We start from the raw sequence: 72089 nt of genomic DNA, 5'->3' as shown, positions 1-72089 counted from the left end.
CCAAGCATATAAAATGATTCCACTGGATCTCTTCTCCACTAGTCCCTCCCTAACATTGTAGCTTCGTTTTTATCAGTGAAAAAAGGTAGTCGGCGAACATTTTTCGTCATAGTTTTAGTCGACGAAATCAACGCCATTTCTTTCTCCCCCGTCCCCTCTCCCCCCCCCGTCCCCCCCTCTCTCATTCTGTGGTGATCACTCCATCGTACACTAACTGTCCAGAGGGTCCTAAACTGAGGGAGTCTGAAACTCGAGCTCAAGATGAATGCTGATTGGGTTATCGAATAGAAGAAGAGAGCGAGAGACATAATGAAAATGAAGAGAGAGAGAGAGAGAAACAAGCGGAGAGGGGGGGGGGGGGGGCACTGACTGTATCCCCTCTGGGTGGCGAGGGGGGGGGAGGAGGGGGCAGATTTAAAAAACGAGGGGTACAAAGACGAGAGAGAGGGAGGGGGGATGTTTGTGTGGGCGTGTAATACGACCCTCTGTCCATTCACATTACAGAAGCCTTTAAAACACACACACACACAGGTCCATTTGAGCCCTCCTCTACCCTCCTCTGAAGGATGCCTCTCGGAATTGGATTACCGACCGCTGAATAGGGGCCGGTCCCTCTCGGTTGGGTTCCGTCTATACCCCCTGCTGGGGCCGGGTGCCCCCCCCGTCCTGCCCCCCTGCGCCCCACACACACACACACACACACACACACACACACACACAGCATACACACACGTGGCACACACACGTGGCACGCACACATTCATGCACACACATGCATGCAGGCATAATAACATAACACACATTCACAGCATCCACTCCTGGTTTACTGGCTGGGCGGTGTCCTCCTTACTAGTTCACTATAACAGTGGTTTCATATCAACTGTTATTATTATTAATTCGGCTTTTGATCCACGGAACCACCATTTGATGACATTTAACCTCTCAGACCCAATACTAAAGAATACTTTGTTATCGTTGGATAAGACTTTGTCCACAATTCCAGGCTGTTGGCAAACTAAATATAAAATAACAATTATCCTACATTCTTTCATTGTGCAGACTTCTTGAAAATTAAGTAATGCAGATGTTTAACAATAATGTAACTCTTGGCATTCGCGATTCGTGAGCTTATAGATCTGCTATTTCTGACAAAGAGATTCTGTGGGTCAGGGACGTGCAAACATAGACATCAAAGGGGGCTCCAGCCCGTGCCCTTTAACCCGTCTGAAAAACAATTAACTGCGCTTTCCAGACCACGGATGTAGCATTTACTACGGTGAAACCCCTTTCCTTGCCATGCCGGAAAAGGCAGCATTCTGGAGAATTGCTTTTTTTTACGAAGTCTCCTGAACTAATTGAACACAGTATTAAAGAGTGCTGGGTTGCGCCCTGAAAATAGCTGATCTACAAGCTCTCAACGATCTGCTATCTGCTAGATCTGCTATTTTCGCACTTTTCCAAAAGTGCCCTCTTTTTAAGGGATTTCAACCTCTGCCCCTCTAACAGTCTCTGCACGTCCCTGCTGTGTATAGATGAAGACAGACAGTTGTAACGCAGCTCAATCTGATTCACTATGAATTAAATAAGTGTACCCCTTATCCCTAAACTTCTTTTCCTTCTTTTACTATTTTGAAAAACATTTTTGAGCTTGTAGACTGGCCATTTTACCTATTCAAAAATGTTTTGCAAAATAGTAAAGAAAAAAAGGCAAAGCAGTTTAAGCCCATAAAGTCTAGACTAGGTAGTATTCACACACGGGACACAGGCATCGTACTATGATATTATAATGTAATCAAGTGTACAGTCAGTGTTCTGCGTCGGGTTTAGTTAAATATCAAATATCCAAAACTAATATCAAATGTACATACAGTACAGTGTGTTCCACAGGCTCTTGTTTGGGCAACATATCAAATGACGACGGATATCAACTACACGGAATGGAAACACCCGCTGTGTGTGCGTATCGTGCGTGCGTACGTGCGTATCATACGTGTACTGGTTGTGTATCAGTGTGTGTTTGACAGAGATCACAGCTGCAGATGTGAACTGGGATCAGATTCAGACGCACGCGCATGCACACACACACACACACACACACACACACACACACACACACACACACACACACACACACACCATCCTCTTGTCTTCCAACTGCTCAGTTTCTTATCGTCAAGTAGCCTACTTCAGCCTCATTTGCATACTCATTAGCATACTGTAACCAATATGAGATGATAAGTGAAACCCTAGAGCAGACAAGGGATGCTACAACACTGGAAATCCATCCAAGCAACAACCTGCGTGCGTGCATGCGTGCGTGCGTGCGTGCGTGCGTGCGTGCGTGCGTTGGATGACGTAATCATGTTTTAGTTAAGTAAAAGTACAAATACTGCAAAATACCGTTACAAGTAAAAAGTCCAGAATTCAAAATGTGCTGGAGTAAAACCATCAAAATGTACTTAAAGTACCAAAAGTAAAAATGACTCATTGTGCATGTCCCATTTCACAAGTTCAAGATATATACACATCTTTTAAAAATAGAACTCATTGAAATGATTACAAACTTACCTCAATAGCCGAGTCTCAGTGTTGGCCTGCCAACTGGATTTTGTTTGCTTCTTTTCAGCTAGACATTTCAACCCAATCAGCCCTGTGAAATGGAATTAGACAAAAAGAATGTCACTGGTGCACAACTGCGTTCGAACGTGCGCACGCACGCACACACACACGGAATTATTTCAACAGGAATTGTTATGCACCGACAAATTCTGCTGTTAACCAAATCTGATGAATGATTCCACACAACAGCTTTCAATTTGTATTTTCAGGAATACCATTAACGTTATGAGCTTGTTTGCAGATGTTTTCAGAGGAGCAGCAGCTGTTGTTGTGTTGACTCATTTTATATTCCTCAGTGTTTTGCATACTGGTCGTCAGTAAGGTCAAGCATACACTGAGTCATATTCAATGGGTCTAAAAACACCACTAATCTCTCGAGACAGATTGGGTTAACAGCGGAATGTGTCATCGCTAGCTAGCTGCGTTAAACATGTGATGTTATTTTTATAGTAGGTAATAGGAATAAACCAGGGACGTGCAGAGTGTGTTAGAGAGGCAGGGGCTGAAATACCGTAACAGGGCACCTTTGGACAAACATTAAAAATATATTTTCGGGGCGCAACCCAGCACACTAGTGGAAATGCGGTGTGTACGATCTGGATTTCTATACTAATTTGTTCAACGCAAAATGTTGTGGTCAAGTTCAGGAGACTCAGGGAAAAAAAGCCATTCTCCTGAATGCTGCCTTCTGGCGTGGCATGGAAAGCATTTATTTCACCACAGTAAATGCTGCATTCGTGGTCTGGTCTGGAGAGGGCAGTTGTTTTACAGACGGGTAAAGGGGCAGGGGCTGAAGCCCCCTTTGATGTCTATGTGTGCACGTCCCTGGAATAACCACACTGAGCACCCAGAAGGATCGAAGTGGACTGAACAGTGAAGGATCCTATAGCAGCAATTTGCAACACTAGATTTAAAATAATGGGATGAATCTAGAGTTGTCCCATTGATCCAAATTGCATTTCCGATCTGCTTGTATTAATGGTGGCCATATGGATTTGGCCGCTGTGGCGACCCCGAAGATCGCCGGCTCGGGCGCCCTAGCTAAATCATTAGAGCATGCTCCCTGGGCTACATCTGCGCCAATCTGGCGCTTTTAGACGAATTAGCGCAAAAATCAACCTTATCTCTCCCTAGGCTCCTCCGCTAAACCTCAAATCTACGCTGCATCGGTAGAACGGGGGCTATGCGGTCCAAAGACAGTGGCCAAAAAAACCTTTCGCAGTATCGTTTACAAAAAGTAAAGGTATTTCCGGCTAGCTTAAACTTAGGACAGTCACGTACAATTTAGACAGGTGAAACAACAAAGCTTATGAAGTCAGCCAGTACCATGTTTTCCCAATGTTTGGACGGGAGGGTTGACTGGACTACATTTTGATTCAAGCCTGATTTAAGCAGTTGCTTCACCCCCTGTTTTAAAATGTTACGTGCCTGTCCTACAGTTTATCATGTGTCCTAGCTCGGTTCTGATACCTTTACTTTTTGGAAACAATTTTTTTTCGCCATTGTTTTTTGGACGGGCTCAACCCGTGCAGGGATATACTGTACTGATGCGGAACCTCTTTCATTGAAACCTTTATTTCAGGGGAATCCAATTGAGGTTACAAACGGACCTATGCTATATATGTGTTGTGCGTGCGAGAGAGAGAGAGAGACAGAGAGATGTGAATGCATGGATGTGTATGGCTCTTGTTGGTATTGGAAAGTTGTGTGTGTGTGTGTGTGTGTGTGTGTGTGTGTGTGCCTCGCTGAGTGCGCGCGTGTACGTGACCGCCTGTGTGCGCGAGCGAGCTCGAATTAATTAATTCTGCTGGTGGTTTCCGATCGAGTGGCTGGTGATGGCCATGCTGCCTGGCTGCTGGTTTTTCCACTGAGTGAATGGAAGAACTGCCCTGGGTGGCACACACAGACACACACACACACACACACACACACACACACACACAGTCACACACACACACAGAACTTTCAACTTTGACGATGGAGAGGGCCACTATATTTCCACACTCACTCCAGAGGGCCACATTGCATATTACTGTCGCAGCGAGGCGTTTTGAGCTTGTAGATCATCTATTTTTGCTATTATTTGAATTTTAATCCTGAATATTTTTTTTGCTATTTTTGAATTTGAAGTTATTTTCTAAATGCCTTTCAAACGCCTTTAATTATAGTTATGTTAACTTCAGGCCTAAATATAAATTAATAGGAGGTTAATGTAATATATTACATGTAATTATAATATTACATATTACATGTAATATTACTCATTAAGCTACTATTTATTTAAAGCGGGTCATGTTTGCAAATCAATAATATATCAGTATTGTGACATTAACCTAAGGGCCACATTAAGTGAAAGTGGGGGCCATGCATGTTGCCCCAAATACAGGCTTTTTGTAGGAAGAAAGACATTTAAATAGGATGGAAAATGAGAGATGTTAGAACAATTTTGAAGACTGTGGACTAAATACGAGAAGAGAAATGAATGCCATCATTAAATGTTTTCGATGAGCTGTACAAAAGGACCCCAATGGAAACAAGACAATATGGTATAGTATATTGTAGGTATAGTACAGTGGTTCGCCCTAAATGATATGAAATGATAGTTAGGAACCAAATGGACCCTTATGGGTTCCATTTGTACACTCTCAGAGTTAAATTGAGAGTGATTTTACAATATGAATTGGGGGTCCGAGATAGAAATGCCATTAAATGGGGTCCTTAGACTATAATGCATGTCAAACTGAGGGTCCTTGAAATTAAACGGGTTGAGAATCACTGCTAGAGCCTTCTCTCCTATGGGGTCTCTGCATGGCATATGTCTTCAAATGGGGGTCTGCGGGCTATAATTACTGTCAATTTGGGGGTCCTTGACATGAAAAAGTTTTGGAACCACTGGTGTAGTACTTCTACTTCCCTGTGCTGGTCCATGCAAACGATAATAAAGCATTAAATCAATCAAAGAAAGTAAGAAACGCAGAGACATTTGAATAGAATGCAAAATAGACTAGTCGTGACTCATAATAGGGACTTCGGTTGACAGACAGTTACAGTATCTTGAATACTGCACGGTCTATAGTGACCTCCAGTGTCCATTCACGGAATAGCACGTCACCGCATCTGAATTACGGTACACATGCAGTGCAGTCACACCCAAAGCGCACATCTTTCTATCCATCCATCCATGATCCCTCCATCCAGCCCCAGACAGTTAAAAAAAACCTATGAATGTATCCAGATAATTATATAGTAAACATTATAGACGTTACATTAGCCTAAACACGCGGCGGGGCCATGCAGGACGGAGCCTATTTATTTGTAGGCTATAAGTCTAAATGTTATGATGAATTGAAATGGTGGACCCTCTTGTTGTCTTGTAAAAAAGTGTAATGCGTTATGGTGTGTCCACTCACAGTTAACAGTTTTTGTATTGAGTTGTGCTTGAGATGTGGGAGTGGGAGGGAGTTTTTCCAAGTTGCCAACCTGCAGAGGAGTGACTCTGAGTGAGTGGGGCTGCATGGGGGACCGTCTGTCTGCCTAGCTGTGACTGTATCACTTCACTTCAGAATGCTTATAGAGAGAATTACAACAAAAAGCACTCCTCCTCCACCACCTCCTCCTCCTTGCCACCATTCTGCGTTCATAGTGGGAAAAAAAGAACCATGAATACAGCATGAAACGGGGAGCCTGCAGACACAGTATAGAGTCTCCAAAACAGCACTGATTGACGACGCACCTCTGTGCCTCCACCACCAGACCAAGACGGAAGAAAAAGGTAAGTGGATTCAGGCATTGATTCAGCAGCTACCTGACCTGCATCATTCATGATGGATGGAATACATACTGACTGTTGTTTTGAATCACTTTAAGAGCCAGTACGGGGCTTCCAGAAGCAGCTGTTTTGATGAGGCACTTAAAAAAAATCTTCTTTAAGTTCCTTGAGAGTCGTGCACGCACACACGCACGCGTGGTGGGGGCGTATCTCGGTGGTGCGATTGTCGTGTTTATCTTCTTCCTATAGTCTCTGAAGATCTCTCTCTTTCTTCTGCTGCCCACAAGTTGGCCCACACGCGTTGGCGTTTGTTTACACATACGGTCAGTATATGAAAACAAGTGTGTGGTTTGAGCGCCTTAGAGGCATGATTCTATGATTCTCGTTCTTGTTGACATTCACACTTTATGCTTTGCAATTAAATTTGGTGATGATTGGCAGACTATAGTGATGGATAACTGCATGTAGCACTGAGCTGTGACTGATTGATTGATTGATTGATTGAATTACAGGAGGAAAGTACAGAATACATAATTATGGAGACAAATGACTCTGAGTTAGACTTAGGCTATTAAGGTGCATTTGGTTTCTATTACAACTCAATCATTCACCTTGGCCCCTGGAATCCCTCCCTGCACAAGGACCCCATGATGGGTGTCCCTGACCTGAGCCTGCTGGACCTCAACCAACCAGTGGGCTGTTAAAGCATGCTTGTCAGATTTAGATTTAATGTATATTATGGGCATTGTAGGAATTCAGCAATCCAGTCAAACCGTATAGTCAAAGTAATTCATTATTATTCTGGCCATAGGGTGCACATTTGAAATTGTGCTGCTGTTATCTACAAATACTATTAACATTGAGTGATTCCCAAACTTTTTAGCCTGTGACCCAAAAGACAAATCAGCTGTTTGCCCGGGACCCAAACTAGGGAAAATATCAGATCTCCAAGCTCACAACATGAAACATGTTGCTTTTTTGGGGGGAATGATGAATAAAATTTAAGTTAAAAACAAAACAAAAACAAATGTAGTAAATGTTATGTCTCATAGACCCATAAAATGTTTCCACCCACTATTTGGGATGTATTAAGGGGTATACTGTATAGTGTATACAGTCCTATGCATATTCATAACCAGTGCCCTTTTATTATGTTAAAATAGATTTAACCTCTCAGACACAAAACGTTTAATATTTTGTTGTCGTGGGATAATAATTTGTCTACAATTCCATGCTGTAATTATGATGGTACGATAGGAGAGATAACAGGCAAACGTTGATCAAAATAACATAACATTCTCTAATTGTGTAGACTTCTAAATTAAGTAATGCAGATGTTTAACAATAATGTAACTCTTGAGAAGGAGTGTAAAAGAGTTAAACATCTAAGGGTCCATTTGGTTACCAACTCTCCATCATTTAGCTGGGGACCACCTGGAGCCTCCTCAAAGACCACTGGTTGAAAACCACTGTTGTAAAAAAAGAACTGAACGGTGCAATACATTTATTGTTATAGTTACTGTGCTCTGTACTGTATTGTACTGTGCTCTGTAGTACTGTACTTGGATTATTTTGGGGGGAAATATTTTTACCAGTTACCATGTGGGGGTCCCCGGGGGGGTTCCGCCGCCATCGGTGTATGAATGTGTGTGAATGGGTGAATGCACAATCTATGTAAAGCGCCTTGGATAAAGGCGCTATATAAATGCACCAATTACCATTTACTGTCGAACATTAACACGCTATTATGCAAATCACACTAGGTTTATGCATCAAAACATCTATTTTGCTAAGTAAAGCTGAGCCGGTCATTTTGATAGGAACTGATTACTTTTGTAAATGTCTGCTCCACATTGGAGTCAAAGTCTATACCAACTGTTCAAAACAACTGTCCCAATCAATAATTTTTTTCTTTGATTAATTAGGCTACTGAAGATGGATTAATTAATTGATTGAGAATTATATTAACAGTTTGCAGAGTGGGTACAGTTCAAGGAAAGTACAGGCCAACAACACAAAGGTAATAAGGGGCCAGGCACTGACCAAAATAGAGCCCTATATGTGGCTGCAAATGAGAAAAAGGTAAAACGGCGGCCAGTCACCACATTCACCTCCCCTTGTCTGCTGATTTTTTTCAGGACAACTTTGAGGGCATTGAGGGCACTGCCCTTTTGACTATCTTATCCCATTTTAATTTGCTTATAACCCTCTGTCTGTCTGGCTCTAATATTGCAGTCAACTGGACCACACACACACCACACCACACCCACCCACCCACCCGCACGCACCTGCTTGGGGCGGAATGAGTGTAATAATCTCCCACGATGGGACCGACGTTACATAACTCCAAAACTGAAGTGCCGTCCTGTCTGCGTGGGAGTTGATGTGATTTTCCTTTTCTCCCTCTGTTGTTTCCTTCCTGCTGCCTATATTAGTGCTTCCACTTTATACAGTACAGACAGACAGCTGTCTGTCTGTCTGTCTGTCTGTCTGTCTGCTTAGTGCTTCCACTTTATACAGTACAGACAGCTGTATGACCGTCTGTCTGCTAGCTAGCTGCCTTACACTTCCCAGCACAGACAAACAGCTGTATGACTGTCTGTCTGTGAGCTGCCTTACACTTCCCAGCACACACAAACAGCTGTATGACTGTCTGTTTGTCTGCTAGCTGCCTTACACTTCCCAGCAGACAGACAGCTAGCTGATTGTTAGCTCCATTGTCAGCTGATACCTTAATTTAATTCACATTTGAATAGTGTTGGATAGTGGCGTAAGGACAACATTTCCCTTCAATTCTGCCTTTGCTGCGATATTGTTCCTACATGAAGTCGTCTGTGAATTGAAAGAGTGGGATCATATGGTGTGCAATATGTCTGGAGGTGGCATAACAAAGTGGTGTGTGTGTGTGTGTGTGTGTGTGTGTGTGTGTGTGTGTGCGTGTGCGTGCGTGCACACATGCATGTCTAGAAATGGAATATGTATGTTGTGTAGGTGGGAGTGCGATCACAGCGTGCCCAGGCATGGCGGTCCCAACTGTTGGAGGGGACACAGGTCTCCTGGACACAGTGTTGATTTTGACAGCAAATTTTTATTTTAGTTCTCATTTACTTTTGGTCACATTTTAGTCACCTGGGAATGGCTTAGTGTTAGTCTAGTTTTAGTCGACTAAATATCATAAGATTTTTTGTAGACTAAATCTAAAAGGTATTTTGGTGGGCCTTGATGCCGTCGTAAATGAAAGATTTTACACTTTCACAAGCTTTGTAAATTGTGAGCTTGTATATCTGCTATTTTCAGTATGCAACCAAGTGTAAAATGACTTGTAGGCTACTGGATCTCTTGTTCACTATAGTCACTTCCTAACATTTTAGTCTAGTTTTTATTTCTTGTCGAAAATGTCAATATATACTACCGGTAATAGTCTTAGTTTTAGTCAGAGCTTAGGTGAAAAAAGGTAGTCGACGATGGTTTTTTTTGTCATAGTCGACGAAATCAACACTGCCCGGCCGTGCGAGCATGCAGCCTGCTCTCCTCGCTGTGCTGAAGAACTAAATGGAAAATAAATAAAAAACTCAGCTATGATGACTGAAACTAAGACTAAATATATTGACAATTTCATCAACAAATAAAAACTAGACAAAAATGTTAGGAAGAGACTAGCAGACAAGAGATCCAATATATGTCATTTTACACTTGGTTGCATGCTGAAAATAGCAGATCTATACAAGCTCACAACGCGTCGCGTTGTGAGCTTGTATAGATCGTCTATTTTCAGCAAATGTAAAAACTTTTGATATTTAGTCGACTACAAATAGACTAACACTAAAACATTCCAGGTGACTAAAATGTGACTAAAACTAACTGAAAGCTATTCAAGAGACTATGACTAAACTAAAATCTAAATTTGCTGCCAAAAACACTGCTTCTGTGGCAGTGCCAGGTTGGACCCACGTCTGTGGTGGCAGTGCCAGGCTGACCCACGTCTGTGGTGGCAGTGCCAGGCTGACCCACGTCTGTGGCAGTGCCAGGGCGACTCTCACTGGTGCACGGCAACCAGGCGGGTCAGCGCTATGAACGCTGGCTTTGTGGTGGACATTTTTGTCAAAATTCAATTTTTACCACGACGACCACCATACAAAATTATATGACCAGAAACACACACAAAGAGCTAGCCCTGAATGACCACAACAGGTCTGTAAGTAACCCTGTTTTCAAGTGGAACCAGAAAACCAGAAATCGTGACATTCAGTAATTGGGTCTTATGATAAAAATAAGAACAATATTAATGGTGTGAAAAAAAAGAAAATCAAAGATTTGCCACGGACACAGTAATTGTCCGTGTCCGGACATAGATGAGCCCTGCTGTGCACAGCTAACTGAGCTGATGTCAGCGGTCATGTGTTTACTCATTATAAGAGGATGATAATGTGGGCTGTTGTCCTCTTGTGGTCACTGTTACACAATGTAACATTGCTTCCTCATGTCTGCTATACTTTGGTTTCAAAGCCTGGAATAGTAATGACTATACGCTACTTAATATGGATACTAGCCCTAGCTGGGAGTCCTCGGACAACCTTTGCCATTGATTCTGACTTTCAGTCCATTCCAGTGGCACCTAGTAGCTCGCTTCAAGAGGGAAAATCCCTTTCCCTCAGCTTTGCTATTTGACCTGACACGGCACGGCACAGCACAGCACTAAACCAGCACTGGCCTGGGCTGGAATACATTTGGCAGTGAGAGAGAGGTGTGTCGAGCACTGATGGTTTTGAATCATTGGCAAAAAAAAAAAAATACTACAAAAGATCCCACCATTCACATTTTGTACTTACAAAACCAGTGGTTCCCATAGTGGGGTCAGGGGACCCCCAGGGGTCCTTGAGGGAGTTCCAGTTCCCCAACTAAATGATCCAAATGGACCCTTATGGGTCTGTAACTCTGAGAGTGTACAAATGAAACCAAATGGACCCCTTTTGGGGGTCCCAGAGATAGAAATGCCATTAAATAGGGGTCCGTAGACTAATGCATGTCAAACAGCCCTTGAAATTAAACGGGTTGAGAATATCTGCTAGAGCCGTACAGAAAATCTTCTCTTATGGGGGTCCCTGGCATATATTTTCAAATGGGGGTCCATGGGCTGATAAGTGTCAATTTGGGGATGTAAACTGATGTAAACAAACTGTCAGTGGGGAGTGTTGGCTGATGAATGAATATCAACATCCTAATACTGGGGGGTCGAATTTTGACAGGCAATTCCTGCTGTCTACCTGTCATATACACACATGAGTGGGTTAACTGAAAATATCCATATTGTTTTCTTTTTTTGTGTCATGGTGTTAGATTAGATAATGACCATTATTATAAATCACCCAACTTGTCTTGCAGTCACCATCATGGAAATCTCCCTTTGTGCTGCCGTTCTACTTAGCTGAGCGTGTGTGGTGTCTGTCTGTGCCAACCGGAAATGGCGTCATCAAAAAGTGTTGCTGTGCAACACGTTGTGTTATTTGTGTTGCACGGCACCTGCAAACAACCAAGTTTAAGTCAGGCTTAAAGATAGCTATTTTGTGACTATCGTTGTCGTATGCCAATTAGAACACCGTGGTGTACTGTACAGTATGTCTCAGGTGGCGGAAAGCATTTGTTCAACTCTCAGACTAGGAAAAGATGCAGGAGTTTTTTTTACATGAATTCTCTTGGGTATGCGGAGACAAACTTCAGCTACAGCTAGAGCAGTGGTTTTCAACCAGTAGTCCGGGGACCACCAGTGGTCCTTGAGGGGGTTCCAGTTGGTCCCCAGCTAAATGATGGAGAGTTGGTAACCAAATGGACCCTTAAAGATCTTTAACTCTTGGGAGTGTAAAATTAAACCAAATTGACCCGTACGGCCGGCCGGGTCCATCCATTGGGTTTAATTTTACGCTCTCAAGAGTTAGATTATTGTTAAACATCTGCTTTACAAGAAGACAATTAGAGAATGTAGAAGAATTGTTATTTTGGTCAACCTTTGCCTGTTATCACTCCTATGGTACCAACATTGTGGACAAAATCGTATCCAACGACAACAAAATATAAAAAGTATGGGTCTGAGAGGCCAAATGTCATCAAGTGGTGGTTCTGTCATTCTGTGGCTCAAATACAGAATAAAGAATGGGCCTTGATATGAAAAGGGTTGAAAACCACTGAGATAGAGTTCAGCAAGCAGTATGAAAATAATTAAACAAAGAGGGACATTTGTAATTGCCACTTTGTGAACTAACCATTGTTCACAAAGTGTCTCATATCATAGCATATGAGACACTGCTCAGGGCAAGAAAGATAATGATATCGTCTGAAACTTCAGCAGTAGCAGATCTACAAGCTGAAAACGCAGGCCCCACGTGACTATAAACTGCGCAAAAATCAGCCCTGTTTGCCGCAGGCGTCTAAATGGACACATGTCATCAGTCAGTCAGCAGGACCCACACAGTGGCCCCTGCGGATGCTTAATACGCCACGGCAATTATGCTTCTCCATTAGTGACTCATGCCACAGTGCCACACGGTCACTGGCTGCTGTCTAAACTTAGACAATGTGTCATGTTTATATCCGGACAATGCCAATAGGGATGGTCTCCTAGGCAATGGAGAGACACTTCTGGAGTGACGCTGTTCTTCCTCTTTGGCTTTTCTCTGTCTCCTGTCTCCATTCATTGAGGATTTTCTGTTGTCCTGTTGTTTGTCAAGTCAAACCTTTATTTGCAATATTGGTACACTGCAAGCTCTTAACATCCGTTAAGAGGAGAAAAACAGCAGTGATGATCATCTGTGCTTTGATATTTCCGTTCCGTGTGAGTTTCGTGCTGCCCTTCAAGCTACGGGTGGAGGATCACGCCACGCACAGCAGCAACAACACGCAGCTAAAAATAACACTTTAAACTTCTCTGCCCACATGGAAAGCAGCAAGGTTTCTCCACGCAGATTGACGATGCTTGATTTTGCCTTTAAAAAAACAGCCTTTTAGTTGAGAAACATTGACCCTATAGTGTGGTCTGGTATTGCCTGAACCTCAAAAGCTCAATATCTCTCCGCTGCCCAAGTCGGCATTCTGTCTTAGCTCAGTTTAATATGTACAATTTAGGCATTTAGCAGACACAGTCACTCTTAATCCAGAGCGATTTACCGTAAGCAAGAACAACACAGAAATGCCATCATCTCCCATATGGGAGACCTGGCTTCAATCCCAGAAGAGAAGGCTCCTCTCCTCCCTAAAAGAGAACCCAATTGGCTGTGGTAAAGCCACACAGTATGTATCAAGTATACAATATTACATCCTCTGCAGTTGTGCGCATGATATTTTATCTTCACTTTTATTTGATTACAAGCAGAAAAAGCTCCGCTGTGCACTGCATTATCATCTTGCCCGGCAGCGGCTGGTTGGTTCGTGAACAAGTACAGTACGTGCCGCTTCAGTTCTCCACACACATACATCAGCGTGTTCAGGTTTCCGTACCCAGCACTGGCCGGGTTAGTGCGTGGGTGAAATGGGCTCTCTCTCTCTCTCTCTGCTTCTCCCTCCCACCGCCTCTCAATTTTCAATTAAATTCTTCTAAGGGGCTTTTATTGGCACGGGAAACGTATGTTTACATTGCCAAAGCACGCGTGAAATAAAACAATCGAGACTGAAGACATGTACAACAATTAAAATACAATGACGAAATATACCGGTATGTGTATATGAGTTGTGTCCACTCGACCTCTACCTCCTTCTTTCCCTCGTTCATTCAGTTCCCCCGCCCCTCCTCTAATATCTAATGTAATCCTGGGCTACTACACTCCCTCTGCCAACCTGGGGAGAGCAACAGACTGACCTCATGCTTCCTTCAATGCATGAGGAGTTCAAGCCGCTTCTTTTCACCGGACGGCTGGGTTTCCCCGGTTGGACGTAGCGCGTGGAAGGAGCACGTTAATCCAACCAGTTCTTTTCCCCTCCATCAGTGTTTTTTGTGAGGGTACCTACCCTAGGGGACACACAGGGAGAACATGCAAACTCCACACAGAAAGGCCCTTTCGCCAATGGTATGGGCACTGATGAGGCGGAGGAGAGAACACAGCGACCCCAGTGGAAATCGAGCCCAGGACCTTCTAGCTGTGAGGCGACAGCTAGAATAAAGGCCTACCACTTTTCCTGCCCACTGGGACCAGCATCAGTATAACTATTCCACCTGCACTGTGGACGCCCACCCCAGTCTGAACTGTACACTTACGGCGGGAACCCCTTTTGGGGTTAGCATTACGTTATGATTTAGCCATTTAAAAATAGCAGACCTACAAGCTCATAGCGCGCCACTCGGTGGCGCGCTATGAGCTTGTAGGTCTGCTATCTTTGAAAAATCGAAGAACGACTGACATAGAAACATAGCTTTTTCAGAAAACTGTCATTTTCAAACAGACATTTTTAGAATCTGCTCTCAGGTCAGAATGGGATAATGACCAGCTCAGCCCTCCCATGAGCCTGACTGCATGATGAGCTGCTACAGTCGAAGCTGCTCCAAGGCTGTCCTGTCACTTTTCTGTCCCGCTCTGCCCCCTCTGTCTCCGTCACCCACATAAACACCCTTCAAGCACGGTGAGGACCTGGTTGTCTTAGTGACGTCTCCATTGGGTCCAGATCAAGTCAAACCAAGACTAGTCAGATCTGGCCCAGAATAGCACCTGATTTCAACCAACATAAATTCTGCCCACTAAGACGGACGTCCCTGGATGAATCAGAGAGAGTCCGATAGAGGCCAGATCAACTGAAGTCATATCATAACTATAGTCAGATCTGACCCAGAATAAGCTATATTATATCAACTGGTGAAGACGTCCTGGAAATGACATAAAGATCATTCCCATATGGGCTGTGATCTGGCCTAGTCCTGAACGCCACCGGAGGACGTCATCATGACGTCATCATGACGTCATTTGGCTTTCTGGGCAGTGTCTTGAGAGCCACAGTACCACTGCTCAGGGACTGACTTACACCAGTCCTACTCTGTCTCTCCTCTCTCTCTCCCCTGACCCTGTGCTCTTCCACCAGTCCTACTCTGTCTCTCCTCTCTCTCCCCTGACCCTGTGCTCTTCCACCAGTCCTACTCTGTCTCTCCTCTCTCTCCCCTGACCCTGTGCTCTTCCACCAGTCCTACTCTGTCTCTCCTCTCTCTCCCCTGACCCTGTGCTCTTCCACCAGTCCTACTCTGTCTCTCCTCTCTCTCCCCTGACCCTGTGCTCTTCCACCGGTCTCTTGCTGTGCTGATTTTATAGTCTCACATTAACATTATTCATTTCCTCCAAATGTCTTCTTCGCTCTTCTATACACGTCTACCTCTCTCTCCCCCTTATGTGGAACAGCAGCATGCTTTTCTTTTACATCTAATCTCCTCCCGTCTCTGCATATCCCCCCTCTCTCTCTCTGTTGCCTGCTAATGAGAGGCTCCAGTCTTAATGGGATGTGTGGGTTCATCCATGCAGTGGCAGCAGGGCACTGTACTGTGTCATGTATACTCTATACCAGTGCTGTTTTCGTCGACTAAAACCAAGACGAAAAATGTTCATCGACTACCTTTTTTTCACTGACGAAAACTACATGGAGACTAAATGAAAACTAAGCTATGATGACTAAAACTAAGACTAGATATGTTGACAATTTCGTCAACAGATAAAAACTAGAGTAAAACGTTAGGAAGGGACTAGTGGACAAGAGATCCAGTATAAGTAAAAGACAAGTCATTTTACACTGAAAATAGCCGATCTACAAGCTCACAACACGTCGCAGAGCTTGTAGATCTGCTATTTTCAGCATGCAACCAAGTGTAAAATCAGCCATTACGACGGCATCAAGGCCCGCCAAAACGCATTTTAGTCGACTAAATCGCCTGTAGATTTAGTCGACTAAACTTTTGCTGCCAAAAACAACACTGCTGTATACGTTCTAAAAGTTGGTCCTTGAGGGGGTTCCAGATAAATGATGGATATACCGTAGTTGGGAACCAAATAGACCCTTATGTGGCTGTAACTGTGACAGTACATTTACATTTTCCGGAAGTGCATTATTTGTCTATGGGACCCGGCAACTATGGGCGATAGCAGGCGAACAGGCGATGGTCGATGCGGAGCAATGTCGCCCGAAAATATAAAAAAAATAATTCATCTTTTCGGACTCACCTGCTGTTAAAATGTACTGAGAGAGTATATACAAATGGAACCAAATGGACCCGTGGTCTAATGAATGGGGTTCAGGGACCCCCCAGGCATCAGCTATTTAAAAACAATCTTGACATTCTTTGACGCTTTTTTAAAATATTTGACATTTTTAACACGACAAATCTTGTATTGGGAGGAGTGGGTGAACTACTGCTGCATATACTGCCCATGAGACTGTTCTGCTGTTCTCACACTCAGTAGCCTACATTCTATAGGTTTCATCACATTGTAGTTCTTTCTTTCTCTCTCTCTCTCTCTGTCTCTCTGTCTCTTTCTTCCTTTCAATTAGATTATTGTGATTAGTTTAGCTTGCCGGCTGCTATAATTTATGACTGTGTCATTCTTTTTTTTCTTCTTGTTTCTGCTTCCTTTACTCATAGGGAATTACATAAGTCCTGTGTGTGTGCGTGTGTGTGTGCGTGTGCGTGTGCGTGTGCGTGTGTGTGTGTGTGTGTGTGTGTGTGCCCGTGCGTGTGTGTGTACAGTATGCATGCGTGTGTGGGCGCAGTGTTATGATTTATGTAAGGGCAACCTGGAAATGGCTAAACTGAACACTTGGGCTCTCTCTCTCTCCATTTCCCCTGCTTTCTCACTTTATTTTTCTCTCTGCAAAATACTCATACTGTATACGATATAATTATATACTATTGTGTCATTTCCAACCTATCTGTTGAGTATCAATGCTCATTAGTGTGGTTGCCAACTTGCCAGACTATTGTTCAGACTATTGCCCTACCAACAGTCATTAAGACATGCAAATCCCTTAACTCCTTCAAAACCGCTCTCAAAGGGCACCTACGGACGGCTACAATTCGACCCCCCCCCCCCCCCCGCACCAGATTTCCCCCTCACTGTATATGTTTCTTTTCCCTTTTTACCTCCTTTATGATGAATTCCTGTTCTGTTCTTTGGCTATATAGAAGTGTCTATTTGTACATCTCTAAATGTTTTGATGAATTGAACAAAGTGGACCCTCTTGTAAACAAGTGTAATGCTTTATTGGGTCGTCCACTCAGTTAACAGTCTTTGTATTGAGTTGTGCTTGAAATGTACTGTAATTCTGAAAACTGTCAATAAATAGTTCAATCAATCAATACAAAAATAATCTATGAGCTTGTAGCTTGCCATTTTAGGCCCATGACACAATGTTATGTCAAAGAATCGTGACAATTGACCGATTGGAAATCGAAGCCCGCCTCTGGCAAGGGCCCCGCCGGCACCTCGTGTGCTCCGGTGGACGCTGCTTGCCGCTTGCGGGCAAAAAAAAAAAAAAAAAAGGAATCGTGTCAATTAGCTTGTTGACACATATAGCAACATGTGCGATACTCAGACTACTTGTCCCGAAACCTTTAACTTAAAAAATGGCTGCGCCGTTACATAAATACTAACTCTTATACCAGTGTATATAGTGCATGTTGTGCATGTTCTCCTGATGAAGGATGGACACGTCTGACCGACGCTTTGTGATTAAATCGTTGCATAATCCTCCCACTCTTATGATTGAAATCTGTGTGCAGTGGATTCTTGACCTCGCTAATGGTGTTTATACTGCCATACGGCCAGGAGGAATGTTATTATCATAGATATTAAAGATAGAATGCCATGATTTATTTCTACCCTAAAACATGATCATCAGGTCTTATTGTTATATGATTTTTTTCTTCAAAAAAGTGTACAGTATTTGTTAAAATGTAATTTTTATGTGGGCACCTCCACCAGTTCATTAAGTATCCCTGGTTTGCCTGGTGGGTGGTGGTGGGTGGTGATCCACCTGAAGTTAAGCCGCACCCACATGTATGATAAAGGGGAAGGGGTTGATAATGTGACGTCACTATATTACAGTTTTTTTCATTGGCACGTTTGACTGTCAAGGGTTCAGCCTCCAGGAAGAAACCCTATATACAAAGGGAATACATCATTGTACATACAAACGACTCCAGGGTGTCTAATCAGTACTCAGTCGAGTCAGCCTCATAGACACATGAAAAACTGGACAAATACAAAAATGGTGGCACTCCATCTTTAAAAAATCACACCGTGTGAACTGAGTGGTGCAACTCCCCTCTCCCCCCCCCCCCCCCCACTCTCCCTCTCATTAGCAGGCAACAGTACAGCACTATTTCTCTCTCCGTTTCTGGCACAACAGCGCCCCTACTGGTACTAATAGTCATACTCGTGCTCATTAACATCACATACATAGGCGGACACGGACATTGCTGTTCCTTGGAGTGGTTGCACCACTCAAAAAATGTCTGCGCTGTCATATAAATACTTGCTCTTATAACAGTGTATAAAGTGCATGTTGTGCATGTTCTCCTGATGAAGGATGGACACGTCTCGCTTTGTGATTAAAGCGTTGCATAATCCTCCCACTCTTATGATTGAAATCTGTGTGCAGTGGATTCTTGACCTCGCTAATGGTGTTTATACTGCCATACAGGGCACTTCAACGGAGGAAATGTTATTATTATTAAAAAATATAGGTGCCTCACTGGCCGCTGCAGCTGCAGTTCATTGGAGCGTCGTGCAGTGCTGAAGGCTTTTTTCCCCCTTTTTTTTAAACAAATCTTTATAACAGTCATGACTCATGACAATACATTACAATACAAAACAAGACAAACAAACACAAACAACAAAGTTATGAATACAACATCAGAGCCAGGGGGGATTACTAAGAGTGAACAGAAAGCAACAGTTCTCCGCAGCTTTCGTATTTAGAAGTGCTGAAGGCACGCTGCGTCGCTGCCCAAGTGACGTCACTCATGCGACTCCGCCATGTCTCTCGCTGTCGCTCAAGTGACAACTGACCAATCACAACGCGTCTTTTCCCGGACTTATGTTATGCACGCGGGAGCTGCTCATTGAAGGCTAATGATTTGCAAGGAATCTCGGGAAAATTGTGCCTTTCAATTGTGACACGTGCCTCAGAGCCAGAAAGGGGCGTCTATTATATGTCTATGCTTATTATCGTATGTACGTAAAATAAAAGACAACCTGTGGTGCATGCTGGGAAAGCAAAACCTGAACTTCAATTCAATGTGGTCGTGTAGAAGCCTTGTTATGTCCAAAACGGTCAAATTAAATGTTTTGTTTAATATATTTTATTTCTTATCCCTTAATGTTTTTCTTCCTTAGTAAGTTGAGTCTCTTTTGTTACCCCACCCCTATGAAAAGCGTCTTTGGGTACCCGTTATCCTTACAAATACCAACAAAGTTGCCCTTTTACCAACTCACTCCAGGCGTACAGCCGGCGGAACTGCTCAGGATGGTATTCCTAAAAGTAAATTATGCTTAAACAGTTAAACCAGTTAAACCTTATTCCTAACCTTAACCTCAGTAAAACGGTGCCAATTAAAACCTAACCCTATACCTAATACCTAATAAGCTATTATTACGGTTACTTTTAGGTAAATGGGGTTTGAAGAAACGAACCATCTGTTCAACTGGATCCAATGTAGTTATTATTTAGTCACAACAAGCTATATTGTTAATACTTTTCATTGCCCGACAGAGACGACATCATATTCATATTGACTTGTTACCATGCAGTCTAAGGCATTGATTGAATTAGTTTTGCTGTGTTTTATCTGCTATGCGGTGAAGTCATTGTTCCAGAAAATGTATTTTTGAGCTCTGACATGAGGGCGGACGTACTGACAAAAGCACTACCGAGCATCACTGTAATGGCATGGCTGAAGGCTCATTGTTATTTTTGTTTGTACAGTATTTTTGAAGGGAAGAGGAATAAGTCAAGCTGTCTAGAAATAAAACAACAACTCCCCAGCTGTCCGTGAAAATCTGTCATGGCTCCGGTGCTCAGTGTGTGTGTGTGTGTGTGTGTGTGTGTGTGTGTGTGTGTGTGTGCGTGTGCGTGCGTTTGTGTGCGTTTGTGTGTGCGTGTGTGCGTGCACCGACCTGTCGATAGAGACGGGGTATTTCACTGAGTGGGAATGCCTGGTTTTAGATGATGTGTAGCCCCTGGTTGGCATGGCAACCATCTGCTGCTTACATTGGCGAACGCTCTCCGGCAGCCCACACAGTGTCACCGCGGTGACATCCAGCAGCAATCTGCTCCGAGAGAGGGGGGGGTGGGGGTGGGGGGGGGGGGGGGGGGGGGGGGGATAGAGAGAGAGAAGCAGGGAAGGTCAGGAGAAGAGAGAGATAAGTGTTCCAGCAAGCAATTGAGAGAGTCGGAAGCTGAAAAGTCAGAGGAAGAAAGACAAATTGCCAGACAGACAGACAGCCATACTGTAGCTGAGGTGTATACCATTAAGCAAAGCTTTACACCGCAGCACTGATTAGCTACACCTGGCCCACAGAGCACTGCTCCATGGATGCGTCTATTATATTATGCCACGTGCCAATATGCGAGATCTACACACCAGCCTGTACATTGGTCGAGGATAAATTAATTATGAGTCTGCAATTTTTTTAAAGCTCATTTTAAAAGGGATCGTCACTGAACTTTTAACATTCAGTAGATTTTCTGTGGTCTGGGGTTTTCTGGCTCAAACAAGTGCTCTGATTTGCCTGTGGACTGTGAGGTAAGAGTCCACAAATCCCATATACTGTATGTATGACATAAGGATTTGCCAGCAGATCACTGTCACTGTTGAGGGTTTTACATGTTTTCATTGAAGCTTCAACCACAGAAAATCCACTGAATGTTCAAAGTTCAGGTTTTGGGTGGGTGTAATTGTGGTCATACATTTTAAATAAATTAAAATGAAATGTCATGAAACCTTTAAAGTACCTCTTTAGTCAAAACACTGCTCATACACACCTACACACAAAGCTGTGCATGTCATGGTTTCGACCTCTCCTTAGTCAGACCATTGCTAACACTATCCCAAACCCTGACCCTAACCTCACAGGAAGCCACCCATGTTTCTATGTGAGTCGCTCAAACATTTTCATGTCAACTAAAGCAGGCCTCTCTCCTTTCCGTTGCAGATGCAGGAGGACATCGTCTGTCCCCAGCGAGGGTCCCAGAGGGTCTTCAGCATCTTGGACCGTCTGCTCGTCACACACCCCGTCTGGCTGCAGCTGTCACTCAGCCACGACTCCGCCCTCTACATCTTGCTCAGAGAGCCCGTTGGGGTGAGGACAAATCGTATTTCCCCGTCAATTAGCCAATCTATCAGTCCATCACATGGGAAGAACGTGTGTCGAAACGTTCACTTCAACTGTCAAGTTATTTGGGACTTTTCTGAAACCTTTTGCCCAAAAAACGGCTTAGCCGACGAAGGGAACTGAGGTCAAGTAAATAAGACAATAATTCTTTCCTCTGATGTATATGGAACTACAATTCACATTAAATATAGCTTAAATAAGTATAGTATATTGTCTCTCAATTGAGCAAACATGTCAGGACATAGAGGCGTTTATAGCATAGGAATCTCAGAATAGCCAGTGGCCACTAGTAGTGACCACAAACAAATGGTTGGGGGTTGTTTGTTTGCTATGTTGGGACATGCACCTACTGTGTTCCTAGTTATAAAAATATACATCACCTCTTTTGTTGTTTTTACTTTGAAATTAGTTGGCAGGTAGTACAGTAGACTACACTACACTACACTAGGTTGAAAATCAGTGGCATTCCCCTGGATGGCTTGACAGGTTTCAGTCTTCTTGTTGTTCTTGTTCTTTCCTCTCCAGTGTTCACTGCCCTTCATACTGAACAAACACTTCCTGCTTTCTGTGCCTCTCCTCCCAATCACTGATTGCCACCAGCTTCTGGCTTCTGATCAGTGATTGACACCAATCGGGGCAATTAGGGGTTTTGACAGCACATCAACTAAAGTTGTAATTTTAACAAGGACACTTTCATATTAGTTTAATAACGATGAGATGTTAAGTTTCAAAGAGAGCACAAGAGTTATGATCAAAAGATAAAAAATCTATGTCATGATAGGAAACAGATATCACCACAGCAGGTGTTTGTTAGACTATAATTACTGTTTCTTTCTTCACGTAAAGCGCAAGCTGACCCGCGTAGGTGTGATTTCTAACAGCCAGGAGGTAGTCGAGTTAAAATAGCATTTTATTCATCATTATCGTGCCCAATGCAAAGCAGCGTAAAGTAAAGAAAAGCGCAAGAGTAGTCTAGTGAACCCCCCAGTTATCCATTACATTATTTTATTAATCTAGCACCTACCCGAGATGTCACTCACCCTTCTTCTCTTGAGGAACTAGGGAAAACAATGCATGTGCTGGTTGACTACTCCTGTCCTGATATGTTTGTTCTTATATAAGATTGTTAATGTAACAAAACAAAAAACTAATAAGACCACCAAACAAAAATATGAAATTCCATATACCCACTGACCAGCATGGCTCATTCATTGTTCAACTCATTACAGTTATAGTCCAAAATCCAAATGCTTAATTCTGCATGCAATTCTTGCATTAAGGCAGAATTAATGATGGAGTTCCATGATTTTTTCCCACCCTAAAACATGATCATCAGGTCTTATTGTAATATAAGGAGGAAGAAGTTTTTCAAAAAAGTGTACAGTATTAAAATGTTGTTTTTATGTGTGCACCCCCACCAGTTCATTATGTATGCATGGTTTGCCTGGTGGGTGGTGATCCACCTGAACTGAAGCCGCACCCACCCAGCTGTAGTTGTATGATAAAGTGGGAGGGGTTAGGGGAGGGGCTGATAATGTGATGTCACTATATTACAGTATTTTTTTCATTGGCACATTTGACTGTCAAGGGTTCAGCCTCCAGGAAGAAACCCTAAATACAAAGGGAATACATTCATTGCACATAGCAACGACTCCAGGGTCTAGTGAAGTACTGTCACGGTCATGGAGCAGGGCTACTCTACGGTCTACATGGCTCTCTGTCTGGCCAATGTGTTTTGCAGACGTTCCTGGTCCGTAAATGCAGCTCCAACCACAGGAAGGTTCTGTGTCTCAGAGTGACTGGGGAACGAGCGGCCTCCTCTGTGAAGGAGTGCGTCATCTGTGAGGAGGACTCCAGTGAGTATCAATTCATCCATACATGAGGCAACTGGCAGCCCCCCGGGGGCCACATGACATGCAGCCCTCACCTTCACTTAATAGAGTTCTTGCCAGCCCATAAAGCCTCGTTGTGAACCCGGGCCATGTGTTGAGTACACCAAGGTTTTATGTTAGAAATGTTGAGTATGGGTCCCCAGCATGTAGAAACTGCCGGATGCTAACTTGCATTATGTTGAGCAATTTTCATAATTGGCATAATATGTGAGCTTAGCATTGACAACCTATAAAAGGCAAAATATTCTAAATGTCATCATGCTTTAAGTAGCATACAGTATGTGGCATTTCAAACTAGGGGGTTTTCAGGATGCTGAATCCATTCCAAGTATTAGTTTTGCAAAAAAACACTCATTGGGCTAAAAACGGCCTCTGCCGTCATCACAAATGTGATGATGTCAGCCCATTAGGGCATGTCCTTTTTAATACCTTTTAATACCACTATAATGTGGCCTGCAGGTTAATATCAGAATACTGATATAGTATTGTTTTCTGCTGTTTCAATTCCAAACATGCAAACATGACCTGCTTTGATTACTTCAGTCTGTAGCTTAAGGGAGTATTTTTTTTATGTCCAATGTATTTGTATTTAGTTCATTGAAATTAAATAAAAAGTCTTATATAGAAAAAGGACTATACTATACAGAGACATTGGAGATGTTGCCACATGGAGGGGGGATGAGGGAGGGAAGAGGGGCGGGAAAAAAAGAAAAGAAGAAAATCTTGGGAACTGCTCTTGTATCGTTTGTAGAAATGCTATATGTACTATTATACTGCACTTTCCAAATAAAACAAATATTATAAAAAAAAATAAAAAAAAATAAAAAGGTTACATTCATTGACAATTGTGTAGGGTGAAAATCTACACTAATAGCTGAATATAGGAGGGGCTAGCTAGCGCCCCTCAATAGTTTGAACCAACGGCTTACACTTGAGCTGTCACTCAAACTCTGCCTGTTCTGTCGCCAGCCTTCGCCTTGGAAGCGTCTGCCCTGAGCTTCCCTGATCTGTGTCGACTGGTGGCCTTCTACTGCGTCAGCAGGTAACACAACAAAGATAATATGTCGACTGGTAGCCTTCTACTGCATCAGCAGGTAACACAACAAAGATAATATGTCTACTGGTGGCCTTCTACTGCGTCAGCAGGTAACACAACAAAGATAATATGTCGACTGGTAGCCTTCTACTGCATCAGCAGGTAACACAACAAAGATAATATGTCGACTGGTGGCCTTCTACTGCGTCAGCAGGTAACACAACACAGATAATATGTCGACTGGTGGCCTTCTACTGCATCAGCAGGTAACACAACACAGATAATATGTCGACTGGTAGCCTTCTACTGCATCAGCAGGTAACACAACAAAGATAATATGTCAACTGGTGGCCTTCTACTGCATCAGCAGGTAACACAACAAAGATATTATGTCGACTGGTAGCCTTCTACTGCGTCAGCAGGTAACACAACAAAGATAATATGTCGACTGGTAGCCTTCTACTGCATCAGCAGGTAACACAACACAGATAATATGTCGACTGGTGGCCTTCTACTGCATCAGCAGGTAACACAACACAGATAATATGTCGACTGGTGGCCTTCTACTGCATCAGCAGGTAACACAACACAGATAATATATTTATATCATCATGAGGCATTATAATCGTCACTGTATATTGTGTCACAGTATATAATAGTGGTTCTCAAACTTTTCGAAATAATCATAATTGATCTGTGTGGTTATAGGGCTTAAAAACGTCCTTAAATTGTCTCTTTTAGAAATGTGCAGCCCGTATATATTTCTCAAAGTTTCCATACATTATCCATGTAAAATACACCCCCTCCACATGTGTTACGCCCCCCTAGTGAGACCCTTCACTGTCAGGTGAAAAGAAGATGGTGGCTTGACGGCCCGGGTATCAGAGGAGACAAGAGGCTATCTTCACCCTCCCAATGACTGGCTTATTTATCAAATTGGGACATGATGGGGAGAAAATGTTTTTTTTTCCTTTTGTCTGGGAGGGGCATGTGTTGCTCAACAACATACCAGTAGTCTTTTCATTATTTGCCTGCCCCTGAGATCTCTGAGATTTCTGTTATTGGAAAAAGAAAACACTTTGACAACCACTGCGATAAATAAAGTCGTTAAGGCTGAATTGTGCATTTCTTTATTCCTCCTGCTAATGCGTTTTGACAATCAGCCTCGCTCCAGAGCAAGTTGAAAGAGTCCTCTTAAAACTCTTTCAACTTGCTCCGACTCTGAGGAAGGCTGATTGCCAAAATGCGTTTAGCCGCAAGAATAAAAAAAATTGCACTTGAGCCTTGATTGCTATGTTATTATGCCATAGAAACATCAACCTCTTGACCTTGTTCAAGCCAAACCTTGTTCTTAAATGTGTCTGTCTATATACCACCGAGGTACACCTACTGTACCAGATGTTGGGAACCTCTGATCTACAGTATATGTCATATATTTCTCTCTCTAGGGATGTGCTGCCGTTCCCACTGCAGCTTCCAGAGGCCATCGCTAAGGCCACCACGCACAGGCAGCTGGAAGCCATCTCACACATGGGACAAGGTACTGAACTGTGTGGTGGCAGTCATGGGTCCAAACACTAACGGCGTGCTCACTCCTCATGCATTGGTTGGAAGCATGAGTTCAGTTCGGCTCTCTCCCCAGGTTGCCAGAGGGAGAGTATAGCGCCCAAGATTACATCTTAGGCAATTGGCACCGGGTTACAAAATTGTGGGATAAAAAAATAAAATAAATCACACACAAAGTGCTCTAAACAAACATTAGAAAGTCCATAGACATGACATCACCGTGGCCTAAATTTGGCCATATCTACTGGCCAAATTCCACCCAAATGTGCTGACCTCATCACATTTGTGAAGACGGCTATAGCCGTTTTTAGGCCAAGGGGTGTTTTTCGTGCAAAACTAATGCTTGGAATGGATTCAGAATCATGAAAACCCTATACATAACTTTCCGGCAGAGCAGACCTCTCATTAAAGTCAAGTGGACCTTAATGACCAAGTGAATAGAAAAAACACACAGGTCATGACATCACAGGTCCTTTGAGTGCTAGTCCACCCAGAAATGTGATAAGAACCACTATCCTTCCATATTACATCTCCTCCCCTCAGAGTTCTGGAGCTCACCGAGTCCCTCAGAGGTCCAGAACGGACCGGTGCAGGACCAGGTGGGGTCGGCCAGGTCCAGCCGTGTCCAGGACCCGTGTGCACTGCTGGCCCGGGGCAAGCAGGTCAAAGCCTGCTTCATCAACCCACTCTTCCTGCAGCTGGAGGTCAGTGTTGGGAGGGAGTGGTGCAGGGAACATTGTTGATTTTGAGCTGATTCACAGCACATTCTGATTTTAGTTTTAGTCACATTTTAGTCACCTGGAATGTGACTAGTGTTTAGTGTCTCTTGTCCACTAGTCCTTTCCTAACATTTTACTCTAGTTTGTATTTGTTAGTAGGTTACTAGGATATACTGGATATAATATTGACACTAGGGATGTCCCAATCACGTCTTTTTTCTCCCGATCCGATTCCGATCATTTGAAAATGACATGATCGGGGGGGCAAACTCTAGCATGAATCCATCCGTCTGACTCTGCATGCGGTTCCACAGCAGCAGCAGGCGGCGGTCTCGTCCCACCGCGGGGCCTCCAACAAGCGGCACCGCTTCAAGCGGAGCATGAGGCTGCGGCTCTCCAACGACTCCTCCGTCAACCTCTCGCTGGAAGGGACCGGATCCTACTCGCCCTCCTCCTCCACGGTGGAGCAGACCGGCAGCGTGCCGCCGGACGGCAGGCTCCAGGACAGCAGCGGCACAGAGCCACAGCAGAGGAGGGGCCACCCCCCGGGGGCCACAGAGCCACAGAGGAGAGTCGGCCTCTTGAGGAGAACCCCTGCCGTCTCTCCGGGGTCTGCCGAGGAGGAGGCCCTGGTTGCACTGACGGCGCCACAGGTATAAGGCTGGGCTGGCCGGACGCCCTGGCGCATATATATATAATATATATATATATACGTTAGTCCGACATTAGTGTCGTATCCAGACAACTATTCCACAATCTCCGAATGCTATAACTTATTGACTGCCAGGTCTCCTCCACCCCCTGTCCCCCCCCCTTGCCAGCCTTTTTGAGTGGTGCAACCATAGGGTGCAGCAATCCAATGCCCAGCTGTGTGTGTCTCTGCCTGGCTGTGTCCCTGGGTCTGAGCACGGAAATAGCATATCGTCACCACCAAGTGTCACTGTTGTGCAGCCTAACACACAGACACATACACAGAGGCCAGGGAGGAGAGCGTATACAGTACAGTACAGTACAGCACAAGTACAGTACAGCATCACTCACTTCAGACGGGTTTGTTATATCTTACCTTTTCTCTCCAAGGTGGACGGGCCTCTGGAGGCGCCGCGGTGGTCGTGGTCCCGGTCGGAGGATCCCGCCATGGAGTTGAGCGTCCTGGCGCTGGACGGCCGGCCGGCGCCCTCCCTGGCCGAGCTGGACAGCAGCAGCTCCTTCAGCAGCCTGGACGACGACGAGCCCGACGACCCCGACCACCATTCATCGGAGCCAGAATGGTCGGGGCTCCCCGCCGCCACGCACGCGCAGCAGCAGCGCCCGCCCCTGGTTCGATCCCGCGGCCGCGGCGGGCTGCACCGGATGAACGCTGCTTTTGTGTGCTTCTTCGCGCCCGAGAAGCGTCTGACGAGGCTGGTGGAGGAGCTGTCGAGGGACCGGCGCTCAGCCTTCGGGGCCATGGTCCAGGACTTCCTGGCCAGGCAGAGGGAGGCGCTGACGTCGCTGGCCTCCTCCTCCTCGTCGGCGGCGGAGACGACGTCCTCCGTGGACGTGCTCCAGGCGCTGCGGCGGTTCCTGTGCCAGGCCAAGAGCTGTCTGCTGGACAGCGGAGAGCTGGAGCCGCCCGTCGACACCCTGGTGACAGAGAACGAGAAAGGTAAGCCAGAACGGAAACCATTAACCCGCAGGTTAAGACATGAGGCTGATTCTACAAATGTCCTAAATCATGTAGTTCTCAAACTTTGTCGTGTCATGGACCCTCAAAATCATATACATAATAATAATACAATATATACAATATCTGTATATTATAGCTTAAATCTAAAATGACACAGATGCTTTCCCGGTTTTAATGGCGTAAAGATCATTGATTGATTGAAAAATGTTATTAACAGATATGCAGAATGGGTACATTTCAGATGATTACTGTGGACGACACCATGATAAAGCATTACACTCGTTTACAACAGGGTCCACCATTTTCAATTCATCAGTCTTGATTTCCCTTCCGTTTGCAGCCAGTATGTCGCCAAAAGCATCATTTGGTTTTCTGTCCTTGAGCAAAAGATGCAAGAACTCTCACACAGTGTTTAGTGTGTGGGTATAATGTGGGTTCAGTTTGCTCTGGTAAAGCTCCATTTACAGTCTATTTACAGTCTTTTGGGATATTTAAGAGCACTAACGGCATCACAGCCTAAAGTGAGGCAGTATAACTAAAGTGGACACACGTGACATGAGTAATTGATATCCGCTCCCGTAACAACGGTAGGCTACCCTATAAGGCAGAGGTGTGCCCACACTTTATGATTTGAGAGCTACTTTCAAAATGACCAGCTATGATACCATTGCTGAAAATTGTTTAACCCATGAGGACGATTTTACAACTGCCTTCTAAATCCTGACAGTTGAAACATCTGACATCTGAAAAGCCCATGTTTCTATGTCAGTCGTTCTCAAACATTTTCATGTCAAGGACCCCTAAGATTATATGTCATTGGCTGCCGACCCCCATCTGAAAATAGGTTGTTCCAGGGACCCCACAGAAGCAAAGATGAGAGTTAAAAACGTTGGTTCTGAAAGAATATATATTCAAAGATTTGCACTACATCAAAAATAGCAGACCTACAAGCTCATAGTGCTGCACTCGGTGCCGCGCTATGAGCTTGTAGATCTATTTTTCAATAGCTAAAGTAATGCTTAAAACACTCGACAAGCCCCTTTTGATGTCAATCAATCAAGTTACCTCAATTCAAGTGGCAAGATGCCAAGAATATTTATATATTTTTAAATATTTAAATTAAATTCTTTAAGGGGGTCATGCAAACCTTCATGTGGTCTACCTGCACAGCCTTTGTGATCTACTGGTAGATCACTATCTACCTTTTGGGCACTGCTGCTATAAGGGGACGGACAGAAGAGGCACGCATATGCGTCAGAAGCGGTTGTAGCCAACGCATACCGAGGGTCCGAGGCGCCAGAATAACCTTTGTTGACCTTGCCAATTACATTTTAGGCTGCTATAAATAATCACACCAAAGTTCGTAGCACTGTACCGTTACTATATTTCCACACTCACTCCAGAAAGAAACAATGTCGTGCAGAATGTCTCATTTAAAGTCTTCAAATGTATAATAATCTTTTGAAATCTACAACGCATTGTGAGCTTGTAGATCGGCTGCAGCGCGCCCAAGTCCCTTTAACTTACTAGGTGCTACATGGTTACCGACTGGCCAGCTTGATGTTACGACGTGTGCTCCAGAAACTGATGTCCAAAATTATATTTATTAGCTGCCAAAGTCCTATACTTTTACATAAGCAAACTAGTGTATCTGACATACTGTGCAGAATGCGTCATGCAGCCTTGAACCACAGTCTAGAAACTGTTTGTGTTTGCCTCAGTCAGCAACACCTGCACCTGATTAGGGTCAGGATTAAAGACCCGCCCTGTAACCACGGCAACCTAACTTGATTGACAAGCCCTGCAGTGACATCATTGAGACAGTAAGGAGGCTCAAATGGCTCTATTTTCAAATGGCTGAAATGTAAAATTATGTAATAATAATGATCACAATCTACAAAGTAACTATAGTGACAAAGGTTTTCAAATAATTGTAGTTGAGTAAAAGTACTGCATTTGCCTCTGAGATGTAGTCCTATAGATACAATAACATCTTTGCAATGGTTTTACAAATTAGTATATAGTGGACGTGTGAGTTGGAACCAGGATACTCTGACAAACCTGACAATACAAAGAGATTGAAAAAGTAATGACTACAAGAAACAACACAATGCTTTTGTTGCCACCTTTATTGAATACAATGAGTCATATTTTATGACTTTCTGAATACAATGGGCTATATTTTATGACTTTCTGAGTACAATGGGATATATTCTATGACTTTCTGAATACAATGGGATATATTTGATGACTTTTTATGGTGAGTTGTATTGCAGAACTTATTCAGCAGCCTCCTTGCCCTGTAAAATAGGAATATGCCATTAGATATTCAACATATTTCTTTTTGTTTTGTTAAATCTTAGTTAAAGACAGCCAACATAATACACCTTCATATCATATTGCACATGTATTTACCTTGGAGTCACGACTTTTAGCTCTCAGCTTGTTGACCTGGGACTCAGCGATGTCCGCACGCTCCTCAGCCTCCTCTAGCTCATTCTGAACCTTCCTGCACTTGGACAGGTGAGTGTTGGCTGCTTCCTCCTACAATGTGATAGAGATGGTTCAAAGCATAGACATTAAAAAAAAGAGATGCCTCATTGGCCACTGCAGTTCGTTGGAGCCATGTGTGTCGACGGGAGGGCAGAAGAATTTAAGGCACGCTACGTCACGCTGCCACTCAAGTGACTACTGGCCAATCACACAAGCGCATCTTTTCCGGGACTTATCAGACCCGAACATGCGCTCTGTGACGGGGCTTCGCAAGGAATATCGGGATTTTCTTGCTCCAGAGGAGAAAGGGGCGTCTACCTATACGTATGTCTATGGTTCAAAGCCTTAATATAATATCAGAGCACCTTACAATTATAGACCAAGCAAAGACAATTTCAGGAACAAACTGTTAGTCATCGTAGCTTAGATTTAATTTAGTTTCCAGTCAGTGGAAAAAGGTAGTCGACGAACATTTTTCGTCTTGGTTTTAGTCGACGAAAACAACACTGCTAAAGATGTATATGTTTCTCTTACCGCTTCCTCGGCCTGCCTCTTGTAGCCCTTCACCTTCATCTGCAGCTTGTCCACCAGATCCTGAAGCCTGGCAACATTCTTCTTGTCCTCTTCAGTCTAAAGTGAGAGATAATTTATAACATTAGTTGTATGTGTTCATGCAATCTATTCATTGAGTTAGTGGCATGATGGCTATTTAAGTGAACATGGCATATACAGCACCTGGTACGTCAGCTCCTTCAATCTCCTCTCGGACTTGCGGACACCTTTAATAGCGTCTGCTCCGCCTCTCTGTGCAGATTCAACCTCTGCCTCCAGCTCACGCACCTTCACAGTTGAATTACAATTTAGGCATTTAGCAGACGCTCTTAATCCAGAGCGATTTACATTAAGCAAGAACAAAAAAGCATAGCAATACATCAAAGTAGTTATCATGAATCATACGTAGGCTAAGAACGCAACAGTACAATATATATAAAATGAAACTATGCATTATACTCTATAGTGTTATGTTTACATAAAAAGCTATAAGTCTACATAAACTGCTATCTAAGTCTACATAAAATGCTGTCCACGTTACATAAGTTGAGCCTTTGCATACGCCTGTAGGAGGTCGAGGCTAGGGAAAGTACTACGGCAAGGGCTACGGGCTAAGATGGAGTCTGAAGAGGTGTGTTTTCAGACTGCGGCGGAAGACTGGGAGTGAATCTGTAGTTCTGATTGCAATGGGAAGTGCATTCCATAGTTTTGGAGCCAGAAGGGAGAAGAGTTTGGGACGTGTGGAGTGGAATTATACATTATGATATGATTTATTCTTAGTTCGTTGACTATAAGCCGCTTATCTTACCCTGCCCTCCAGTTTCTGGAGCTGCTTCTTGCCTCCCTTCATGGCCAGGTTCTCAGCCTCGTCGAGGCGGTGCTGCAGGTCCTTCACAGTGACCTCCAGGTTCTTCTTCATCCTCTCCAGGTGAGAGCTGGTGTCCTGCTCCTTCTTCAGCTCCTCAGCCATCATAGCAGCCTGGAAAGAAGATAAAAAAGGTACTGCATTGTCCCGCAAGGAAATAATTGACTCTGCATTATCACACTTGGCAACAAACATAATACATAGAAATGTTGACTGTGAGAAAATATCTCGTTAAAATGATTACGATAACAAAATAATAAGGTAACAAACAGATACTAATGTCTCTGTGACCAGAGAGAAATGAACAAACCAGGATGGAATGAATAGATTATTTTTCTAGTTCACTCTGCACTGTTTTGATTGATTGATTGCAGTATTTATTGACAGTTTGCAGAATTACAGTACAGTACTGTAGCATTCTGAACCATCCACCTGAAGCACCCCAGAATGCTGGGTTCAGGATGTACACATATTTCCGATTATAAAGACTCAAAATGTGGTCGTGGAATTCTCTCAATTGTAATCATAGATATTAAGCATGCCATAAGGATGTGTAATTGTGACGTCCTGGTAGTTTTGATAAGGGGCAGCAGAGCTCCTATAACTTACATCAGTGATGGCTTTCTTGGCCTTGTCCTCAGCATTCCTTGCTTCTTGAACACTGTCGTCCACTTCACCTTGGACCTGGAGCAGGTCAACTTCAAGTTTCTTCTTGGTGTTCAAAAGGCTTGTATTCTAAAAAAAATTAAAATTCAGTTTAGCAATGCAAGAAGTATGCATGACTTGTCTAAAGGCTCATGGAGATCGAGGCTGTATGTTAAATGTGCTGAGAGTTTTTCCATTGACTTTAAACCCATTTAGGACGGGGGAACCCCTTTTGGTGTTTTAAGCATTATGTTATACTTTTAACTATTGGAAAATAAGTGCAGCGCTATGAGGTTGTAGATCTGCTATTTTTGAAAAGTTGTGGCGAAAATCTTTGACTATTATATTCTTTCAGAGCGAATGTTTTTAACTCAAATCTTTGCTTCTGGGGGGGTCCCTGGAACAACATATTTTCAGATGGGGGTCAAGGGCCAATTACATATAATTCTTTGGGGTCGTTGACATGAAATATTGAGCACCACTGATGCAGAAACATATAGGTATTTCAGAAAACTGTCAGGATTTAGAAGTACATTTGTAGAATCTTTACCTGAGAGTGCAACAGTCCAGCGCGCTCACTGGCGTCCACCAGCTCCTGCTCGGCCACTTTGCGGCCTCTCTCCGTCTGTTCCAGAGCCACTCTCAGCTCGTCGATCTCTGCCACCATGAGGCCGTTCCTGCGCTCCACCATGGCCGCCTGCTCCTTCATGTCTTCTCCGCCTCTGACGGCGTCGTCGAGGTGCAGTTGGGCATCCTACAATAAATCACACATTTGATGCAGTGTTGATTTTGACGGCACATTTAGATTATTTTTTAGTTTTAGTCATAGTCTTGAATACATTTCATTTAGTTTGTCACATTTTAGTCACCTGGAATGTTTTTGTGGTGTTTTTTTTTTAAACGTATATTTTGGTGGGCCTTGATGCCGTCGTAATGGGCGATTTTACACTTGCTGAAAATAGCCTATCTACAAGCTCACAAAATGACTTGTGTCTTTTACTTATCTCTTGTCCACTAGTCCCTTCCTAACATTTAGTTGTTGACGAAATTGTCAATATACTTAGTCTTAGTTTTAGTCACCATAGCTTAGTTTTAATTTAGTTTCCATTTAGTTTTAGTCATTGAAGAAAGGTAGTCGACGAAATCAACACTGATTTGATGTGGTCACGTTAAGAGAAACATCAGAATGTGATTTGTTCAGAGCAGTGTGTCAAAATATCCTTTGCACCTTAAGCTGTCCCTGGACGTTCCTCAGTTGCTTCTGGGCCTCGGCGGCCTGGCGGTTGGCGTGGCTCAGCTGAACCTCCATCTCGTTCAGGTCTCCCTCCATCTTCTTCTTGATTCTCAGGGCGTCGTTCCTGCTCCTGATCTCAGAGTCCAGAGTGCTCTGCATGGACTCGATCACCCTCTGGCTGTTCCTCTTGATCTGCTCCATCTCTTCGTCCTTCTCTGCCAGCTTCCTGTCCACCTCGCCCTTGATCTGGTTGAGCTCCAGCTGCACACGGAGAATCTTGGACTCCTCATGCTCCAAAGTACCCTGAAATGCAAAACAAAGGGATCAAAAGGTTTTTAATATAAATATGTAAAACATATTGAAAGAAAATACAGACGTCTATAACCTAAAGGTTCAATACCTCGGCTTCCTCCAGGGCTGTCTGGATCTCTGACTTCTCCGTCTCTGTCTGCTTCTTGGACTTCTCCAGCTCGTGGATGCTCTTTCCAGTCTCACCGATCTGTTCAGTCAGGTCTGAGATCTCCTCTGCAGTGGATCCAAAGTAATGAATCAGTCAGCAAATATATGAGTGAAGTTGTTTTTTTCCCCTGTTGCTCTTAACCCATTTAGACCTGAGACCAGATTCTAAAAAATAATGTCTTCTAAATCATGACAGTTTTCTTAACATATTTAAGTTTCAGTGGTTCTCAAACTACTTTATGTCAAGGACCCCCAGATTTATATGTATTTGGCCGCCGACCCCCATCTGATAATATGATGTTCTAGGGACCCATCAGAAGCAAATATTTGAGTTAAAAACGTTCGCTCTGAAAGAATATATATATTCAAAGATTTTTCAAAAATAGCAGATCTACAAGCTCATAGCGCGGCACTCGGTGCCACGCTATGAGCTTGTATATCTGCTATTTTTCAATAGCTAAAGTATAACATAATGCTTTAAAACACCAACAGGTGTTCTCGCCCAGAATGTGTTAAAGGAATGATAGTAAAACGTACGTTGCAGGTTCTTGTTCTCTCTCTTCATGGTCTCCAGCTGGTCCAGAGACTCCTCATAGGAGTTCTTCATCTTAAACAACTCAGTGCTGAGAGAACGAGCCTCTTTCAGAGCTCCCTCCAGCTCCGCCTGGCCCTCTTCATGTTTCTGCTTCCATTCTGCCAGGACCTGCACATACAATTTGTAATGAAAATGTGTAATTTACCTCCACGTTAAGGGCCTGGCACACCGTTTGTAATGAAATGTGTCATTTACCCCCACTTTAAGGACACAATGATTATTTTTGTAATACTGTATGTCAAAACACCTTATCGAAGTTCCTCTGTTTCTTGTCGAGGTTGGCGGCCAAACCGTTGGCCCTCTCCACATCGACCATGAGGTCTTCCACTTCACCCTGGAGTCTCTGCTTGGTCTTCTCCAGAGAGGCACACTTGGAATTCACAGCCTCGATTTGCTCCTCGGCCTCCTGAAGACGCGTGACGAGCTTCTTCCTGTTGATCAGTTTTCAACGGAATCAGATTATTTGTGGGCAATATTTTGTATTATAGTGAGTGGTGCCTAGGGGTATTGAGCTATTTCCACTCTTTCGTACGTTTGAAAACATATGGACGTTTTTCAACATTGAAATGATTATCACGATTATGACAATTTTATTTTTATTTTTTTATCTCAAGCGATTATCTTAAATAATTGCGATTGGGCGATTGGACAGGCCCAGTGGCACCTGACAGTGTAAAAACCAAGCCCCCAGAGCATCTGGGAAACGTTGAAGTCACCCCAACCCTTCTGGCCAAAGCTGGAACTGCAGGCAGGCGGTTTTGCTCATGTGTGTAGCACGAGCAAAAGAGCATGCAGCAGCTGGGGTTTAACACAGGGCACTCGTTTACGAGTTAGCCTTTTCGCATGACGTCAGGACTCGGCGCTCTATGGACCATTATGCAGACCATTAACATACTGTAAGTTAATGGCAAGGTGCTATGTAATTGTATTACACAACGTCAAACTCACCAACATTGCAGCTGTATAAAAAGCTTGAATTATTCTCTTTTTATCCTCAAAGTGTTTGTTTCATAAAAATCCACCGTAGACATGTTATGAGTTACTTTCTGTCTTTCTTTTTCTAAGTTTTGCCGTTTGGAAGTGCTCATTAGAGATCACTAAACTGCCCATGCGTAACCACCCGTTTTGAATTTGCATATGAAATGCAAGAGGCAGCACGACATTGCTTTACTGAAAACGAGTGCTTCCAAACTCTGATGGCAAGATGGCCGCAGTCTGCAAATGGTCAATAGTGTGTATATACTGAATATTCTAATTTTTGTAGATGGAGCTGTATATACTCTATGGTAAAAACACTGCTGACTTACTTGGCCTCCTCCAGCTCCTCGGTGCGTTGGACGGCATCAGTCTCATACTTGCTCCTCCACTGACACACCTCAGCGTTGGCCTTGGACATTCCACGCTGCAGCTCCGCCTTGGCCTCCTGCTCCTCCTCAAACTGCTCCCTCAGGAGGTCACAGTCGTGGCGAGCAGACTGCACGGCGTGAGCCAGGGCGTTCTTTGCCTGTCAGAAAATTAATGAATGAAATGACAAAATAATCACTCCCGTGTGAAGTGAGGGTCGCTCTTATCATACATAGATCATCATCATCTCATTCCGGCCAATCACAATTTGCGTCCTCACCTTCAATGTTTGTGTTTACACAAACACTCAAAACTGGCCATTCATTGCCAATGGCATTCAATGTTCGCGTTTGCACAAACACTCAAAACTGGCCATTCATTGTCAATGGCATTCAACGATTGTGTTAGGATAATATGTTTGTGTTTACACAAACCCTCAGTGTCAGGCAGGGCTAGAGCCCCTCAAAAATGTAAAACTAAAAAGGGAAAATAATCTGTTCCTCACCTTAACCTCCTCTTCAACGTGTCTCTTCAACTCCTCAATCTGTTGGGTGAAGGCCTGCTTGCCTCTGGTGAGCTGAGAGACCAGAGATTCCTTCTCCTCCAGTTGACGACCAAACTCTCCTAAATTAGACATTTGAATATTCGTTTTAAACATTTCAAACAAATCATCATCAGTCCCGGGATAACTGTTGATCAAAAAGCATTATCTCTATCTCCAATTATAATTCTCTCTAAAAAGAAGGACAAATGATTTATGATGAAATGAACATGTACCGTTCTCTGTCAACAGTCTCGCTCTCTGAGCTCCAACGTCATTGATCTGGCGAACGTTCTCGTCACTCTTTGCCTTGATTTCACTAAGTTGGTCCTCAAGGGTGCGACACATCTTTTCAAGATTTCCCTGGAAACGAACATTGGACATTCAATCATCGTTTTTTTTCTTCCAGATAGGTTAATTGCTTTGATTTAAAGTCTATAATTCAGCCTCGTTCACAAGATTACTACATTCCCACTGTTAAATCTGACCTGGGTATAAAGACTGCCTTTCAATGCCCCACACATAAAATTGGATTTGGAAAATTTCATTTCACTTCAATCACTTCACTTTTGATCACGTCACTTTGATATTATACACAGGCATTCCATCACACCTTTGCCTTAGAAACAGACTCCATGTTGCTGGACAGGTCATCGATCTCCATCTTGTATTCACTCTTCTCCTTCTCCAGTTTCTGCTTGACTCTCTGGAGGTTGTCGATCTGCTCGCCCAGTTCAGCCACGCTGTCGGCCTGTTTCTTACGGAGAGCGGAAGCGGTGGCCTCGTGCTGCAGGGTGGACTCTTCGAGGTCACGGCGCAGCTTCTGGAACTCGGCCTCGCGCTTCTTGTTCATCTCGATCTGAGCGGCGGTGGCTCCTCCGGCCTCCTCCAGCCTCTCACTGATCTCTTCAAGTTCCCTGGAGAGATCGGCTCTCTGCTTCTCCACTTTGGCACGAGCGGCGCGCTCCGCCTCGATCTCCTCCTCCAGCTCTTCAATACGAGCCTTTCAAATGAATGATGTTAGATTAACATTTCAAATAAAATAACCATTCACTCTTACTCATTTATTTTACAGAAAATAAGAATACCTGGAGTTCTTTGATCTTCTTCTGCAGCTGGGCCCCCAAAGATTGTTCATCCTCAATCTTACTCAGAAGCTGGCTTACTTCAAAGTCCTTCCTGTTGAATACAGTACATCATATTTTAGTGTCATTCTGCAGGTGGTTTCTCTCCATGACATTTCATATTGTTGGTTCACATTACTTCTTTATCTTCTCGTCAGATTGCTGCTTGTCATTTTCCAGGTCCATGATGGATTCCTGGGACAGTTTCAGATCACCCTCAAGCTTTCTCTTGCCTCTCTCGAGGTCCATGCGGAGCTTCTTCTCTTGCTCCAGAGAACCCTCCAACTGCACAAATATATTTTTTTTTCGTATCAGTCAGTGCAACAATAAGAATATCAAAACATCTGTTAGACTTGATGAACTCACGTCGTCAACTTGCTGTTCCAGCTTGGTCTTGGCCTTGGTCAGAGTGTTGACTTTGTCCTCCTCTGCCTGCAGGTCATCCAGGGTCTGCTGATGGGCCTCTTGGAGTGCTTTTTTCTCTTTCGTCAGCTTAGCGACGCATTCATCCTGAGAGGCCATCTCCTCAGTCAGGTTCTTCACCTGATAGAAGCAGAACATAATGTGTTGTCATGGAATGGATTGGTGCTTCTCAAAGTGGATTCCAGGGACTCTCAGGGTTCCTTTGGGGGAGGGGGTCTGAATTTACCCTTACAAGATCCGTAACTCTCACAGTATAGATTGACACTTACAAGTCTGTAACTAGAGCGTATGATCTTGAATCTAGAGTGTATAATCTATACCTTGTTTTCAGTGGCGTGTTTTTCCTTCTCCACTTTGGCCAAGGTGAGCTCCAGGTCATCAATGTCCTTCTTGAGCTCAGAGCATTCATCCTCCAGCTTCCTCTTCTTGGCGGTCATTTCAGCGTTGATCTCCTCCTCGTCCTCCAGTCTCTCGGTCGTCTCTTTGAGCTTTGCCTCCAACTGGATCTTACTTTTAATAAGACCTTCACACCTCTCCTCCGCGTCGTTCAGAGCCTCGTCTCCCTGGTCAAAGGCATACGTGAGGGAATAAGTCAGCATTTTGTTCTGGGTGAGATATATGAGATTGGTATTGCAATCGCTTCCTGGGGACACAAGGGACATTAACAGACTGAACAAGCTGGTAAAAAAGGCAGGCTCTATCATTGACAAGAGCCTGGACGGCGGAGGTGAGGACAAAGAAGAAGCTGGAGGCTATCGATCGTCTCCAACAGGATATACTATAGGCCTATCAACCTCTTCGAAAAGGATATAATATAGTAGTGTATCAATCTCCTCCAAAAGGAATAGTAGCGCATACAGTAGGTGAGTAGCAGTTGCATATCCAAGATAAACCATATGAAATATTAGCAACATTTCCCGTAAACGTTACTTACTGATGCCGCTGACTGTGCAAGGTTATTCTTCTCCTGCACCAGAGCCACCAATTTCTCTTCCAGTGTCTTCTTCAAGGCCTGGGCAGAGGCCAGGTCAGTCTTCATCTTTTCATAGTTCTCCTTCATGTTCTGCAGCTCCTTCTCAGTCTCAGCGCTCTGCAGGAGAGGCTTGATCTTGTAGTAGACCTTCATCCATGGCCAGTGTTTCACATTGACGAATGAGCGGAGGTTGAACTGGATGGTGTAGATGGCGTCTCTGTGGACAACAGTGCCAGTTGATCATGTTTGAAATGCAGATGGAGGGTTTCCATGTAATACTTATATTATATAATTGTGTCATTTAATAATAGTTGTTACTATCGTTGTCGTTATTATTGCTGTTGGTATTATTATTTTAATATTTTCCTTTGCACCGTCATCAAAAGCTTGCTCTGCAATGTTTGCTATTTTTGAGGGGCGACAGCCCCTCCTATGTCCAGCTTTTGCTGAATTAGATAGGGGGGGTGATTATGACAGGCAGTTTCTGCTGTCAAAATATAAAAACACTTTGTGTTTGAAATACACTCATGCTTTCTAAGGTGTGATTTGGGGCCCTAAGGATAAATACAAAATGAATATCAACATTCTAATACTGTCTAATAATTAAAAAAGTCGCAATGTGTGGTTGCCGCAGTCTCTTACATAGGCCCCTCCCTAATTTGATGTATATAACACTTGAATAGTTTGGTCTTCTGCAAGGGAATTTATGTCTTTATAAACTATTGTAAAACATAGATTTTATTTTACTTTTTTACAGCTACTACAAACGTTATGCAAAGCTCAGCCAATCACAGCAGAAGTTAGGTAGGTTACTCCGGAAGAAGAAGAATAAAAAAGTGTGACAATAACTAGTCTGGTTGCATAATAATATTAGTGTGGTTTGATATTTAGTGCAATTTGTAATAATAATAAATACAAATTACACTAAATAACAAATGTTATTAGATGTTTTCAAAGTACCTCCTTGCCATCATCTTGACAAACTCCTTCCTCATGATGTAAGCTCGTGCGAGTGCCTGAGTCATGGTGACCAGAGTAGCCAGCTTCTCATCTCGCAACTCCTCAAGGACACCCAGCAGACCAGCTTTGAAGAACACCTGAATACAATGTTACAAACACTGTAACTAAACAACCATAACATCTAGTTTTAGTCCTCTGTCCATATTGTTAAACCAGGGAGTGTGTTTACCTTCGTGTGTCCAAACTTGTACTCATCAACGGGAACGTCAATGGACCCAAGCAGCTTCTCTGAAGCTTTCTTGTTGTCCATGAATGCGCCTTCAGGACATGCGCTGGCGTTCAGTACTTTGTATCTGTTTTGCAGAAGTTCATGGTCATTTTGCATGCCTCCCGTTAATAGGTTTTGAACTAAAAGCTTCTGGGAAAATGAATTGATACCTCTGCTTGAAGTCAGCATAGGGGATTCTGCTTGGGAAGCCCTTTCTACAGATCCTGATGCCCTCCAGCACACCGTTACACCTCAGCTGGTGGATGACCAGGAAGTTCTCCATCAGTCCTGTAAATATGTTGCTTCGTTATTATTACAGCAAAAGAGTTACACACTGGCCAAAATGGCATTTAATGAGTCAAAACGAGTAAACCAAAATCCATGTGATTGTGGGTCTGGTTACATACAGAATAATGTGATCTGCATCTTATGGAGATGTTAGTGTATTCTGTGTTGTACATTATGTGACCAGATTTGACTGAGAGACTGCCATTGCGCACATTCCAGCTTTTCACCAGAGGAGAAAACCTTTTTTATTTTTTTCAAAATGAGTTAATAGCAAAGGCAGACTCTTCACATACTAGAGCATGTCTGAAATAAGTGTCAAAGCTGAAATTGTAAATATGAAAAGAATGCTTAAACATGTAGCTATTGTAACAGAAGTGAACCTTTCAAGCCTGTTTTCTCAACTTGCTGTTTTCTGCAAGACATCACTCTATAAGCCATATCTCCAAAACAATATGTCAATTTGAAGCTATGATTCCCTGCTTTGATACGAAATGAAAAAACAAAAATTCAAAAAAATCCAATGGCAGTCTCCCAGGCAAATTTGGTCACATATGTCAGCGTTTGCTATAATTGTTTGGGCAAGGATATTTTCTCTTTACCTGGACACTTGGACTCGTTGGGAATCAGGCAACGCACAAAGTGAGGATGAGTGCTCCTCAAGTTGGTCATCAGCACCCCCAAGTTTGCCTATTGAGACATAAAAGAGCCAATTAGGCTGATTATTAAAAAGTGATAGAATGTTGTACCTTTTCTTCCACTATAATTATTTTAACTCTTTAGATACTACTTACTTTGCAGATTTAGATTGCTTCTAAAACATACTTTAACCACTTAAACGCTATTTTAAACTTTAGCCATTCAAAGATATCAGATCTACAGGCTTTCTGTGACACCAGAAATAGTTTAAAAAGACTATTTCTTACTTACATGATATAAGGTTGATAATAATAATGCTTCATTCTTGATAATGAATAGATATTCTTACCCTGAAAGCACTAGACACAGTCTGCATGGAACCACCCTTCTTCTTGCCTCCCTTCTTTGTGTTATCTGTATATTTGTTATAATCATGAGTTATCATTAGTTATACAGAATGAAAATGCCTCCCCTCTTGTGTGTTTATAGTATTGATTAGGGCTGTCAATCGATTAAAAATGTAATCAGATTAATCACAGCTTAAAAATGTATTAATCGTGATTAATCACCATAATACAGTGGTTCCCAAAGTGGGGTCCGGGGACCCCTAGGGGTCCTTGATGGATTTCCAGCGGGTCCCCAGCTAAATGATAGTTAGGAACCAACTGACCCTTATGGGTCTGTAACTCACAGTGTACAAATGGAACCAAATGGACCCGTTTGGGTCCATTACAATATACATTGGGGTCCCAGAGATAGAAATGCCATTAAATAGGGGACCGTAGCCTAATTCAGGTCAAACCGGGGGCCCTTTAAATAGAAATGCTTGAGAATCATTGCTAGAGCCGTAAAAAAGCTTCTCATATGGGGGTCCTTGGCATATATTTTTCAAATGTGGCCCGTGGGCTAATTGGTGTCAATTTGGGGGTCCTTGACATGAAAACTGCCATAATATGCCCTCTCTATCCCAAACAATTGTAATAAACGTACCTTCAGGCTCAGGTGGGGGATATAAGGTACAGAGCAGCTTCACTGAAGACTTCTGGTACAACTGGACCACAGAGTCGTTGAGAGGATCCTTGTTCTTCTCTAGCCAGCCTGTGATGCTGTTGATTGATTGATTGAATACTTTATTAACAGTTTGCAGAAAAACACAGGAATGTACAGTTCAATACAAGATCTGCTAAGAGGATTTAGACCCAAGAAGGCCTATGGCTTGTTTCCATACTCAATTAATCGAAACTATAGTCCACAGTTCCGGTTATTATATTATATATAATATATCAGGTATAGGCAGGTAGGGATGGATGGATGGATGGATGGATGGATGGATGGATAGATGGACAGATGTAGGGTTGTGTTCACCTGTAGTCCACAGTTCCAGCGTAGTGGACCAGGGAGAAGTGAGCCTCGCCCTTGCCTTTACCAGGCTTGGGTTTCTCAAAGGCCTTGTTCTTCCCCAGATGCTGGTCAATCAACTTCTCTGAGAAAGACTTGTCTGTAGCCTTTGGGAACATGCACTGCTCTTCAAGGATGGAGAAGATGCCCAGGGGCTTTGGAAAGGAGACAAAAGACACAAATCAACAAAAACGTAGTGCCAATGACAAAATAAATTATATTACCATCTCAGTCAGCTCAATGCAGACAGCCAAGCCCATGTACCTACCTTCTCAATGAGCTCGATGCAGATAGCCAAGTCCATGCCGAAGTCAACGAGATCCCAGGGAATTCCCTCTTTCATGTACTCTTCTTGTTCCAGAACAAACATGGTGTGGTTGAAAAACTGTTGCAGTTTCTCATTGGTGAAGTTGATGCACAGCTGCTCCAGGGTGTTGAACTGTGAGAGGAATTATCATTAGCCCAATCTCTTGTAATTGTGTAACAACTGTGACAAAAAATGATTAGTGTCCCACTTAAAACAAGTCCATGCTTACATCAAAGATTTCAAAACCAGCGATGTCCAGCACACCAATGTAGAAGTTTCTCGGCTGCTTGGTGTCCAGCATCTCGTTGATCCTAATGACCATCCACAAGAACAGCTTCTCATAGATGGACTTGGCCAAGGCACCGACTGAGTTCATTACCTAAGGAAATAGGAACATTATTAAGGGACTAGGTGAGAATTACACAATTTACAAGTTACAATTTAAGCATTTAGCAGACGCTCTTAATTACATTTTAGCCTGAGATTAGCTGCTCATAGACACACACACAAACAAGCACACAGACCGACGGACATGGTGCAAAACATATATAGTCTTTGCCTTGCCTTCAGCCTGGCTGAGACAAGGATCACTGAAAATATGATTTAAGATTATGAAAAAAAGATATCAATAGTTCTTATGGTATGCTGTGTTGAGAAAGTGTGTATGAAATCAGAACATGGAAATAATGTAACTTTACTCACCTGTGGCACAGTTTGTCCTTTAGTGACATATTCGTTTCCCACTTTAACTCTGGGGTAGCAGAATGCCTTAAGCATATCCGCTGAGTTCAGACCCAACAGGTAGCAGATCTTGTCAGCCACTGAAATGATTGCAATGAATTTACAATTAAATTAATTAGCAATTTACAATTTAGGGATTTAGCAGACGCTTAATCCAGAGAGTGACTTAAGCAAGGTAAACACAAGGTAATGCGTCAAATGCATACAGCTAGTAATCTAGGACCATAAAACCAAATAACCTTCATTATAAAGAGTATAATATGAATAAATAATGAAAATATATTGAACACATATTTAGCTTATTTAGAACAGTGGTTTTCAACCAGTGGTCCGGAGACCGCCAGTGGTCCTTGATGAGGTTCCAGGTGGTCCCCATCTAAATGATGGAGAGTTGGTAATCAAATGGTAGTTTTTTTCAACCAACGTTCATGTTTTAGGTTGTTATTAGAGAAAGTAAAAGATGAGTGTACATTTTTCTTCATTTGCTGCTTTCTTTCGTTTTAGGGATTTTGGCGGTTTTGGGAGCGAGGGCATTCGAGCATGGGGCTAAATATGTATTTTTTTTTACAAAATGTCATAGCAATTATTATTTTTATTATTTACTCTAGTCCTACTAAACCCCAAGAAAATACATCTGGCCACAAAAGATCACGAGATCTACTGACATATTGACAAACTGACATATTGAGCCTATAACACACAGTGTGGCTTCCCCCCAATATGCCACCTTCACATTCAGCAGATCCTGTGATCTTCCGTGGCCAGATGTCATTTCCTGGGGTATATTTAGGACTATAGTAAATAATAAAAAAAGAAATCGCCATAATATTTTGTAAAGAAATACATATTTAGCCCTATGCTCGAATGCCCCCGCCCCCTGTCAAAAAACGCTAAAATCCCTAAAAGAAAGAAAGCAGCAAATGAAGAGAAATTAACACTCATCTTTTACTTTCTCTAATAACAACCTAAAACATGAACCTTGGTTGAAAAAAACTAAAGTTGTCCTTTAACAATAATTTAACTCTTTAGAGCGTCAAAACCAACTCTCCATCATTTAGCTGAATGGGGACCACCTGGAACACCCTCAAGTTGAAAATCACTATAAGTAAATAGAAGACTATCATCTCCATTTTTGTTGAAAGATGCCGCTCACCCTCGGTGCCGTCTGGCTCCGCCTGCTCCTCACGCTGCTTCTGCTTGAAGCTCAACACCCCATGATGCATCACTGCACCGGTGAACTTGTAGATGCCCTGTTTATCCTCACCGCTGAAGCCCAGGATGTCAATAGCATCCTGATGTCAATAAGCAAGAGATGTGTTCAAAAAGATTAAGATTAAGCATTATTGCAAATGGTGCATTTATATAACACCTTTATCCAATGCGCTTTACATAGATTGTGCATTACATTCACCCCATTCTCACACACATTCACACACCGATGCCGGTTGGAAACCATGCAAGGCACCAACCTGCACATCGGGAGCAATTAGGGGTTCAGAGTCTTGCTCAAGGACACTTCGACACCAACTCTGGGGGAGCCCAGGTTCGAAATGGGAACCTTGCGGTTCCCATCCGGTCACCCCTGAGCCGCTGCCAATTGTATTAGCAACCCAGTTTAAAATAGGATTTATTTTTGTGAGGTCATGGCCTGAATAGAAAAAAATATTTTGCAGAGCAACTGACTGCAGTGCACAGTGAGTATTAGAACATTTAAATAATGTCCATTTACGTCTGTAGCGTCCAGCTCGACTTTGTCATCAATGCTGGCCACGGTGATCTGACCCATGCTGATCAGTGGGAAGTCGTAGGGGTTGGAGGTGATGAGACAACTTTCTGAAAAGGGGTGATACAAGTGTGAATGTGTGTTTCTATTCATTGATTTGATGTTCTCACTGCATCATCAGTAATTCCACTTACCAATAATATCAGGTTTGTGGTTGGTCATCATCTGGAAGAAGATATGGTAACCTCTCTCCAGAGGAAGCTGGTAGGTCACTCTAGACTTCTCCAGCAGATCTATATGGGTTGTACAACATAACTCATAATAATAATTTAAAAAAAATATATATATATATGGGCTGTACATAAATCAAAATGTAATCCTCAAATTAACAAATATATAATTGATCATCCGTGAACTTCATACTTACATGTCTCAATATCAGCACTGGCCAATTTACCCGCATTGTTGAAATGGATCCTGATGAATTTACCCTGTTTGATATACCGGTAGGACAATTAGTTGCATCACCTCTACATTGTGAAATTATTGCAGGTTTTCTCATAAAAAAGTTATTATTTTACACTTACAAAGCGAGAGGAGTTGTCATTCCTCACAGTCTTGGCATTACCATAGGCCTCCAGCAAGGGGTTGGCTGCAATAATCTGATCCTCCAGTGAGCCCTAGAATTGAAAAATGTGGTCAGAATTATTTTAAATGTAATTGCTATATTTCATATAAATGCTTTATGTTCCAAAACATGTATTTGTTAGAGTTAAAAACATACAACAGACCTTGATTTTACCACTATCGGCCGCAGATTTCTCTCCAGAGGCAGTGGCTGCTGTTGCAAAGTACTGGATGACACGCTTGGTGTTCACAGTCTTCCCAGCACCGGATTCTCCACTGGTTATAAATGCATACATTCAGAGAAATGCACTTAGTGAATGTCTGTACAATGTTCTTTTTGCCTATATAGTATATTATGGATATTGGAAACTTACGTGATCAGGACAGACTGGTTCTCTCTATCTGTAAAATATAAAGCAAAACATTTAGTCATGGAAACACAGCACAAAACCATGATAGTTATATATTTGTTTACATTGTCCTGACTAGTTAATTAATCTACGTACCCATCAGCATGAACTGAAAGGCGTTGTCAGAGACGGAGAAGATGTGGGGTGGAGCCTCAATACGCTTCTTGCCTCTGTAGGCATTTACAACCTCCTGGTCGTACACTGGGAGCCACTTGTAGGGGTTCACAGTTGCACAGAACAAGCCAGAGTAGGTCTGAAGGGGAGAAGAGGGAGAACACAGCACTGAGCATGCCTAGCCTGGGCACCATTTCATGTCGGGTATATGATCCAGTCGGGAGCGGATGATATCCTTATCCTTCCGTTTTCTTGTTCCTGCCTGTCGACTACAAAACAATACTACAACATGACGTAAAGATATCATCCGCTCCCCACCGGATCATACAGACTTTTGAAACAGAGACCAGGCTTTTCTCCGAGGTGGAAAGCCTGGTGAGGCGAGGTTAGAGCATGCCACATATCTATCACATCACTAGAGCAGGTAATATTACAGACACTCATGACTTCAAATTATGTGGCGAATTATCAAGTTAACGTCAGAACTAGGGCTGTGAATCTTTGGGTGTCCCACAATTTGATTCCGATTCTTGGGGTCACGATTAGATTTTTTTTTAAATTCAAAAGCATTTTTTTTCCAGATTCAAAACGATTCTCTATTCAAAATGATTCTCAATTCAATACATAGGATTTCATCACGATCTACTCCAGCCTTGTGGCATGAAAGCAGAGTAAATTTCTTAAAAAAGATTATTGTAAAGGTTTTATCAACTGAATGATGTGAATACACAACATTTTAACTTCTGACTGAGTCTGACACTCGCAGTTATACTTTTTCTCACTCAGTTACCAGAACAAAAAAAACTGCTGTAAAATGAATGAAATTGGTAGGCTTACGCTAGCTAGTAGTAAAATGCACACATGCAAAGTATGTATTGCACACGTTGAACTCAATCACTTGTGTTAAGCACAGAGACTAGAGACACACTCACACTAACGAGTTGCCTTGATGCCTGTTGCCTGTCAATGAGGGTCAGCTGGCTCCTCGATGACAGACACACCTCAGCTGTGCTGAACTGAAGTGACTACAGTAACTTGAAAATGACTGAAGACATGATGTTTACTGTGATTAGGGTAAGCTTATATTTCATATCACAAACACCATGTTTAGTGAATACTAAACTAATACTAAAAATTATGAATAGATTTTGAATCGTCCATAACGGGAATCGCGATTCAAATTCGAATAGATTTTTTTTACACCCCTAGTCAGAACCATGTTTGTTGCATTTTCTATGCTTTTTCACTTGATGATATAACATTTCTTTCTTTGCTATGGACTGGTGCAATTAGTGTACTGCTCTCAGCATGTAGAAAAGCTTACGTAGATCATCCATGCTGCATAACGCTCTTTGAGGTTATACAGGACAGAGGCTTCACTGAGGTAGGTCATCATGGCCATGTCCTCAATCTTGTCATACTTGGGAGGGTTCATAGGGGTGACGTCCGCCTCAGGGACAGTTCTTGTCTAAAAGGAAAAAGCTCAACTTCAGAATGTACTGTGAATCTAGTTGTACCGTGCAACCATTTGATTTTTAGATACACCTCTCCCTACCTCCTTCTTGTCGAGCGTTTCCACGGTGACTTTGCCACCTTCCTTGCTTAAGATCTTACACTTGAGATACAGCTCAGCCTTATCAGCCACATATGCAGCCGTTTTGGCATCAAAGGGCGCACTTTGAGCTTCCATTCTCTCCCTCTCTGGCTTACGGAGATAAATGGCGGCCTTGCCGTACTGCTTCATCTCTTCGTCGGTACTCATGGTGGCGGTTTTCTGTAGACATTTGAAGAGAGGAGAAGCAAGCACTCAGTTGAGTAGTTCACAGTTAAGAATAGTGTGAGAATAGTCTATATCAGCGGTCCCCAAACTTTTTTGGCCGTGTACCCCCTGTTACCTCCTGACCTATGCGAGGCACCAGACAGCGCTAAGTCTCGTTGCATTTGGCCGAAATTTATAATTTTCTTAATGATTAGGATTATTTAACTTTATTAAAGGTTTACCCCCAGCAGCAGCAACGTTTCAGCCCATAGGCCTTCCTCAGCTTTTTTTCTTTTTTTTTACACTGAGGAAGGCCTACGGGCCGAAATGTCTGTTTGTTGCTGCTGCTGGGGGTAAACCTTTATACTAAACAAAGAAAGAATGATAAAAAGTGAGTGCTGGTATTCCTTTCTACAGGGTTTCTAGTGTAGAGTGTAGACAGACAAAAGGATGGTGTTGAATGTTGATGCCTGATCTGAGCAGATCATTGTAGGACTATTCTTATAGCTTAGTGTAGGTTTAGTAGAAGAATTATGAACACTCACTTTTCCCCTCTACCAGTAGCAGTGAAACCTTGTGTGCAACTCCTGCGTGGGGGAAAACAACCCGACATCATTTTGAGGACATTAACATGGAGTTGAATGATTTAATACAATTTATAATCATTACATTATATGAATCCTATATTGTTCATTCTTGCCACACTTCAAGAGAGACATTTTTAAATTGGTCATTAGTTCCACATCTGAAAGAGTGATCCATTCCAACCAATATTATCACATGCAATTACATTAAATGATGCTTGCCCATTCAGTTCTATTCATTTGTTTGTTATTTGCTGTTTTCTAATTTCACCAAGTTGTTTCTTTTTGCAATTATAGCCATGTTTTCTTTTTTACTGAAGCAATGCTAGATTTTTTTCCCCTTTCTAATACACTTTATTCCATTTTATGAATTAAGGTTACATTCAGAGGTGGTTAGAATAGCCAAACTGTACTCAAGTAAAAATATTGCTAAATAATAATAATAACTCCAGTAGATAAAAGTACATGCAATGTAAATGATCATTTAACTAATCATAACATAATTGAAATGTCTAAATAGAAATGAATGAACAAAAGCTAATTCCAATGTGGCCTAAAAAAAACTAAAAATTACACAGTCAATCATTTCAATCTGTATAATTTAGCAGCAACCATGCTGTCCAATTATGCGTGTGTATGTGGAAGATGTTTGTAGCTATGTGGCACTATCTACGGAGTGGTAAAAATGAAACGCTAACATGTTTATGGTTTATATGACTAGGATAATCTAACAACCTCTAAAACATTTATACGACTAATGTAAATAGCTTAGATATCTAGCGCTAGATATCTAGCGCATTAATGAAGGACAGATGAAGTTCTCACTCACCGAATGAAACCCTGATCAGCTCTGCAGTGGGTCTGTGTGTCGTCGACCTCCGCATGGCTTATATATTGAGTTTCTAATTGCATGCTATGCAGAAAGTAAAAGTAGGAATGGCCTTTAATGGTTCCAACTTCTTGTTGACATTGCAATAGCATCCGTAAAGCCGAACCATTCCTGTGATACTTGATAGTGCATCTTGGAATTTCTTTTGGTTGTTGTGCGAGCCAGTGGCTGTCATATAAAAATAGCATATAATTGGCAAGGGTGGTGGGGCGCTGGGCTTGGTAATTGGTATAGTCATAACAGCATGTACTTGTCAGGTCAGATACATTATCTTAATATTCAGTGAGGAAAGTGTAAATACACTTGTGTTAAAAATGGGAAATACTCCACTTAATTAAAAGTACCCCAAAATTGTACATTACTTGAGTAAATGTAATCGTCCACTTTTCACCACAGCAGTGTATGCTTCACACTTCCACTGCACTTCGCTTCAGGAGGAAACTTAAAGCTTTAGTTATCTTTGATATTATTATTATGTATTGTTTTTAGTCACGGTCACAGTTCAGATGGTTAGATGTCCAGATATCAGATGTTTTAATGGCACTGGCTTCAAGGTAGGAGCACTGGACCTTGATCACTCAACAACGTCCTTGACCAGTCCATAAAAAACTTGCTTCAATTTCAACGCCATTTCTTTTCCTTGGCTCATCACATTTCAGCATACACTTCACCATAAATACATTTGTTAACATTCGTCGACACCTTCCATGTTAAATTGCAAACGCAGCTCTTCTCTGACACAGCTGAATACAGTCCAAGTTTGTTCAGGCAGATGCAAAGTAGCCTAAACCCAAATCTACAAGTCCATCTCAAGTAAGTAGAATATTTTGTAAAAGTTTCTTCCGTAATATAATTCAAAAAGTGAAACTTTCATATATTCTCAATTCATTGTGCATAAAGTAAAGTATTTAAAACCTATCTCAATGAATTAGAATGTTTTACGAGACCACAATGTCAACCATCTGAAAAGTATATTAATGTACGGTATGCAGTTAATACTTGGTCTGGGCTACTTTTGAACCAATCATTTCATCAATGGGGCGTGGCATGGATGTGATCAGCCAGTGGCACTGTTGAAGTGTTATGGAAGACCAGGTTTGCTTTGATAACAGCCGTAAATTATTTTGTAAAGTTCAGTCTTATGTCTCACACCTTCCTCTTGACAATACAGCCTAGATTCTCTGTGGGGTTCAGGTCAGGCCAGTTGGCTGGTCAGTTAAGCACAGTAATACCAAGCCAGTCACCACCAAGGCCATGGAAGGACCCTGGAAAAAAATAGACAAACAAATGGTCTCACTTAACAGGAGCCAAAACTATAATGTAACGAGTCACAGAGTGACCTTAACGTAAATCCTATAACATGAACTAAACAGTCACCGTGTGACATTAACCAACCATACAACCATACTTTAGTAACAGGCAGGAATGTGGATTTTTGTGTGGCTCTCTGTCTAGACCCAGTCTCGCACTGTAAATTGAGAACACAGTCACATTAACACCTTTATATACACAGCAGCTGTCCTCCATTTAATTGACATTGTGCTGCAGGTGCGCCTGTGAGCTGCTGGCAGAGCCAGCCCTGTCACCCATAGACATAAAAAATTAAGGCACAATTTTCCAGAGATTCCTTGCAAAGTATGAACACGAAACATAAGTCCCGGAAAAGACGCGCTCTGATTGGCTAGTAGTCACTTGTGTGACAGCGAGAGACATGGAGGAGTCGCATGAGTGACGTCCAAGCCCCCTTGAGGAGCTCGGCCCTAGTGGTAAGAGCGGGGACTGCAGGCGGACCCGTGGAGTTATGACGAGTTAACCCTGTGCAGCTGGGGTTTGACCTTGAACGTCCGTTTGCACTTCCGCACCAAATTTGGTGTCCAAATCGTAAAAGAACGCGGAAGTAGACGGTTATTCCGTGAACGGTTATGCGTGAACTCTACAAGTTCACACATTGTGAACTTGTATGGGAAATGTATGTTATTTTCATATGAAACCCCTTTTTTCTTTCACTTGTTACTTTAGCATGCTTTAACTTATACACTACGTTTAAACTGTAAAAGGTTGAGGTATGATCGAACCCGACATTGGTTATTGTGTTTAACTTCATGATCAATTTAATACTTTTGAAGCTGTCCAACTTCAAAGTACATGTGGATCTCACTGTCTTTTCAGCTTTTCCAGTGACATTTAGATGGAGGTGCAAGTGAAAAAAGGGCACCTTGTGCAGCGTGTGGAACCGGCCGGTTGCCTAAATAGTGTGAGATTTATAGATTTTGGGTCATAAATAATATATTAGTTTTTTTTAATCAATAATTGATCAATGTCACCATGGTCCACATACTGTACACTGTACAGTATGTTTTTTCTTTTGGTTTTTTTAAGGGCATTGCTGTCCAGAGGTCAAGGGCAGGTGGTATCCGTGCACGCCACTGAGCTTTTCCAATACACACCAATGGTCTTTGCTAGAGAGGACACAGGAGGAATGACCCTTGTGTTCGTGAAGTCACTACTGTGGCCACATTTATTACGATACAGATCAAAGCTCATGTGTGATGTATACATGTTGAGTTAAGACCATTAATGTCAACTCATGTCCCTCCCTCTGCACTGTAGCAATTAGTGCACGTGGGACTGTTTCATGCTTAGCCTATGAAGTGTTGCAAAGAAGTAACTATAGTACCATTTACTCCAATAGCCTATACTATAAAATGAAGTGCAGCGCTCGCAATGCACATGCAGTGGGGAGGTACTTTACTTTCCATGTTTTAATTACTTCATACAGTATTTGAATAGTCACGTGTTACTTTGCAGATTGTATAATACACAAACCTAGAGTAACCACCTTTGGCCATTCGAAGAAGAAAGAAAAAAGCTGATCTACAATGTGACGCGTTGACGCTGTTAATGAAAAAGCGTTGACAGTAATATTTGGAAAATATTAGTACTTAATCATTTACTTTAATTGGTACTCTAAGTATATTTTGATGACAATTAATAAAACCCTTCACCACCCGCACCCCCTCACATTGCATCCAAGTATCCAAGTAGCCACAATAAACATGTATCTATTAATAAGCCGCATCAAGTGTAAATGATACTTACATTCACACCATACTTGGTATGGAGTGAATGAGGTGAACTTGCTGATGTGGTGTCTATTTTCCAATGGGCCAGTGATAAATTTAATCACTGCTGACAGCTTAGAAATAATCCGTATAACTGGGAGGTTGACAAGGTGCTGGGTTTCCTCACTCTGTGTCACTATATCCTGTCAAATGAATGAATTGGTACAGAGATCACCGAGGTGGAATGGGGTGCCCAATTAACCCCTAGAAAAGGGCACATTTTTGCCGACTTTTGGGGCTGGTATTTTTGTGGGGGTCCCTCGTCCCCATTTCACACCATGCAGAAATGTAGTACGTTTGATGTCTGACTTATGCTAATTGCGCAATACAGTATGTTCCATAATAGTTTTAATTGAGTTTCATCAAATCAACTCCAAAGCAAAGCTATAGTGAAAAGATGCTGTGTGAGTTTTGAGAGGGCTGGAGATCGTAAACCTTCCACCACCACACAGGGAAAAGAAAAAAAACCTTACATAATGGGGTTAAGGAAGGGAAACTACCGTGGGAGGTGGTATGGGACTGAAAATTGCGCTTGCTGTTGAAACTGCTTTCGTACAGTATCATAACAATTGTCCCCACATGACAATGCATCTCATCTGTGCTCTGCCTACATCTGGTCCTGTGCTGTGAAAGATTGTCACGTTGTCTATGTAAAATTGGAAGAATTAAGGCACATCCATCATTTTTGTTGTTTTCAGAAGAAAAGGCGGCGGGGGGGGGGGGGGGGGGGGGGAGAAGGGGGGAGTAAGGAGAAAAATGTAACGGCAAAGACAAAAGGCCAAAGAGAACAGCAAATCAAATATATCTACATATAGTCATATACGTGTATGAATAGCTACAGCAGCGTACTACAAAAAAACAGTACAACTGTACAATGAGGCTGAACAGAGGCGTCCAGAAGTGGTAGATCCATCCACACATACAGTAGGTACAGTAGAGTACAGTACGAACCACAGGTAAACACAAGATGTGAAAAGAAAATGAGGAAATCTCTGCAAACGTTGCGAGTGCTGAGAATGTGCTTTATATAGTTTTGTTGCAGACCGAGGTTCTGCTCCTGGAGTGTCAGGGTTTCATTATTATACCGCGTGATATTTTTAGTTATGCTTAGTTCTTTTAGTGTGTAACTAAGCAACTGTAAAAAAAACAATATTTCTTTTTAGATTGTATTGTGTACTGTAAGCGGTACACACCAATCAGCACCCGGATATGGAGAGAGAGAGAGAGAGAGAGAGAGAGGCAGGTCCAGGGACGTGCATGGAGTGTTAGAGAGGCAGGGGCACTAAGAGGGCACTTTAGGACAAAATTTGCGAAAATAGCAGAACTACAAGCTCACAACGCGTCGCGCTGCGACGCGTTGAGAGCTTGTAGATCAGCTATTTTCGAGGCGCAACCAAGCACTCTTTTAGCTAGTGGAGAGATGCGGTGTGAACGAATTTGTTCAGCGCAAAATGCTGCGTTCAAGTTCAGGAGACTTTGGAAAAAGAAAAGCATTTCTCCCGAATGATGCCTTCCCGGAATGGCACGGAAAGGAGAGGAGGGCATTTGCATTTCTTCCACCATAGTAAATGCTGCATTCGTGGTCTGGAGAGGGCAGTTGTTTTATAGACGGGTAAAAGGGCAGGGGCTGAAGCCCCCTTTGATGTCTATGTGTGGACGTCGACTGTGCAGGCCTGTGGAAGTGGAAAACGACAGAGTCGTCTTTTCTTTGCCGAATAGCAGTGGTTTTTCAACCAGTGGTCCCTATGCAGCTAAATGATGGAGAGTTGGTAACCAAATGGACCCTTAGATATAACTTGAGTGTTTTTTACGCTCTCAAGAGTTAAATTATTGTTAAATACCTATTAGGCTACTTAATTTAATGAGAAGACAACACAATTACTGGAAAGTGGGAGTGTCATAAATAATGATATGGAAAGGTTTGAAAAGCACTGCTGTGGTGCATGGGATGATGACGCGGTGGTGCTTCCTGTGGCACTTTGTCAACACAAAATAGTTTGCGTCGGTGTACAGTACAGTACAGTACAGTACAGTACAGTACAGTACAGTACAGTACAGTACAGTACAGTACAGTACAGCCTCATTCGCCATGCAGCGCTCATATTATTGTCTCTGCTATTTAGAATGCGGCCTTGGCAAAGATCTGCTGCTCACAGTGGCGCACGCACACGCACACCCATCAATCTGCAGAGCTCTGTGTGTGCGTGCATGCTCATATGTGCTTGTAGTTGTGCGTGCAGTAAAATCCTGCATTAATCCATTGAGATCTGAGGCCGATTCTACAAATGCCTTCAACATTTCTAACAGTATATCAGTGGTGCTCAAACTTATGCATATGTATCAAGGACCCAAAATTAAATGTATTTGGCCACGGACCCCCACCTCAAAATATTTTGTTCCAGGGACCCCCAGAGGCAAAGATTTGAGTTAAAAATTTTCAATTTTTTTATTTCCATGATTAAAAAAGAAAAGAAAGTAGTATAGGTTGTGGGTGTACAGTATGTGGGTGTGTTCTGCGTGCGTGCGTGCGTGCGTGCGTGCGTGCGTGCATGCGTGTGTGTGTGTGCGTGTGTGCGTCTTGCTATACTAGTGAGGACCAAACATCCAGTATAGCAGAATATGATAAATAGGTTTATGGATAAATAAAAGATCCCCTTTTGGTGTTTTAAGCATTATATGTTATACTTTGGCTATTGAAAAATAGCAGATCTACAAGCTCATAGCACGGCACCGAGTGCCGCACTACGAGCTTGTAGATCTGCTATTTTTGAGAAATCTTGAAAATGTGTGGTGAAAATCTTTGAATATATATTTTTTTAACTCAAATCTTTGCTTCTGGGTGGGGGACTCCCTGGAACAACATATTTTTAGATGGGGGTCGGTGGCCAATTACATATTATTTCTGGGGTCCTTGACATGAAATAGTTTGAGAACCACTGATATGGAAACAACATGGTTTTTCAGAAAACTGGCATGCACTGGGAGCTTGTAGATCTGCTATTGTTCGGCTTTAGGCTTATGGAAAATTACTGAAACAAAAATCTATATATGGCATTCATAAAATTGCCGTCCTAAAATGTTGATGTTCCTCACAAGAATAGTAATACAAACGTGTGTGTGTGTGTGTGTGTGTGTGTGTGTGTGTGTGTGTGTGTGTGCTGATAGATGGCCTGCTTTGAGGAGAGGAGGCTTCAGTATATAGCAGTGAATGGTGGACCGCCGCAAAGCTCTGATTTATCTTGCGATGCGTCGGCGTCACACATTTGCATTCTCGTTTGGTCTTTTTTCTCTTCCCTCCTCTCGTCTCTCTCCCCATCATTTATCATAAAAAGATATCACAGTCCCACGCTCACTTGAAGAGCAGCACGATTCAGAGGGAGAGAGAGGGGGGGATGAGAGAGGGAGAGGGAGGGAGGGAGGGATGAGAGAGGGAGGGAGGGAGGGATGAGAGAGAGAGAGGGAGAGAGGGAGAGGGAGGGATGAGGGAGGGAGGGAGAGAGAGAGAGGGATGAGAGAGGGAGGGAGGGAGGGAGGGAGAGAGAGAGAGAGAGAGGGAGGGATGAGAGAGAGAGAGAGAGAGGGAGGGAGGGAGGGAGAGATGAGAGAGAGAGAGGGAGGGAGGGAGGGAGAGATGAGAGAGAGAGAGGGAGGGAGAGAGAGAGAGGGAGGGAGGGAGGGAGGGAGGGAGAGAGAGAGGGAGAGAGAGGGAGGGAGGGAGAGAGGGAGAGATGAGAGAGAGAGAGAGGGAGGGAGGGAGAAAGGGAGAGAGAGGGAGGGAGGGAGAAAGGGAGAGAGAGGGAGAGAGAGGGAGGGAGGGAATAGATAGAGCAGAGACTCCCAAACGGAGGCCCCGGGGCCACTAGTGGGCCGTGAGTAGGGGGGGGGGGGTGGTGCACAATTATATAATCATGGCCGGTATCCGATTATTTGCAGGGTCATATCTGCCGATACAGATTCTTCCATAAAAAGACTGCTAATAAAGTATTCAATCAATCAATAAATATACTCTTTTTCCAAGTGTCTGTTTTCACTACTGACTACTGATGAGTACACAAATGAAATGTAGAATTTAGCCATTGACGGTCACATTATTATTGCGTCATCAATATCTGTGAAAATAATGAGTTATCTCACAATGCATCGCAAGCAAGCTTTGAGGGGGCCAAGTATATAGAGCACTGCATGGGGGACCCCCGGTCTATGGACCATAAGGGTCTATAAGTATATGACCTACAATAGGAACTTGTTTAGGTCTATACATGTTGGCCTATATATCTTACGCCTTATGGCTAAACTTATTTGCCTTTTTTTTTTACTATTTAGTTCAATCGCCGATCTATGTAGATCAACACGTCGGTTGAACTATTTTAAAATGTTTTTCAAAATAGTAAAAATGGCAAATAAGTTTAGGGATAGATATAGGGCCCTTGGTACCTTATCTTATTACATGTATTGTGTTGCTGAGAGAGAGAGAGAGAGAGAGGGGGGGTAGATGGAGAGGGGGAGAAGTTACCGAAGAGACTTGACAGCACAAAGCTCAACATGATGAGAAATAGAGAGAGAGAGAGAGTAAAGACAGAAGAAATAGACAAGGTAAAGATGAAAGATGAAAGGATGGCAGAGGTAGAGAAACATGGAGTGCATGAATGATTGATCACGTAAGGAAAGTGGAGAGAGAGAGAGAGAGAGAAGCAGGGGGTGGAGAGAGGCTGATGAGAACAGAGGGAAGCAGGAACGCAGAGGAGGGGAGGAGGAGGAGGTGATACTGTGAAGGATGGTAGCGCTGACTAGAAGAGTGCACACTGGACACTTTTTACCTGCATGCTTTGTTCAGGACTGGCCATTTTGTGTGTGTGCGTGCGTGCGTGCGTGCGTGTGTGCCATTCATATTCTATGTAACTATGTTTGTAGTATTGGACAATTTTGAGGTACTATTACTTTACTGGAATATTTCCAATTTTCTATAGTTTTACTTCTACTCCACATATTGTACTTTTACTCCACTACAATTATTTGAAAACTTTTGATTATTACCACATAACATACAGTAACCACTTCAGCCCTATATACATTTCGGCCACTTGAAAATATAGCCGATCTACAAGCTCACAATGGGACATTCTACATAATAAGAGTAATTTGTACATTCCCAGCTTGAATCACTCAGAGTTACACACTCTGTTTTAATTGGAACACTCTACAGCAGTGGTTTACCAAACTGTTTAATTAGACCTGAGGCTCAATTCTACTAAATGTCTTTTAAATCATGTTTCTATGTCAGTGGTTCTCAACCAATTCATGTCAAGGACCCCTAGAATTATCTGTATTTGGCCTCCGACCCCCATCTCAAAATATGTAGTTCCAGGGACCTCCCCAGAAGCAAAGATTTAAGTTAAAAACGTTCGCTCTGAAAGAATATATATTCAAAAGATTTGCACCACATTTTCACAATTTTTCAAAAATAGCAGATCTACAAGCTCGAGCTTGTAGATCTGAGCTATATGCGCTTGTAGATCTGCTATTTTTCAACAGCTAAAGTATAACACAATGCGAATGGGTTAAACTCAAGACCCAAAAGAAAAAAATTACGTTTGCTCCTGGACCCAAACTAGTGAAAAATATAGCAGATCTACAAGTGCACACAGCATACAGAGTGGAGCTCCTTACATGTCATCCATCGTTCACCTCTGGGCAGACCGCAGTCATGAAAAGCTATTTTGAACCTAATTTTCATATTTTTCCCGTTCCAAATATCCCTCTGTATGGCTGGATTTATGGATTAGACTGAATATTGTGAATATTTCCATGGAAACAAAACTTTAGCTGCCTGCGGGGTGGAAAGAAAAAAAAAGCCTTCTGCTATTATCAGCACGTCCCACATCTTGGCCATCGTAGAAACCTCATCTTGGCACATGAGCTCAGACAGATTTTAACCCATTTAGGACGGGGGAACCCCTTTTGTTGTACTTTAGCTATTGAAAAATAGCAGATCTACAAGCTCATAGCACTTGAAAGATCGTGAAAATGTGGTGCAAATCTTTGAACATATATTCTTTCAGAGCGAGCGTTTTTTAAGTAAAATCTTTGCTTCTGGGGGGGGGGGGGGGTCCCTGGAACAACATATTTTCAGATGGGGTCGGCGACCAATTATATATATTTTTGGGGGTCCTTGACATGAAAATGTTTGAGAACGTCTGACATAGAAACCGAGGTTTTTTTCAGATAACTGTCAGGATTTAGAAGACATTTGTAGAATCTGGTCTCAGGTCCTTCACATGGAAATGTTTGAGAATGACTGACATAGAAACATGATTTAGAAGACATTCATTTTGTAGAATCTGGACTCGGGTCTAAATGTGTTAACCTACATGGGACAACGGTGCCATTTACGAGTGTCCATGACAACTGCAGTAGTGACGGGCATGCAAAACACACTCAGTCACGTCACCCTGAAGACGGCATCACTGTTATCTAATGTAATCCTGGGCTCTACACACTCCCTCTGCCAACCCGGGTAGAGCTGACCTCGTACTTCCTTCTATGCATGAGGAGTCCAAGCCGCTTCTTTTCACCTGACAGGGGGGGGGGGTTCCATGGTTGGACGTAGCGCGTGGAAGGAACACGTTTTTCCAACCAGTTCCTTCCACATTCATGATGAAAACTACACTTGCCTTATCTTTCAATAACGACATTATGACCGGAATGCCGTTTTGAATATATTCTAGATTTTCAGGACTTTGCGGCAACCTGGCTTACGTTTGTGATGCCCAATTAATCCACACACCGTCCACCTACAAGGCAAATTTAACGACCTGAGGCCGATTCTACACATGGCCTTTAAATCAGTAGTTCTTAAACTTCTTCGTCATAATTCAAAATTCTTCCAAAAAAAATTAACACTTAAAAAAGAGTCACAAGTAACAGACTACACAAGTAGGTTAAATTGCCAGAAAAGACTAAATCTGGTCTTCGGAGATTTATAGTAGGATGTATAGTAGGATACACATACGGTATACACTGTTTGTGTTTGTATATATATGCATATACAGACAGTATTATTTATGTATGTGTGTAATACACTGTATGTATCTATCTATCTATAAATGGTGCATTTATATAGCGCCTTTATCCAAGGCGCTTTACATAGATTACATACACACACACACACACACACACACACACACACACACCAATGGTGGAGGAAACCATGCAAGGCACCAACTGGCACACCAGGAGCAATTAGGGGTTCAGCGTCTTGCTCAAGGACACTTCGTCACTAACTCTGGGGGAGCCTGGGTTCGAACTGGCAATCTTGCGGTTGCCATCCGGCCACTCTACCCCTGAGCAACCATTGGTCCGATATCTCAAACCCTCACCCTAACCCTAACCTCCCACGGGGCAGCACACCTAAACCTAACCTTAACCCTCTCCCAAAACCTTAACACACACCTTAATCCGGTCGTTTTAACGCACCCCTCACCAACCTTAATCCGGTCGTTTTAACACACCCCTCACCAAACTTAATCCAGTCGGACCAATGCTATGTCTAACCAATACTCTAACCAACTCTAACCCCTGCTCTAACCAATGCTATGTCTAACCAATTCTCTAACCAACTCTAACCCCTGCTCTAACCAATGCTATGTCTAACCAAAGTACGCCTCCCGTCTGTGCAGACCTGGCTCTGGAGAGGGCCATGTTCAGCTGTGTGCTGCGGCCCCTGAGGGCCCCTCTCAGCCAGGCTCTCAGTGCGTTGCACCACCGTGACGGCTCCACGCAGCGGCTGGCGCAGGGCCTGCTCCGCCACAGGGGAGGAGGAGGAGGAGGAGGGGCCACGGAGGCGCGGCTGGGCGTGCGGGGGTCAGCGGGGGTCCCGGACGGCACCGCCGGACGCCGCCAGCAGGTGGAGAGAGCGAGACGGAAGCTGGCGCTGATGCAGCGGACACACTCGCCCGTCGACAAGGTCCTCCTGCTGCTGCAGCTGTGCAAGTGTGTCCACGACGCCATGGGGTCGTCCTTGCCGCACGGTGAGTGGCCATAAGCGTGCCTGGTCAAAGGTAGGCCCGGATTAACAACGTACTGGAGCTTAAGCTCCACGGCCCGCAGTCTGCAGGGCCCGGTACGAGACTATAGATACAGCTGATGCAACACAGGAACCCCCCGCTGGTGCTTTTGGTCGTCCGACCGTTTCCATTTCACGATTTCAGCGCTCATGAGTAAATTAATTGAATTAACAGCGTCATGCAAAAGCATCAAAAGCGGGCGGACAGGTCAAGGTTTTCAGTGCAATTATCGCGGGACGTGCGTGGCGGGTCAACACCCCCGCCCCCAGACACACACACACACACACACACACACACACACACAAGTTGACCACTTGCTGAAACCTGAAATCACTTTGCTGTGATGAGCAGCGGTGCTGGGTGTACTGCTAGACCTGTTCTATTTGCATAAATTAATATTCACAGAGCCAGAAATATTTAGTCAATGAGGGAGTAAGAGTGGATGTTATTTTTTTTATGCTGTGGTTCTGTACAGTGTAGGATGTTCAGTAATAATCAGATTGTATTTTTAGTGCACTTTTCATTTGAAACAAAGTGCTACAGGGCAAAAACATTATGCATAACAACACACTAACCAAAAGAAAGGTTAAAGGTTTTTATTCATTTATCGAGAGGTTGTTGGTGTGTGTTGTTGTAGATTAAATAATCTTCCAAAGATGAAGGATTGACAAAGTTCTTCAGGGTGAAGTATTGAGAATGTATTGAGAAGAATCAGCAGTAAGGAACATAAGCCTCCTGGCCTGTTCCAGCAGCCCCTCTGGGCACAAGCCTCCCCAACCCTATTCTCAGACACTTCTTATAGTCTTGTCTTAACAGAGAGGCTATACTAAATGTTCATATAAGGATCTGCCCCAAAGATAAGGGCGACACACAAATAGCTACACAAGCACACACACTCGCTGACACAGTGATAGCAAGCATGGAGAAGTCACATGAGCTGTTAGATTGGCAGCTGCAGTTGAAACAGAATGAGCATATTGGTGAGCAAAGAAACTGAATGGAAGGCAGAGAAATACACAATAATGTATGTAAGACAAGAGCCTGATATGGTCTGAGAATTACAGCTGAGAGGTCCCACCTTAGCTTAGTAGTAAGGGATAGAAATGGGAGCTCTTGAGGCTGGCTATGTACTGTAAGTTCAATAGTCAAAGGTGACTAAGTCATAAACTAGAGTTACAAAGCTTAATTCTATCTCTAAACCCGCTAGGCTATAATGTCGGGATGTCAGAGGTGATCACCTCTGACACCACGGTTGTGATGTCGGAGCGACACTTCGTTCCTTCGTAACACATATATTTGGCAATCTATTTGGCATTCTAAAATATCCATTACAGTGTGTGGGTGCGCGTGCGTGCGTGGGTGCGCGTGCGTGGGTGCGCGTGCGTGCGTGGGTGCGCGTGCGTGCGTGGGTGCGCACACGTTTATCCAGAGCTAATCCCGATGCACTGGATCAAAAATCACAGCTGAATGACAAGCACAGGGCATGATCGGTTGATCATTTCACTAATAAGCAGCCTATTATTTAACAGGATACCGTTGACTGTAGCCTACTACAATATGACGTGGAAACAGATGGCATTGAGCATGAACTTGGACATTAGATGCTTCCGTATAAGGGCCCATATAGGCGTGAGTAGGCCTAACAACAACAACAATCGGAACATTATGAACGAAATGCTGCACAGATGTAACTTGTGCTTTTTTTAAGCAACAAGTTACTGTATATGCTTAGATGCTTTCCATTTATATTAGGATACATTTGTGCGACTGTAAAGACAAAACGGAAGTGGGGAGGAGTCTCCACTTCCGCTTTATATTTGACTCACGATAGCTCTTCCGTTGCTCTAGACTGTAAGATGAAAGCGTTTGGAAATTGCGAGAGACAACAGTCTGGTAACGCGAGACTGATGTATGCAGGACAGGAGTGGAGCTGGGAGGGCTTCCTGCCATGGCTGTGCTGTGTGATAGACAAGTGGAGTGCAGTGTTGTTTTTGGCAGCAAAATTTGATTTTAGTTTTAGTCATAGTCACTCTTGAATAGTTTACATTTAGTTTTAGTCACATTTTTGTCACCTGGAATGTTTTAGTGTTAGTCTAGTTTTAGTCGACTAAATGTCATGCGATTTTAGTCGACTAAGTCTACAGTTGATTTAGTCGACTAAAATGTATTTCGGCGGGCCTTGATGTCGTCGTAATGGCAGATTTTCTGCAACGCGTTGCGAGCTTGTAGATTTTCAGCACTTATACTGGATCTCTTGTCCACTAGTCCCTTCCTAACATTTAAGTCTAGTTTTTGTCTGTTGACGAAATTGTCAATATACATTTAGTCATAGTTTGTTTTCATTTAGTTTCCATTTAGTTTTTGTCAGTGAAAAAAGGTAGTTGACGGACATTATTCGTCTTCGTTTTAGTCAACAAAAACAACACAACTTTCTCCCGTGCATGTAGGACAGGAGCGGAGCTGTGGGGACTTCCTGCCATGGCTGTGCTGTGTGATCGTGGAGTGTAACATCTGTCTCCCATGCAGGACAGGAGCGGAGCTGTGGGGACTTCCTGCCATGGCTGTGCTGTGTGATCGTGGAGTGTAACATCTGTCTCCCATGTAGGACAGGAGCGGAGCTGTGGGGACTTCCTGCCATGGCTGTGCTGTGTGATCGTGGAGTGTAACATCTGTCTCCCATGCAGGACAGGAGCGGAGCTGTGGGGACTTCCTGCCATGGCTGTGCTGTGTGATCGTGGAGTGTAACATCTGTCTCCCATGCAGGACAGGAGCGGAGCTGTGGGGACTTCCTGCCATGGCTGTGCTGTGTGATCGTGGAGTGTAACATCTGTCTCCCATGTAGGACAGGAGCGGAGCTGTGGGGACTTCCTGCCATGGCTGTGCTGTGTGATCGTGGAGTGTAACCGGCCTCACATCCTGCTGGAGGTGGAGTACATGATGGAGCTGCTGGAACCCTCCTGGCTCTGTGGAGAAGGTAGGGTACCGGAGCCAGTGTGGTTTAAACTGCATCCCACCATTTTGCAACCCATTTTTTCACGCTGTCAATTACCTAATTGTAATCCTGGGCACCCAGACTGCTGGCCAGGGGGAGGCAGTTTAGAGACCAGGATTACTGCATGCATTGTGAGGGTAAAGGGGAGAACATGCAAACTCCACACAGAAAGGCCCTTTGGCCAACCCCACCTCGGGTATGGGCACTGATGACGCGGAGGAGAGAACACGCCCACAGGCAGCGCCGACAGCGTCCCCAGCTGTTATTGTCTTACAGCAGGTGTACTTTTCCACCACCCTGTACTGAAAGCAGTTTCCACTTTCCACATGTACCAATAGAGACCAATAATCTCTGATCTAATCCAATCTAAACTAATCTAATCCATTCTAATTAAATTGCTTTTGCGTGTGTTTTGAAGACCTTCCTTCCTTGCTGCTGCTGTTGTTGTTTTTCCTCCATGGTGTCCTGCAGGCGGCTACTACCTGACCAGTGTGTACTCCAGCCTTTGCTTGCTACAGAGTACGGAGGGTGAGCAGCAGCCTTCCCCGGGTCGTCTGAACCCAGAGGCCGAGGAGGCGCTGAGGGCGTGGGGCCGCAGGCGAGGCCGGGAGGCTCAGAGCCACAGGGACAACCAGCACAGTCAGGTGATTACAGTAGTAGAACAGCACCCTCACAGTCTAACGGAAGAGGGAAAGAAGGAACCCGTCTTTCTGAGCAACAGAAACCCAGCCGCTCTGGAGAGACTGTGTGCATTTATCTGAACAAACACACGCACGCCACTTCTCCATTGCCACTAGTCCATTGTCACCACCCAGTCCTCACAAACCAACCATTGGATCCAACAAAAAATGTATTAGTTTCCACCTAGTTTTAGCCTATCGATCGAACTTAGATGTCACCTGCATGTATCGATAAGACTGATGATAGGTTCCTGGTTTGCATTATGTGATCCCAGATTACCATTTCTATGCATTTGATGTATTACCTCATGTTTGCCCTGCTTACTGTAAATCGCTCTGGAATCTGGATTAAGTCTATAAATTGTACATTTGAAATAAGAGGAGATCTCCGATTGGCTGGCTATACACGAAACAAAACTACTCCATTTTGGTACGGCTGTGATGTGTGATGCTGTTCAATATTAGTAATCACACTTAAAACATAATACTGCCTGCCGTTTCATCCTTTACTTTGCGCGCTTATATTCAACAATTTAATATTCATTTTGGAGGATCAGCTTTAGGGGTAATCCACGGATGGGCTCATTGGTTTATAGCACACTGTTAACCACTCACACACACACGAACACGCACACACACACACACACACAGAAGCGCACGCCCCATCTCTGCGCCCTCCTGGCTCTTCCCCGCTGCGCCACTCCTCTGGCCTTCGTTTGGTTCTAATGGCCTGACAGGATGACACATGCCAATGGATGGCATTCTCATCCACAGACAGCGGCTTCTGGTTTTTGTATTGTTTTCTTTTTTTTTTTGGTCTTTGTCACGTGGTACAACTCCTCTCCGGTCTTTGTTTGCTGGCTTCAAATAGCCCGATAGAGCTGGCCCGGCAGCCAGATAGCGTCTCTCTCTCTGACACAGGCGGGGATCAGTGCGAGCTAAGTGCTATGGAGGAGTGGGCGGTCAGATAACATGAAATTTATCGAGCCGCATCTACACATCGAGGCAGGCAAACACAATATGCACTCGGACGGTGAGGAGCTGAGTGACTCTGTAAGTTGTTTAAAAAACGCTTTTAGGCTGATTTTCTTCTGTCTGTGTGTGTGTGTGTGTGTGTGTGTTTTTGGCACGTGTGTGCGCGCACCTGTTGATGAGTGCAGTGGCGGTGTTAGTCGATGATAGATGCTGTAATTGGACAGGTGTGTGTGAAAGTGTGAAGGCGGGGGGGTTGTGTGTGTGTGTGTGTGTGCGTGGGGGGGGCTAAGGTAGCGTGGAGGGGAAAGAAGGGACTGTGTTTTTAATGTTTGTATGTGTTTGTATGTGTGCCTGTGTGGAAGGTTTTTTTTCCCCAGCTTGGGGATTTGTGTAATGGTCAGTGTTAATGTGCGTGTGTGTGTAGGAGTTGTGCGGGCGTTTTGTGGGTGGCCAGGCTGTTATCTAACAGCATCATGTCGTGTGTTAGTTTTGTTAAGGCTTAGTGAACGAACGTGGAACGTTACATTTTCTGCATTCTGGTTAGAGATTTATATTTGTATACTTTACAGAGACCATGAAGTTTGTTTTGAAGATCGGGCGCTTATAGGTTGGAAATGGATTTCATGGTTTGACTGACCAGGATGTCTCTGGTGCTCACAATGAAATGAGCTGCAATGAAAACAGGCATCTGGAAAATTGTTATGTCATATATGGGATTGTAGTGTGTGTGCGTGTGCGCGCGGGTGTGCGCATATCTATTCTACGTCCGAGCATAGACATGGTAACGCCCCGCCTGCCTCTGATTGGCCTACCGACACTGCCCGTCTTGCCTGTCCTTCGAGATGCGAGGTTACTCCGTGGTGGGAAATAATACAAGTACAAGAGAATGGCACCTGACAGTAACTTGTAACTTAAATTTTTGTAGAAGAGGCAAACTAATATTGTTTGTGCCATTTGCTTTGATTGAATAATTGATTGAACACGTATGTACTATGGTTTGATTAGGCTGTGTTCTAAATTAAAGTGTTAGTGTTGATTATCGTGTATTAATCTAATTATAGTAAACTAATACTATTATACTAAAAAAGATAAAGATAAAGGTATTAATCTAATTATAGTAAACTAATACTATTATACTAAAAAAGATAACGATCAAGGGAAAAGAGACCTTTTTACAGTACAATAATGTTTCAAGTTTACACATGTATACAAATAAACAGGCCAACGGCATAAACAATAGTTTGCCTCTTCTACAAAAAATAAAAGTTACTGTCGTGCGTGCCACGCTGTCATTCTCTTGTATTGTATCGTACTTGTATTATTTATTTATTTCCCACCACGGAGTAACCTTGTATAGCCTTGGTCCCAGGCTTACTTATCTGCGAAAAGAAACCTTATGTATCTTCCACCTCGGAGGAAACTCTGGCAAGGCTGGCACTTATTAATAGAGACAGCACCGGGAGGAAACCCTGAGGCGAAATGGACACATAGTGGCCGAATTTGGTACAATTTACAATTTAGGCATTTAGCAGACGCTCTTAATCCAGAGCGACTTACATTAAGCAAGAACAAAAGCATGGGAATACATCACATAAAAACATTCATCATGAAACATGCGTAAGCTAAGAAAGTAACAGTGGAATATCTATATAATGAAATTTATACGTATAAACTTTACATATATACTACTATGCTATACATATGTACTATGGCGTGCTATGACTATATACAATGCAATTCTAGTGCTGTCTACATAACATGCTATAAGTCTGTTTCAAATGCTATCTAAGTCTACAGAAGTGCTATCTAGGGTAGAGTAAGTGCTATGGGCCATGATGGAGTCTGAAAAGGTGGGTTTTCAGACTACGGCGGAAGATTGGGAGTGATGCTGCAGTTCTGACTGCCATGGGAAGTGCATTCCACAGTTTTGGAGCCAGAAGGGAGAAGAGTTTGGGACGTGTGGAGCGTTGTCCCGGCGTTTTTAGTGAGGGTACTTCCAGCTTCCCTGCGTTAGCTGATCTGAGTGCGCGGGAGGGTTTGTAGGGTTCAATCATACTTGCAAGATATGGGGGAGCCATACCTTTGGTTGCTTTGAATGCCAGCATCAGAGTTTTGTATTCTGTGCGGGCAGCGACCGGGAGCCAGTGGAGGGAGCGGAGCAGGGGGGAGACATGTGAGAATTTTGGCTGGTTGAAGACCAAGCGAGCTGCGGCATTTTGGATCAGCTGGAGAGGCTTAAGTGCACATGCTGGTAGGCCAGTAAGGAGCTGGTAGTGCAGCTCAAGCCAGAACTGGTCCGTTTATATCATTGCGCACGTTTACGTTATTGGGGCATGACACGTGAACGCTTTGGGTGCGTTCGGAAATGTGCCCTGAACGCACTGGTGTGCTCTCTTGTCGTTCGTTTATTCAGTGCACTCGGTGCGTTGTTGTTCGAAAATCCAGTGCGCTGCGCACCGGGTGTGCCGAGTGCCCGCACTGAGCGACCCTACCCTGAAGCTGGGGTTGTCCGGTGTCGGCGGTGTGAATGCGTCACAGCTGTGGTCGTTCGTAAATAAGGCACACTGTGATGTCACCGCCCACCACACTCAACAAACTGACCAATTTCCCGGTGCGCATTTCCGAACGCACCCTTTGTTTCAAATGGCGCAATGATAGTCAATGGCACAGCGCGTTCACGATTTGGCCCAATCCATCCCAGAATGCACTCCGTTCCTATATACCCGGAAGGTGAAATCGCCTCGTGGAAGTGGAAGGGAGGAGAAATACGGTGCAGTCTCTATACTCTAAGGGCTGGCAGTGTCGGTAGGCCAATCAGAGGCAGGCGGGGCGTTACCATGTCTATGCTCAGACGTAGAAAAGATATACATACGCTGCGCGCGCGTGCACGTGTATGAGAGGACTCTGCACTTTGAATATTTGCCTCTCTCTCTCTCTCTCTCCCACTCCTCTTTTGACCTTCCTTCATAAGCCTCTTGACCCCTGTTTGTGCACATGTGTAATATATGTGTTCACGTGTCTCTCCCACTCTCTCTCTCTCTGTCTGTTAATACCATGTGTTTTAATGGCATGAAAGCAAACATCAGTTTTGGAAGGATCACGTTATTCCGACCAGTTCCTTTTTCCCCTCCATCAGTGGCCCTGGCTGGCCAGGGGGAGGCAGTTTAGCGACCAGGATTATTGCATGTTTTTTGTGACGGTACCGTACCCTATAGGGTACACGGGGAGAACATGCAAACTCGGGTATGGGCACTGATGACTCGGAGGAGGGAACACGCTCCCAGCATCCACAGTGGGAATCGAACCCAGAACCTTCTAGCTGTGAGGCGACAGCACTCCCGACTGTGCCACCATGCCCCCGTTTTGTTTATGTTCTTGATGTCGCAATCGGTCTCCATTTTGAATCTCCAGAATACAATATAAAACATCTGTGTGTTACTGTCTATTGTTATCTCCACCACTCTGACCATCAAAATCGTATTCATTGACAACCATTCTATGCTTTGGGTCTGCGAGGCTAAATCTCATCAAATGGTGATCCACTGATGTATCTGATCATCTGTCTCTCTCTCTCTCTCTCCCCAGAGGTGCGTTCGGATACTCTTCCAGGACGGCGAGCGCAGCGCGGTGCGCACCCTGCAGTGGCGCGCCGGGGAGAGCAGCCAGGCGCTGGCGCAGCTGTGCGCCGCCACGTTCGACGTCTCGGACGCCGGGCGTTACGCGCTCTACTGGCGCAGCGGCGGGGAGATGAGGGCCCTGCCGGAGCACGCGCAGCCCCAGGACCTGGCGGCCCACAGCGAGGGAGGCCCCTCGCTCTCCTACCTGCGGCTCGACCACGACTTCAGCAAGATGCGGAGGCTGACGCGAGGCGGCGCCGTGGACCTGAGCGAGTCGGTGTGTGAGGAGTGAGCAGCGGGGAGGGGGAGGAGGAGGAGGGGAAGGGGATGCATGGTCGGCCTCTCTCTCTCTCTCTGGCCCTTTCTTCCCCCGGTGATCTTGGTTGCTGTGTTGTGTCTGCTTGGTAGTGGTGGTGGTGGTGGTGGGTGGGTGAGGACTAGTGGACGTGTTGTTAAAAAAAAAACACAGCTCTTCTTGAGACAGGGAGTTGGATCATCTCACATCATGGTTAACTATTCCCTTAAAAAAGGACTATATAGTCTCTCAAGCCAGCCAGCCTGGTTAGCTGTTCTACAATCTTCCAATAACCCCATGCAGAGACGGTCAGTAATTCAGCCCCGTTCAAATTTCGGAAGAGGAAACAATCGTCGTCCAACGGAAAAGCTCTCAGGGAAGGTGTTCAACCAGTTCCGACGGTGTTCACGAGAAATGTATTGTAAAATATCTTATATGAGATGATTGGTTTTCTGTTGAGCTGGCAAGGCTTCTACCAATTAGTTTTCCAGTAGTTGTTCTTTAAAAAAGGGCAGATTCACACCGAGTCCATTTGATTCAATCTGTCCCCGAATATGATTGCCTGGCCATGATTCACATTGGCCTTGATGATTCTTCCACACCCGACTACACTTCATTCAACTGTATTCAATGCTTTCACAGTGCAGCGTATGAGAGTACACTTCAACCGGTCCCGAGACTACCTCCATGTGGTCCCGGGAACGGTTGGGTGATCTGCTCCCGGGAACGGTACGCAGCATTCACACCAACCACAACATCTGCCAGGTGGTCCCGATTATACGCAGTACTGTATATACGACCATAGTGTGAATCTGCCGGAACGGGGGATACGGACGTGGGCAAATGACCGGATAATATCCATCTTGTTTACTACTCACTGTCAGAGCTGCTTAATTACAGACGGGTAGGCGGAAGCATTTGGAACTTGAGACTAGAGAACCAGCGCGTCTGTCTTGAGAGACTACTAAAGGATCCACGCACGCAACAGAGCCACACCAATGTAGAGAACACTGCCAGAACAAGTTGTGCTACAGTGCTGTATATGTGCACACAGAGTGGGGTTGTAATCGTCCTAAAGAGTGTGTGTGTGTGTGTTTGTGTGTGTGTGTGTGTGTGTGTGTGTGTGTGTCATATGGTATAGCCCAGCGGTTCCCAACCTTTTCTGGATCAGGTCCCACTTGCAGCCATGGTCTCCAAAGTGCACACCCATCTGACCACTTAACATTTGCCCGAGTTTTCATTGTTTTTAAATCAGTTTTCAGTCATACGGGCAATCCACCGGACAGAATGGGATATGAGACGCGTTTTGATTACGTCATCGCAAAAAGAAACTACATATGAAAGCAATGTCGCTGCTAATATATGTCACACCCAGCTGTTAACACATTGCGTTCCTGAGATTCCTCGTTGACGTAAGCTCAGCTGGCGGTGACTCGACTCGTACTAACCGCGAAACATTAAATATCAATACAATTATTTATTTTTTAAACGTAATTAACATGTCAGTTTCTGTTGTGCGACGGGCAGCTGCAACCAGCTCCTACCCGGAAATGTAGTCTCTGGGTTGTTTGACTCGTTTCTAACGCTTATTTTGTTACTCTTTGGATATATTTGTACAATTCCACCTTCAGTCGATGCTTCATATCCATATGAGTGAAAAGGCCGGGATGATCGGTTTATTTTTAGTTTAAGAACACCTTCTTATATGAAGAGATCTAACATTCCCCTATGGCGATTTCAATGCAAATAAAAAGTACACAAACCTGTGGA

At 43.6% G+C, this 72089-nt stretch overlaps 2 protein-coding genes across 2 annotated transcripts; one reads left to right on the top strand and one right to left on the bottom strand.

Moving 5' to 3' along the window:
• Nucleotides 1-21561: 21561 nt before the first annotated feature.
• Nucleotides 21562-70316, top strand: rin1b (Ras and Rab interactor 1b; the record flags this gene model as incomplete). The annotated part of the gene is made up of 11 exons (XM_080792214.1): nucleotides 21562-21708; nucleotides 23483-23597; nucleotides 24603-24675; nucleotides 26118-26209; nucleotides 26779-26945; nucleotides 27272-27607; nucleotides 28035-28602; nucleotides 61374-61724; nucleotides 64603-64734; nucleotides 65224-65396; nucleotides 69993-70316. 11 exons carry the CDS (start codon nucleotides 21562-21564, stop codon nucleotides 70314-70316), a joined length of 2478 nt encoding a protein of 825 aa, XP_080648340.1.
• Nucleotides 30752-50568, bottom strand: LOC308335777 (myosin heavy chain, fast skeletal muscle-like). Its single transcript, XM_080792959.1, has 42 exons — nucleotides 50516-50568; nucleotides 49648-49689; nucleotides 48899-49117; nucleotides 48668-48811; nucleotides 47326-47482; nucleotides 47194-47221; nucleotides 46984-47095; nucleotides 46780-46872; nucleotides 46620-46683; nucleotides 46387-46485; nucleotides 46199-46302; nucleotides 45623-45761; nucleotides 44431-44549; nucleotides 43958-44107; nucleotides 43690-43860; nucleotides 43389-43576; nucleotides 43014-43129; nucleotides 42373-42437; nucleotides 41987-42074; nucleotides 41270-41387; nucleotides 41061-41184; nucleotides 40832-40968; nucleotides 39833-40088; nucleotides 39219-39461; nucleotides 38842-39018; nucleotides 38615-38760; nucleotides 38440-38530; nucleotides 37965-38354; nucleotides 37588-37714; nucleotides 37316-37434; nucleotides 36774-36970; nucleotides 35714-35897; nucleotides 35409-35574; nucleotides 34813-34937; nucleotides 34407-34715; nucleotides 33729-33932; nucleotides 33143-33268; nucleotides 32477-32647; nucleotides 31852-31956; nucleotides 31651-31746; nucleotides 31039-31167; nucleotides 30752-30923 (listed from the first exon to the last, which is right to left on the bottom strand). The coding sequence occupies exons 3-42, from the start codon at nucleotides 49103-49105 to the stop codon at nucleotides 30903-30905; spliced, it is 5805 nt and encodes a 1934-aa protein (XP_080649085.1). The 5' UTR covers nucleotides 49106-49117; nucleotides 49648-49689; nucleotides 50516-50568; the 3' UTR covers nucleotides 30752-30902.
• Nucleotides 70317-72089: the final 1773 nt, after the last annotated feature.

This window comes from Protomyctophum bolini, assembly GCF_963924005.1.
Source record: "Protomyctophum bolini genome assembly, chromosome: 20".
Lineage (NCBI taxonomy): Eukaryota > Metazoa > Chordata > Actinopteri > Myctophiformes > Myctophidae > Protomyctophum > Protomyctophum bolini.
Note: the sequence above shows the minus strand (reverse complement) of the source record. Positions and strands in the feature narration are given on the sequence as shown.

Bases quoted from the DNA above. Each gene is read 5' to 3' on its own strand.
- LOC308335777 (XM_080792959.1), bottom strand. From the start codon at position 49,105: ATGAGTACCGACGAAGAGATGAAGCAGTACGGCAAGGCCGCCATTTAT. The intron at 40,969-41,060 runs GTAAACACACTC...CATTGTATTCAG, and splicing joins ACAAGTTTGGACACACGAAG to GTGTTCTTCAAAGCTGGTCT. The intron at 40,089-40,831 runs GTACTTTGAAAA...TGTTGTCCACAG, and splicing joins GTCAAGATGATGGCAAGGAG to AGACGCCATCTACACCATCC.